Raw genomic sequence first — 70,816 nt, 5'->3', positions numbered from 1 at the left:
ACTGTCCAAAAACAGCTGGTTGCTCTTTTTCACCTGGCTTACAAAAATAAAAAAGCAAAAATAAAGAAGCTTTTTTGTGCAGTCTGAATGTAAACATTCCTGAGCATTAGGAATGTTTCATCTCCACACCTCTACTCAGGAATTTAAATTTGGTAACACCAAAAACCACCAACCGACAATCATCATTGTTTTAACATTTAGCTCAAAAAATTTCCATAAATGGTAAATGGACTGATTCTTATATAGCACTTATATAGCGAGTACTCAAAGTGCTCTATACATCATGCCAAGACTGAAACAGCATGGTTGTCAGCATCATTCGATCTGAAAAATGTGGTTTGTGTGGTTCAGCTTGTGTTATTTTGGCTGTGTCGAGTATTTCCACAGTAAAGAATCTTTCCGTGCAAACACTTTAGAAGGTACTGCCTTTCTATATCCGATACATACACTACTGTGCAAAAGTCTTGAGCGACCCACTAATTGAAATATTTAAAGAAGAGGAGTGGCTCAACACTTCTGCACAGTACTGTGGTCTGTTCAGCAACTACAGTAGAATGAAGCGGGATGGTTGAATAAAGTTTTCTGTAGCGTAATCAGGCTCAAACTACACGGCACAGAATGCATTTATGCATGCGATATCTCTAAAGCACATCTCCTGAAGATCAGTGTGTGTACGTGATCTTCTGTTAACCATAGCCACAGTTACATAACTGAAATAGAACAGGTTTCATCTCCACTGATTCCTTTTAATGTGGAGGAGTGTAGCAGTGTTCTGAGCCCCTCTTGTGCAGTATCTTAGCTGTTCCATCTCTAAGTCACTGGAGGAGTTAGTCGGAGGCTGCAGGAACATCATCTGCAGGATACGGAGAAAAAAAGGGAGGGCTGTGAATATTGCCTGTGTACAAAACCAGCCATGCTGATATCACAGATTAATCACACTCTAGATCTTGTTTTAACATATGGCATAGAAGCTCTTTTGAGCCAACCATCCCTTTAACGTTAACTAGTAATGACTTCATGAACTTCTTCACAAATAAAATTTTTATCATTAGAGAAAAAATTACCAATAATCATCCCACAGATGTAATATTATCTACAGCTACTCTTATTAGCATTGATGTTAAGTTAGACTCTTTTTCTCCAATTGATCTTTCTGAGTTAACTTCAATAATTACTTCCTCCAAACCATCAACGTGTCTTTTAGACCCCATTCCTACAAAACTGCTCAAAGAAGTCCTGCCATTAATTAATTCTTCGATCTTAAATATGATCAACCTATCTCTAATAATCGGCTATGTACCACAGGCCTTCAAGCTGGCTGTAGTTAAACCTTTACTCAAAAAGCCATCTCTAGACCCAGCAGTCTTAGCTAATTATAGGCCAATCTCCAACCTTCCTTTCATATCAAAAATCCTTGAAAGAGTAGTTGTCAAACAGCTAACAGATCATCTGCAGCAGAATGGCTTATTTGAAGAGTTTCAGTCAGGTTTCAGAGCTCATCACAGCACAGAAACAGCTTTAGTGAAGGTTACAAATGATCTTCTTATGGCCTTTGACAGTGGACTCATCTCTGTGCTTGTCCTGCTAGACCTTAGTGCAGCATTCGATACTGTTGACCATAATATCCTATTAGAGCGGTTAGAACATGCTGTAGGTATTACAGGTACTGCACTGCAGTGGTTTGTATCATATCTATCTAATAGACTCCAATTTGTGCATGTAAATGGAGAGTCCTCTTCACACACTGAGGTTAATTATGGAGTTCCACAGGGTTCAGTGCTAGGACCAATACTGTTTACATTATAAATGCTTCCCTTAGGCAGTATCATCAGAAGACATAGTATACATTTTCACTGCTATGCAGATGACACCCAGCTCTATCTGTCCATGAAGCCAGATAACACACACCAATTAGTTAAACTGCAGGAATTTCTTAAAGACATAAAGACCTGGATGGCCGCTAACTTTTTGCTTCTTAATTCAGATAAAACTGAGGTTATTGTACTCGGCCCTGAAAAGCTTAGAAATATGGTATCTAACCAGATTCTTACTCTGGATGGCATTACCTTGGCCTCCAGTAACGCTGTGAGGAACCTTGGAGTCATTTTTGACCAGGACATGTCCTTCAACGCACATATTAAACAAATATGTAAGACTGCGTTCTTCCATTTGCGCAACATCTCTAAAATTAGAAATATCCTGTCTCAGAGTGACGCTGAAAAACTAGTTCATGCATTTATTACTTCCAGGCTGGACTACTGTAATTCATTATTATCAGGATGTCCAAAAAACTCACTGAAAAGCCTTCAGCTAATCCAAAATGCTGCAGCAAGAGTACTGACAGGGACTAGAAAGAGAGAGCATATTTATCCTGTTCTTCCCTTCATTGGCTTCCTGTTAAATCCAGAATTTAAAATCCTGCTCCTCACATACAAGGTCTTAAATAATCAGGCCCCATCTTATCTTAATGACCTTGTAGTACCATATCACCCTATTAGAGCACTTCGCTCTCGCTCTGCAGGCCTACTTGTTGTTCCTAGAGTATTTAAAAGTAGAATGGGAGGGAGAGCCTTCAGTTTTCAGGCCCCTCTTCTGTGGAACCAGCTTCCAGTTTGGATTCGGGAGACAGACACTATCTCTACTTTTAAGATTAGGCTTAAAACTTTCCTTTTTGCTAAAGCATATAGTTAGGGCTGGACCAGGTGACCCTGAATCCTCCCTTAGTTATGTTGCAATAGACATAGGCTGCCGGGGGATTCCCATGATGCATTGAGTTTTTCCTTTCCAGTCACCTTTCTCACTCACAATGTGTTAATAGACCTCTCTGCATTGAATCATATCTGTTATTAACCTCTGTCTCTCTTCCACAGCATGTCTATTATCCTGTCTTCCTTCTCTCACCCCAACCGGTCGCAGCAGATGGCCGCCCCTCCCTGAGCCTGGTTCTGCTGGAGGTTTCTTCCTGTTAAAAGGGAGTTTTTCCTTCTCACTGTCGCCAAAGTGCTTGCTCATAGGGGGTCATATGATTGTTGGGTTTTTCTCTGTAACTATGAAGCGCCTTGAGGCGACTTTTGTTGTGATTTGGCGCTATATAAATAAAATTGAATTGAATTGAATTGAGTAGCAATGAAGATGAGGATCTGGCTGCAAACCGGAGGCACGGCCAAGCATAAATACTCACTGATGAATAGGTAGCTCTCAGGTGCACAAGGCAGGCCTGGTAGACACGACCTGCCCACACATCCACCTGGGAGACAAAATCAAATAACCTTTTATTCGTCACATAAACAATCACGTAAACAATTTCATGTAGTGAAATGCTTTTGTGTCTGAGCTGGGACAGGCTGCAGACGTAGCCGCGCCATTTCAGGGCTTGGTTTTAGTAGGGGGGGTCTAACCAGGACCGCTCCTGGATACCGGGTGGGAATCGAATTTGCAACTCCTGCTCCAAAGATGTGTAAGGAGGAAGAACAAAACAAAAGCCCCACCCCGCCCACAGCTCCGGCCTCTTTAATGAACTCAAACTTTTTTTCATGGCTCTGAAGTCTAAAAACATACAAATAACAATTTTTGTACTTATCACAAAAGTTTAGAAAGTCCTGTGTTACAGCAGCCAAGGTATTAACCACTACCTCCAACAGAGTAGCTTCTATAAAGTAGAGCTCAATTAAATAAAAGCTAACTAAATCAAAGAGTTCATCAGGCTGAAAATCACCCTAAAGAGCTCAATAGGAAAAAAACTGAGTTCATCAAAGGAGCTCAAAGTATATAAAAGTCTTTATCTAAATAAAACTAAAGTGGGGGTGTGACCCCGGCATGGATGGTTCAGAAATATAAGGCTGTCAGACACAAAGCTGTGTGTTTCAGAAAACACGCTGCAGCTCCTTTCTGTCAGCTGTGAGGAACGTAGGTTTAGCAGGTGAGTGATGCAATTGTGCAGACACATGATGTCAAGACTGCTCGCTCTGCCTGCAATGATCCACATGATAAATAAATCACTGAAACCATTGAACTTCCTGTGTGTTGGGTCTGCTACCTGGTCCATACTGGTCCTGGTCCTTATTGTCTGGCTGACAGATCACTGACACCCACAGCTCATCCTGGCCTGTTTATCTGGAATGTTTTTGTCCACATGTGGAGGTTATATTATCATATATATCATAATATAACATTTTTTATCAAAATCTTTTTTTTGTTATTCACATTGTGGCAGCTGTCAGGACTTTCTAAATATCTGCACATAACATGAACAGAAATTCTGGTTTTATTTATGTGGTTTCATTTATTTATTTATTTATTTTACTGTTTTTTATTATATTTTAATGTTTGAGTGTTTGATCAACAATGAAATATTTAAGGTCTTTCATTTGGGTGTTTGTTGAAGCTTGAGGTGGTGTGAACGAGGACGGTGTCTGAGCCTGATGACTGTCAGACTGTCTGCACAAGTTTCATGCCTCAATCTGGGCGTCAGCCGAGCTGTGTGGAGTTTTTTTGGTCCATGTGTTTGATTATGCAAATATTTTATGCTGCATGTCCATCCTGATGTAACCTTCCTCATTCTTCTGAGCCCCCGTAACCTGTGGGCCCAGCAGGCCACCTTTAACATGGACGAGCAGGGAGGGGAACAGCTGGGTCTACCTATACCCACGTTTCCTGATTTTTTTTTTTTTTCAAATGTTTTGATTGTGATTTTTAAAAATAAAATCTTGAAAACCAGGTGAGGGTGAAAGGTGAAGTGCATGATGGACAGGCCGGCAGTCTGTGACAGTGTTAGTAACACAGCCGACTCGATTACAAAAAGAAAAAATGTTTTCATTTGTTGAGATGATCAGGAGTGAAGATGAGTGAACTGACTACAAGGGGAAGGTTTTAGTTTTCAGATTTACCTGATTTATTGTCACAGTGAGGAGAAGCAGGTCCTCATAATGACACTGAAAGACAGCAAAGAAGAAAGTCAGAAATGAGTGTGAACTACAAAAACAGCCACTCATTCAATCTGACCAAGTGTGATTTCCACAGAGAAGAATCTCAGTGTTACAGACGAAGTTTCACCCATTAAAAGTGATTTATAATCACACATGATCAGGAGGCCCAAAGGCTCTTAAATACATGAATAAAAGTGAGCAGCAAATGGAGTTAAAATAACGACAACTAAACATGATTTGTGTGTTTCACACCGATAAGCTGATGAACATGATGATAACACCAGTTTCAATCTTGCGCTGAGTAAAGGATGTGGCTGAATGCCAAATTTGATGGATATAATCTTATTTGGCAATGAAGCAAACTGACGTATAAAAGGTTCACCTCGACACTCCTACAAACACAACTTCACCTTTGTGCTGGCATCATGCTGGGTCTGCAGAAATTTCTGTTTGTCCATGTTCTGGCATGCCTCGGACGACTTGGTAAGAACTGCAAGTCTTTGTTATTATACTCCAATTGTTTAATGGAACAGTAACTTCATTTTGATTTCCTTTTTTCAGCACATGGAAGTGATATCATAAATGGTGAAAAAGCCCCAGAGAACTCCATGCACTACATGGCCTCTGTGCAGAACAACATGGGTCAACATGTTTGTGGAGGATTTCTCATCACTGAGGACTTTGTAGTCTCGGCTGCACACTGTGATAAATAGTGAGTAATCAGACATCTTTTCCTGTACTCTCTAACTCATGTCACTGAAATGCATTTAGAAAATGTGTTGATTTCCTTTCATTGATCACTCCTTCAGCAACCCCACATACATTGTTCTCGGCAACCACAATCTCAAGAACAGCAATCATCAAAAAATAAGGATTGAAAAAAAAATCATCCATGAAAATTATAAAAGTGTTGGACTGGGTAATGACATCATGCTCCTTGAAGTAAGTACATGTTCGTGTGGTTTTATTATTCAAATTATAACTAAAGAACTATCGTATGAACATATATATTTATATTTTTTTACTTCATGTCATGTCTCCAGCTGCTTTACAAAGTTCAGCTAAATGAAAGGGTACAAACAATTCAGCTTCCACCTGCTGAAATACACCTTAAAGAAAACCAAGTGTGTCAGGTGGCTGGATGGGGAAAAACTGAAACTGATGTTAAATCTGTTGATGAGCTGAGGGTGGTGGACGTGTCTGTCATTAACCCAAGGGTCTGTGAGGAACTATGGCATGGTCTTCCTGCCAATGTTATCTGTGCAGGTGGATACAAAACAACCAAAGGATTCTGTCAGGTATGTTTTCTGTCCTTTCAGTTTAAAATGGCTCCTTGATTACAAATATATAAAAAACTGAATAAAAGCTGGTAAATTAAAATTCTTCCTTCTCACAGGGAGATTCTGGTGGTCCTCTGCTGTGCGACGGGTTGGCTGTTGGCGTTGTTTCTTTCAACTATGACAAAAACTGCAGTTACCCCAATAAACCCAACGTCTATACAGACATCTCAAAATACCGTCAGTGGATTGACGGGATTGTGAAATCCAGAAAATATGAGGAGTAAAGAATTCACTGACAGTTTGGCTTGTATATTATGGAAATGTCAGGATTTCTGATTCTCTGTTAGCATAACCAAAAATGAAAATAAAAATATACCGCAGCATTAAACATGTGACTTCCTCATTTATTTTGAACATGTACATTTAAATAATAAATTCTTCCATATGATATATACTCAGATAATATTCATGTATAACTATATTAGTGTAAACCTACAATACAAATACAACAATATTTACTTCACCAACCAAAGGTCACTTTGCAGATGCATTAGAAATTAATTTAAATAGCTCAAAATAACAAAACTTATTTATTTCTCCACCCAATATAAAAATTATACACTCTGTTCTGTTTTATTGTCATCTTCAGAAAACAACAGATGATTATCACCAGCCACAGTCTTCTCAAAGTTTGCTGAGTCATGTACACTTAAATAATATAAATGAAACAAACATAAATGTACCTCTGTAGTGTTCTGTGTGAAGCATATGTATATTCCAGCACATGCACAGTTACACACTTTATTTTAAAGTGAGTGGGGAGTGTGTTGTGTAAATGATGCAAACAGATATCAAGAGAATTTGTATGGCAGTAGATTGATAAGAGAGACTACGTGATGGTAGAGGTGAAGCAGGAAACTGCTTCGTGTGATTCATCACCAAATTCAAAGAAATGTTTGTTGATAGACTTTCACCAAACTCCAGATAAAAACATGCTGATGGCTGCACATCGTTACACATCTGTAAACGTGTTTTCGCTGCATAAACCATAGCACACATAAGTGATATCACACATGATTAAATAACCCCAGCTGTTATGAAAGCAGACAGAAAGAACCCAAATCGGACACCAGCAGATTCAGTTTACATATCAATAAGGAGTGGGAAGAAGTGCATGCCTATTTAATCCCACCACTTTCCTATAAGTTATCAGTTTTTAATTATCTTTATTGTTATGAACCTCAACAACAACTATAAGCATGCTGCTAATTACACATTAGCAAACATAAGGTACATAAAATACAAAATATTGTCACATTATCTTGTTTTTAGAGCTTCATGATTACATGGACACATCAAAGCAAGTGCCTCCAGTTTTGGAATGTTAATTAAAACTCTGAATAAGTGTAACTACAGGGGTCCAACAAAGAATGGCCACGCATCATACTGATGTCTTCGGAAAAAAAAAAACATTCTCTCTCTCTCTCTTTTATTGTCTTCAAACACTGTGAAAAGTGAAGAAAACACAAAGTTTACAACATAAATGTCTTTCATCTTATCAAAGTCTCTCATGTTAGTGTCCATAAACAGTCTTGAGCCAGCAGAACAGGAAAAAATGCAAAATAATAGATATTACTGAAAATGTCCTGTACATGTATGCAGCATTTTATAAACAATATACATGAAAACCATACCTTGTGTGCCTCTTGGACCACATGCAGAATAACATTAATGTTGTGGCTGTAGCAGCATCTGTAGCTCTGTAGCTCCATGCTAGTTCTGACCCACAATGCCAGGGTTGTGCTCTCAGCCAAACTCTGGTCATGTGACCATTACAAACTCTACCTCAAACTTTACATCTTTAACAAACCCTTATTTTGTAACCAGTTCAAGTTCAATCAATGCTGCACGTTTATTATCTTATCCAATACATTTTGTATTCTTTCCAACAAATAAATGAACTAAAGTAAGCATGACTGTCTCAGGGACAGTTACAATAAGTATGAAGTAGTAACTATCTGAAGACAGACATCCATCCATTCATCAGTTCATCCATCTTTCCATTTCCTTCCGCTTATCTGGAAGCCCAGACTTCCAGCTTTCCAGCCATCTCCTCCAACTCACACAGGCGTTCCCGGGCCATTCAGGGGTTGTAAGCTCGCCATCATGTCCAGGGTCTGCACTGGGGACTCCTCCCAGTGGGACATGTCTAAAGCCTCAACCGGCTCTTTTTGCTGTGTAGTAGCTCTACTTTGAGCTCCTCTTGAATGACTGAACTCTGCACCCCCTCTCTGAGAGAGAGGCCAGCCCCGCCTCGGAGAAAACTCCATCGCTTGTATCCAAGATCTTATTCTTTCAGAGCTTGTGACCGTAAGTGAGGCTGGGGATGCAGATCAGCTGGTGCATTGAAAGCTTTGCTTTTATACTCAGCTCTCTCTTCATCTTCATCATTGATCTCTTTCTCTTCTTTATATCTCATTAAAACTATATAGTTGTACCTCATCTTGAAGAGCTTTACACTCAGACCGTTCCTTTCACTCCAAGCACAGAAACACAAAAGTATAATTTTCTTCTCTCTCAACAAAAAATCACATCCAATAAACTGTCTGATAAAAGTCCATGAAAATCCCAAACACACTGTTTTTGTTGTCTGTGGAGTTTCTGACATATTCTACTGATTTCGTAAATTAAATCTCTTAACACCTAGTGTAACATATTTGATATAATTTTCCCCAGGGAAAACCTTAATAAATTACACAATAAATTTTTAAACAATTTCGTTAAAGGGCAAACATAGTAAATCTGATGGAATTTAAAATGTAATTAATTTTTTAGACAAATTTGTCAAATGGTTCAATAATATCTCCATTTTCAAAGAAATGTAATTTTCTGACAAATACATCATATTTCAGGCACTAAGGAGTTAAATGCAGAGAGATGTATAAACACAGAGTGAAGAAGAAACATTCAATGCATGATGGGAATTCCCCAGCAAGCGGAGGATTCAGGGTCACCTGATCCAAAACTAGCTATATGCTTTAGTGAAAAGGAAAGTTTAAAGCCTAATCTTATAAGTAGAGACAGCGTCTGTCTCCTGAATCCAAACTGGAAGCTGGTTCCCCTGAAAACTGAAGGCTCTCCCTCCCATTCTACTTTTAAATACTCTAGGAGCAACAAGTAAGCCTGCAGTGTGACAGTGAGGTGCTCTAATGGGGTGATATGGTACCATAAGATGATTAAGATATCATAAAAAACTGATCACTGTTTTTTATGTTATACAATTCTATACAAGTGTTGTCTTGTTGTTCAGCTCCACCTTACATGTTGTGTAGTGATGCGCCACCTACTGGAATGGAAAGTAAATTATATTGGAGTGTGGCTCCTGAGCAAACCACTCCTGTGGTCTTGTGTCTTTGGCCTACAGTGATCCGTTTCCTGTATTTAAGGTTGACTGTTTGCTGATGCACCATGTGGATGCTCCCGTTATTCTAATAAGGTGGTGTAAAGGAAATATTAGCCACTGCTGTTAGCTTCCTTTGACAGTATTGGAATGCTTCTCGATATTTTGGGATGAATACCTCATTAACAAGTGTTTTTCAGCTAAGTCTCTCATCTCTTATTACCCCAAGAAAGCTCATCAATCAAGCTAAAGCGTGCTGTTATTGTCGCGGTACTGGGTCTGTGAGCCAGTGTTTTTGGTTTAAGTTATACTCTTTGAATTATTGTTTTCTGTATTATATTTATAGTTCCTGGTTGAGGTTTCTGTTCTGTTTCTGTGCCTCCCCTGTGTTCCTGGTGTCATGACTCTAGTGAAGGTTTAGTTCCATTCTCCTTATTTGTCTCCATATGTTGTATGTTTAGTCTTAGTTCTGTGTCACTCTGTGTGCATTTCTACTGCATGTCTCCTGTTGTATTTCTCCACGTTCCAGGTTCCATGTTTCTCCTCACTGGTCTTCATGTTCCGTGTTTCCCTGTCTCAGGTTTCTAGTCACAGGCTTTTTGTATTATTCTTTTGTAGCTTCTCCCAGTTTAGGTTTTGTTAGTTTAAGTCACTGCCATGCCCTGCTTTTGTTTGCATTTCTCTTTCCAGTAAAAATAAAACTCACTCACAGTTAATCATTAGTGCCTGCATTTGGGTCCACACTCCTCACCGCTCCACAGTTATGACAGTTATTCATTTTAGTATTCATCTCATCCAATAAATTTGGGAACGAAAAATATTAGCATAATGGAAAAAGTATAATTTGTTACTACTTTGGGCACAATACACGTCATTGATATATATGTTGAATAATTTAGGGTCCAACAATGACCAATATAATCAGTGAGTTTCATTAAATCCATTTATTTTTGCTCACAACAGTGTTTTGTAATGTTGTTTGTTTTATCTGCAGCTCAGTTTAAAGACACTGATCAGCTCTGAGTGCATTAAACTTACCCCAACACATGTGTTTCCGATTGAAAGAAACAGGAGCAACACTCAGTTTATTCCAGCCTGGTTCACTAATAGGTCTGTTTCTATCATGTCCTCCACCCCTTCCTCTTAAATTCTATATATATAAGTCATCCTGAGGGTAAACACAAGCATTCAGTAGTCAAGCTTTCTGAGCTGATCAAAGATGAGACAGGTTTGTATATTTAGGACAAAATAACACAACGATGTTTGGTTACTGAGCAGCACCTTTTAAATGATGACCATTACCAGGTAATGTGGGCGTGCAGACACAGCAAAGATCAGAAGGATCCTTCCTGTTCAAGCATGTTTATAGTCCTGTCAGTTCTGTTAAATGCATATCAGTTCATATCAATACTGTTTAGAATGTCCACGATAAATTTAAGTTATGGAAAACACACAAAGCATCTGTGAAATGGGTGTAAATCTATTTATTTTTTTAATTACCCAGACAGTTATGGTTTTTCTTCCCTACCTGCAAATTTGCTCACCTGGTCTTCCCACTTTTGTATGATCTCTGCATCCTCCTCACTCATTCTTTGCTCTAACAATCACACAAAAATGATAATAACAAAAATAATCTGAGTTCTTATTAGAGCAGGTTGGAGATCCACATTTGATAACAGTGTAAATCGCTGCTTTGTTATGTGAAATGATCACCATCAGTGAATGTGGGCAAAGCACAAGGTACCTTGGCATTATAACTGTGCTTCTGACTACATGTCCACTCTTACCTCTCAAGCTCTGTGCTGTCACACAAATGGTAAATGTAATAGTGTAGCAGAAATTATTGCAACATTGTAATTGAGCTGCTGCTGATAGGTAACGGCTTTAAATTCATGTAGAAAGAAAACCCTGGTTCTGTCACTACCTATAAATGTGCTGTAAACAGACCATGAAACTATAACCATAATGCTCATCAGCTCCTGGGCTGATAACTCGTGATATTCCAGCATGAGAATTTGCTCTAGTCTATATTAACGAGTGCACTGTGACATTCTGACATGAAGAACTCTGCGTGTTTAAGCCTGTTTTCATTCATTTACCATCTCCAAAAGACAAGTTGGCTAAATTTGACATTAGGATAGTATTATTATTATTAAGATTACTGGAGATATTTAAGGGATGCTATGATGGAATTTAGAGGTCCCCCAGAAAAGGTCTAAACTCGCAATTTATTATTATTATTAGCAGTGTTGGGTAAGTTACTTTAAATTAGTAACTTCGTTACATTACTAGTTACTTCTATCAAAAGTAACTCAGTTACTTCAAGTTACTCGTTACTTTCAAAGTAACGAGTTACTAGGGAAAGTAACTTTGGTTTTACTCAGAATTCTCTTGTTAATGTGTTGCTTCCATAACTTTGCCAGTCTTCTAGCTTGCTTACTTGCCACAAGTGCACTGTGCCACCTACCAATAGAAAGGAAAAGATAATGTGCACATTTCCACGAGAGAAATCCCACGCCTGGACCGTCATTGACTGCTGCCATGATTCTAGCCTACGTCACAGCGTCATGTGCGCCTTTTACATCCAACACAAAAACTGCAGTCGTGGAGGTTTTGATTGTACTCAGAACTCTGAAATTCTGTCTTCTGAATAGGAAGATGTAGGTAACACCAGACTGCAGATGAGCTGCATACAGGGCTGGACTGGGACAAAAAATTGGCCCATGCATTTTGACTAGAGACCGGCCCACCATTATAGGAAAAATCATAAAGCCTTTGAATGAAAACAAACGCTGTTGTGACAGTGATGTACACTGTCTTGATGGTATATATGCATCAATCTATCAATCGTTTGTTGTAAGATTCAGATAATTATTTTTTAAAAGCTATACATTTTAAATGAGAATAAGAAAGAAAAGTATTTCCTTGTGCCCACCTCTCCCTGTTAATGCCCTACCTGCCCCCCTGGCAAAAACTTTGCTAGATCCGCACCTGCACAGTTACCAGCTGTCAGCTATGTAAAAAAGGATCCTGGTGTTATTTGTCTCTCAGAAACAGTTCATAACTTCCCTTCAACTCATTCATGTCACCTTAAAGGTAAACCTGTTTCTCCATCACCTGTTCAGCTCTGATGATTCAGTAAGGACATCTCCTGGTTTCATCTTCATGTTTCCCTCTCACCAGATAACCAAACCATATCATGACCAGCAGCTTTTTTGCAGCTGTGGCTCCAGCAAACATCAGCTGATAGTAGAAATTAATATTAAATAAATTCTAACAACAGCTGATCAAGCTTAAACGTGCTGCTGTTGTTTAACGCGACATCGGCTGGTTTCCTCTTTCTGGCGCAAAGTGGGCGATAAACAAACAAGAGAGCCGATCAGCTGATCATTGATCAGTTTCATGATTGAAGTAGAAACAGGAGAGGGAGGGGAGAGAATGAAAGAAGAAGAGGCAGCTGTGCAGCAAAGACACAGAATAACTCCAGCTTTGTGCCTTTTTCATTGTAGCTGAATTACGGGACAAACTGTTCCTTTTCACCTCAATAAGAAACGCGTAATATTTTCTCTGAATACCAGACGGGACGGTTGGCAACTCTTATAACTTATGAACAAAATAAAGTTTAACATCGTTAACATCATAGCACCCACCCAGCTGTATAGAAACCCCGTCATGCTAGCTAGTACACAGTACGGAAAAAGTCAGAATAACGAAAATAAACTCCACCTAAACTTGGTTCATATCTGACCCAGAGAGACTGCAGGTCATAACTTCTTACCTGAAGTTCAGTTCACACTTGGACCGGCGGCCGCCTCGGGTCTCTTTTCCTTCTGCGTCCCCTTTTCCTTCATCCACCTGCTGGCCTCACCACTTGCTAATGTTACTGAATCTGTGGAAGCTCCGCGATAGCCACTACACGAAGTAACGAGTAACGACCCTATCTAAATCCCAGTAACGAATAACGCGTTTCTGATTTTGGAATAATAACTAGTTACCCTGCTCGTTACCACAATAATAACGTAGTTACTGTAACGCGTTACTTAATAATGCGTTAGTTCCAACACTGATTATTATTAGTAGTAGTAATAGTAGTAGTATTAGTATTATTATTACGTTTGTGAGACGTTAAAGTAGTGTAATGATAGCGACCACCGACAGATGGCGTCAAAAAGGGAGGGTGGGGAGAAGCAATGGAGGGCGGGGCTTTCCGACGTAAAAGCAAAAACAGACACACCCCGTGGCCTAGTGATGGGCAGGTAAAGCTTCATGAAGCACTGAAGCTTTTCATCCAATTGGTTCATCCCAGCGCAAAGCTTCTTGAAGCTTCATTTGCTCTAGTAGGACACCTACTGGACGTAAAAATATTAGTTGGCATGAATTTGAAGAGTGTGGCCTTTTGCACACAGCCTGTAAATGTCAACAACAAAAGGAGTGTGTAAAACATCTATATTGTAGTGATGGCAGTATACTGTGTATATTTATACTGGCAGTATGGAAAATGATTATTTGGAAATGCTTAAAATGGAAATGATCATTTACTGTGAGGTGAGGTGTGGTTGGGGTGTGGACAGTAGTTGTGCTTTTGTAACGTTGAGGTATGCCTGTTCACATTTTATTCTATAAGAACTAAATTTTCACTGCTTTTATGACCTTTTTAGTGGGGAGAACATAGCTAGGATTTAATGATTTAACAAATTTTTTGAATCCTTTGTCCTCCACAATGCTAAATGGCTGGGAGTCTTCAATCACCATGCTAACCAGGTCTTCATCTATTTGAGATTGTTCTCCTGAGGAAAGACAATAAAGACAAAGCACAAATATAAATATCACACACGTCACTTATTACAGCTGTATAATATTGTTATATCATTTAGTAACATTACTGCATGCTATATTATCATTGCATTTGATGGCTCACCTGGTCTTGCTCCACAATCGGTGTTCCCCTTATTCTCATGCAAAGCTCTGTAGTGCCTAAGCATGGATGAGGTGTTGTTGTTATATCCCAGCTCCCTGGCACATAGCAAACACTTCACCTTGTACAAAAGTCAAGACAGCTTAACATAAATTGTATTGCACCATCAGTATTATGAAAATATATCTTCTGTAGAAATTAACATACCTTGTTGGGAGGAATAAAATCAAAATGTTCCCACACAGGGGAGGACATCCTCCTCTTCTTAGCTGGCTCCATTCTCTCCTGACTTTCTCTCCTCACTCTCATAAACCTCCAAACTGTCTCCAAACTGTCTCCAAACTCTCACTAATCGCAACTCTCCACCAAACACCCACATTTTTGAATAAAGTCTGAGGGGTTTGTATCGCTGTCATATCTCGCGGCAAAGTTCGAACCACTTCATGAACCAGTCACGTGGTACAGCCGGGCAGCGAGGCTTCGGACGTCATCGTTTTCAGCTCCTCCCATAAATGAAGCAAGCCTCGATACGCGCATCGCGGAAACGCTCCCTCAATTACTCGACACAAGCTTCGAAGCCTCGATACAGAACGTCACATCACTACCCGTGGCTCAGTGCTCGGTGCGTTTACCCGCCAAGAAGCTGCAAACAAGACGATTTCTCCCAGCATGAACATCATGATTGTCTCCGTGTACGGTGAGTTGGCTGTCCTTCTGACGGTCTCTGTGTGATTTTTGTTTCAAATTTTCCTCCTTCGCTTTCTTTCTTCTGTGAACTATCCGCGGGCCACAGTCAGGGTTTGTCTCACCTGCAACAGGTGAACACAGCAGACGCACTTTGACGCACTCCGATAGCCGGTGCTGTGCCAAAAAGTCAAAAAGGGATTTCCGGTATTTACCAAAAAATGACTGCTGGAATTGAATCCATCATAAATAACTTGTTGCTTTATAATGTGCAAAAAAGATCACGAGTAATAATGACGTCACTCTTGTAGTTACAGCATATTACAGTGCCAGCTGCGCTCAGTAAATAAAAACAGAGTAACAGACATCATATTTTTAATGATGGCTTCAGTGTTTTCAGTCCTTCTGCACACGCAGCTGTGATTTAGTTAATGTGAAGTGATTTCCTGGAAAGCCCGGCGCTCAGAGGATGTGTTTCTTGCTTCTCCTCAAACAATCCTGTTTGTTGGCTTCCTGTGAGGGGAGGCAGACGGTCTCCATCCTTCAAATAAATGCGCAAACTGATCAATCAGCCTGAATAATGGGACAATTTGACACTGATGACCAGTCCTCTTATCTTAACCCGCTAAATTATTATGAACAGCGCATTCCTTTGGTTACCGTTTTATATTCCTGAGCCCTGTGTCTGTTTGCCTGAAGGGTGAATGTGATTGAAACAGGCGAATGACCAAGAAGAACCTGTGACAACTTTCTTTAAATCTGTGACATTGACATATTTAAAGAACTCTGCAGTGCTGATTTCCCTTTCATGGAGTCTCACCTGCAAGTAAGAACAGGTGGAGCGTGGAAACAGCAGCCTGCCCTTTGACCTACAGATCATCGGTCTGCACAAAAACAGTGAACGTGAGGGGAAAGTCAGAGATCCGGCTGTGCCGTTGGGGGACTTTTTGTTGGGTGGAGTTTCAAATCCACGCTGCAGTAATGAAACTAGCTCAGCTCAAACGAAGGGGGGAAAAAAAGACAAACAAACAGCCATCAGAGCAGCTGACGTCACTCTGAACGCAGGGCACGAGTGTCAGAGAGAGCAGATCCAAACACGCTAACACGCTGGGGTGTTGTTGTGTGTCTGTTTGTGATCTGGGTTAACTGACCCTTGAATTTTCTCAGTATACCACAATAAAATAAGATTTCTGTTTTTTGCAAAGCCACTTTTTAATCAGGTGGTTACAGCTTACTATCAGTAAGAGTTCTGAAAGGTCACACAAGTTTCTGCTTCGCTCGTTCTTTCAGATTGTTATCAGGCTGCTAATAACAAGGCCCTCTCTGTATAGCACTGGGAGGAAGTGAGAATGATTCATCTGCCTTTGTTACTCTCAAAGGTTTCATGGTTCAGTACAGTCCTCCTTTAGGTCTCTTTATACCCTGTTTTGTGTGTTGATGGTTGGAGGCACTTGTCTTCGTGTTGGTTGCTGATAGTCTCTGATGTTTGATGTGGTTTCATTTGGGACTGATCGCGTGAATCTGATCATGAATGGAAGCTAAAGTTTGTTACAAGCCGTTTGTGAGCCTTGTTTCCTGTCACATGTTGACCTTTGCAAATTACAGCCAATCAGAACGTAGCCTAAACATTTAGATGAGAAATGGTCTCATCTTTGTTGTTTCAGAGTATTTTCTTCATGTTTAAGGGTAGTTTGTACGCATCATGATGGTTGAGTCTTAAGTGTGTTTTGAAACTTCCTCTTTCCACTGCTTCATGCTGGATGAGCTCATCGGATGTTCTCTTTCTAACTCCGTAACCTGCGAGATTCACACGTTGACCTTTTTAAATTACATCTGAAGAAACGTTTCATTCAGCTGAGTCACTCACCTTGGGTGAGTGATGAAATGTTTCTCTCACTGAAAACATCACGTCCAGATGAAAACAATCAACCTTTTGGGAATCCCAAATAGAGTGAAACACAAGGTCACCTGAACTGTGATGTATTAATTGGTGAGTTTAGCTGCTTCAGATTCACCTGTTTGCTTTCCTGAGTGTTTCTGTTGGTAAAGATGATAACAGGTGGAGGTTTGTGGTGTATTCACAGGATCAGCTGAGTTTCTGAAGCTGAAAGCAGACGAGTTTTCCTTTAACTGAAGCTCGTTTGAGTCTGTTAGTCCCATCCTGGCTCTGAGGTTGTATCTGTGTCAGTAAATCCATTGTGTTTGTGTCATGATGGTTGTATTGCATCATAAAAACATGAGAGTGACTTTTACAGCCTGAAAAACTTTGAACCACAGACTGTTCAGTCAGCTGAACAGTCCATGGAAACATCCATCAGAGCTGGATGTTTCCATGGAAACGTGTTTGTTGTGAGCTGTTGTTTGGGGATTTTCACTCTGTACGTTTCCTTCTGTCAGGACACGCTGTGATAAAAAGCAGAAGGCTTGCCGAGGCTGGCACACTTTAAACTCTGACACAGTTTTAACGTCAGGCAGCTTGCTGGAGTGTGTTTCATAGCAACACACGAACACGTCAGGAAGAGGAGGAGGAACTCTTCCAAAGGCATTCGCCTTCATGGTTAGAATCTAACAGTGGCAAGGCGGCGGGGCTTGCAGTGTACAGGTGAAAGTATGTCAGTGGGAGTGTCCTCACACTCACAGCAGAGAAACAGCTGAATGAATGAAGGCTCATGTTTGTTACAACAGCAGCACAAGGACTTTGTAGGCATTTCTCACTGGACTTTCCCAGTGATGAAAAAATCTTTGAAACTCGTCTGGAGGAACAGCAGAGACGGTGTTTTGGCCGCCACCCTGTTGGCTTGTCAGTGACCAGAAGTGACCATATTTGGGTGAGAGGGTGGAACACTAAGTTATCTTTTAATACTACCTAGGCCGGTTATCAGTCTGCACTTACCGACGTTATGGGAGCATCACACAAACACAGATACCTGCTGATTAGAGTTCAGTCACATCCAGGATAAATACCAGAATTTCACTCAGAAAAGCTGGAACTCAGACTTCTCAGTGTGTTAATACAGTAACCTCACTCCAGACATATTAATGGAAAAGATAATGTCATTAAAATGCTCCAACAGCAGGTGAAGCTAGCAGACAGCTAGCAGTCGGTTACTTACTGAGTTGAAACGTCGCCGAGACAAAGCACTGAATCGGTAAAGTAAAAAAGACAAATACAGGTGTCAGAGTGGTTAGCACTGTCGCCTCACAGCTGTGCAGCATTTACGTGTTCTCCCCATGTCTGTGGATTCTCTCCAACTCGGGCCAAAGATGGGTTAATAAGGTAATTGGTGATTTTTAAATTGGCTGCAGGCGTGAATGATTGCCTTTAGCCTTGCGATCGAATGCCAACCTGTCCAGGTGTACCCTGCCTCTCGTCCTGTAACAGCTAAGCGGCAGCACTCTCAAATACAGCTGCAATGTCAAGAAACCTCACTTAAAGGGTTAAACCTCTGTAAACCACCCCTCTGAAGTAATGCATCATAAACAGCATTTTTTCTTTGGGCCTCAGCTATCAGACCTTTTAGAACCTTTATGATCGTTATAACTTACAGAGCTAATGTTGGGAGTTTTTCCTTCCCACTGTTACTAAGTGTTTGCTCATATGGGGTGTTTCTCTGTGTTATTGTAGGGTCTTTACCTATATTAAACACTTCGAGGCGACGGAGGTTGTGATTTGGTGCTATAGAACTAAAATTTAATTGAAGCTCAGCTTTTAGAAATGTTCTGGTAATCAAATCGAAGACTTTAAACACAGTATGGAGTCCCACAGGGCTCTATTAGTGTGCCCCTACAGTTTAAAATATAGTATCAGAGCACTGCTATAAATTTGACAGCTGGCTTTAGATGTAAACATCTGGAAAAGATCCAGTCGTTCCACTTTTGCTGCTGCTTTATACAGCAACAAACTGCCGTCGTAGCTCTGAGCCCATCTTTAGGTGTTAGACTGGTCCAGTGTCAGAGTTTTGAAGTTGTGTGACCGTGCCGTTTGTTTACTTTCAGTTTTCGCCCTCGTGCTGCTGCCTGGTCTTCAGTCTTCTGCAGCAGAGTCTCCATCAAGTCTAACCTGTAACTCCACACGGCTCTCTAATGGGTCGGTCCTGTTCCAGCTGCCACACGGGCCCAGTTCATCCAGCTGCAGCACCTGCTGGGAGGATCAGAACGTGAGTCCACCACACTCAGCATGATGCCATTGCTGTTACTGCTGCACACATGCTCTCAGAGTTAGATCAGCAAATCACAAGCAATTACACATTTCACTTTCACAACCTGCTGCTATTGATCAACACCACGATTACATCATAGATTTTGTTCTTTTAACTTCCTTGTTTGGAGAACTCTGGACACTTCAAACATTGGGCGGGTCATTGGACTGGCTGTGCACCTCAGAGAAATCCATAAACAGACAGGGAATGTAAACCCGAGTGATCACAGGCGCTCAAGGTGACTTGGCTGCTAGGTGACTAGCAGCAGTGAAGGGCGGGGCTCACATAGCACAGGTGAATAATAAATTAATTGATAAAGGCTAAGAGAAGAACAGCATGTTTGCTCCTAGAGGACACATCTTCAGGTACATTCAGGCTCGTTGTTATGTCTGTAGCTCGTTTTCAGAATGCTCACTGAGTGCAATGTCAGATCCTGCCATACATAAATACCTGAATGGGTATCAAATCTAGTCCTTCCAGTTATACTTCCTAATGCCTCAGCTGCCATGTTTTGGGTGTGGCCTTCCTCAATTGCTTAAGTGTTTCTTTTGATTCTCAGACAAAGCAAAAATCAGCTGGCTGAGTGAAAAGTTGATTTTAGTGATCATGAAACAGAGCATCAGTGCCAGTGATGCTGTGAGCCAGCAGGAAGCTCTGAGGTGGAGGTTTGTGGTGTTTTCACAGAATCAGGTGTCTTTGAAACTGAAACCAGTTTTCTTTGATTTGTGGCAGTAAATCCGTCACGTTTGTGTCATTTAAGTCAGACTGAAGCTAAACAGGAAACCAGATTCTGTGTTTGTGTGATGCAGACAAGTAAGAGATACTCTGCAGGCAGAAGGACTGAAGTCAGAGTCTGACTTCAGTCTCTTTGAGACCGCATCTCAAAGAGACCGCGTCTCAAAGAGACCGCGTCTCAAAGACGGCATCTCTTTGAGACTTCCTCCCAATCCTCCCAGAGAATTCGATCAGCAATTCCCAGAGAATTGCTGATCAAATGCCAAACGCCTGTTTGTGAACACACTGAAACATGACAGCAGTGGGTCTGATCTCAGGCAGATTATCAGGAATGTTTGAGAATGTCTGACAGAGGCTGAGGGTGAGGTAATCAGACAGGAAGCAGGTTTGACTGCTGTATTACATCATAAATCATCAAAGCGACTTTCACAGGCTGTGGCGCAATGCGCTGTAGGGAAAAAGGAGTCGCCCGGCTCAGTCAAAAGACGGGTTAATGGGTTAGTTTAACTGCCGATTATAAATTGGCTGTATGTGTGAATGCATTCAACCTCACTGAACGCTTGTGGGATCAGCCTTTTGTGCCAGAGTGGCCAACACAACCACACTGGCTGACAAACGCTAGTTGATGAATGGGATCCATCCCACAGCAGTGTGTGACCAGGCCACTGACCTGCACGAGGAAGAGGTGCCAGGTGCCAACAAGCATTGTTACAGCAAAAATAATCAACCAAACACAAATCTCTTTACTTTTGGTGCCCTTATATACAGAGAGTTGTAGCTTTTTTCATTTTTATTTCTCATCTATTGCTTATTTTCTCTATTGTGGCATCTATTTTGTGTTTCATCCACAAATCTATTCTGTATGTTTTGGAAGCTTTTTGACCTTCCCCTTGGATGCTAGGACTCGGTGAATCTACGTATAAAGTTGATGAACAGAGTTTTAAAAAGGGAACAATAGCAGGAGGACTTTCCCCAGATTTCCACTGGACTTTCCCCGTGAGGTGAAGCGGAAGAAGCAGAGCAGAAGAATTTGTTTGTTTTCTTGGTCTGCAGCTCTGATGTAACTCAGTCACAAAGTTATTAACATTCTTTGCTTTATCAACCTCTCAGTGAAAGCTGGAAGCTTCGTGTGGTTGTAAAGTTGTGGCTGACGGCATTGCATAGAGTATGTGTGTGCGTGCGTGCGCGTGTGTGTGTGTGTCTTTGCTCTTTTGTTTTTCGTTTCATTTCTCGTCATTCTGTGAAACCTGAAACTCGGAGGGTTCAGGCAAATGTTACACAGCAGTAAAGTAACGTTTTCACTTTTTAAACTCGATTATGGAAACAACACAGTTACAATAACAACATTTAGTGGCAACAGCGTGAAAAATGAAACAAAAAGTAAACCTCGCCGTGGAAGATGTGGAATCATTTGTCACCTCCAGTCAGTAATGTTTAGTCTGTGAACTCTTCACTCAAAAACACAGAATGACCCACTGGACCATACTGCATTCAGGTCCTAACACTGAGTGCTTACAGTCCAGCTGAAGATCTTCTTATTGCCTTTAACTGTGTTTGTAACATCAGCCTGTGTCTCTGTTCAAACCAAATGCACTTTCTAAATCCCGGAGCAACAAAATTTGACCTGTTGCTGGTGCTAGATGAAAGTTGAGAGAGTCTACCTCTGTGTTCTGGTGATCAATCATTTCAACCTTGATTAGCTGCTGAAGAATTACAATAACCCCCTCCGTGAATCGCCACCTTATCGTGGTGGAGGGGTTTGTGTACCCGTGTGATCCCAGGAGCTATGTTGTCGGGGGCATTTAGCCCCTGTTAGGGTCTCCCAAGGCAAATTGGTCCTGGGTGAGGGGCCAGACGAAGAGCGATTCTGAGACAGTTATGAAAGGTCAGCAATAGGTGTTACCTAAGTCGGCCAGCTAGGGTTTAGTGTCTGTCCAGGACATCTCCTGGCTGGGGATTATGTCTGCAGGATGGTGTGGGAATGCGTTGATGTTTTCAGAGGTTTCTGAGAAAGGGAGGTCTGAGAGTCTCTGTTAGACTGCTGCCTCCGTCACCTGCGTAAGCAGCAGTGGAAGGATGGACGGTAATAATCAAGTATTTTGTTTCTTTTGCAGAAAACTGTCATGGCACGAGGCTCACGCTTTCATGAAGTCTTTGTCCACAGTCTGACGGACAACTCCATCATCCTGGCTGACTGTCGTCCCCTGCGCTACATCCTGGAGTGCTCTGGGGTAAAAACAAGCTTCTTGCTCAGATTCAGACCTTTTTTTCTGTGGTTTTATTACAAAAAGACTAAAATCTTCCACTGCTGAGCTCAGTCCTGAACTATCAGTGTGCAAAGTTTAACGGTGATATTTTAACTTTACAGAAACGGAGTTCATCATTTCAAAACACAGATTTACATTTCAGTGCGTGCAGCTGAACACTGAACACTTCTGTGTCACTGACTGAAAAACAAACTGTGCATCTCTGTATCTGATCTGTTTTTATTTTGTTTGTTTGTTTAACTTTATGACAGGAAATTTAAACATGTTATTTTTGAGATTATGGAGCTGTTAAAAGCAAAAAAGGAGCAGAAGAACGTGAGGAAATGGGGCGGGGTTACACATTGATTAACAGGTTGCAAATGTGAGCATACTGTTTCTTCAGTTTCTCAGTCAGAGGAGATATTACCAGAAAAATCAGATCATCTCCACAGTTTGACAGAGCGACTGTTTCCTGTTCTTTGTATGCTCTCAGAAAACTATTTTTAGCTCTGACCTCAACTTTTTTTTCCCTCAGACGCTGCAGGAGATCGAATGCGCAGGTGAGAGCTCTAAAGAGTAATTAATAATTAATTCATACAGGTGTTCCCACACTCAGCTTAAAAGTTTTTTTGTTTTTTGTTTGTTCGTTTTTCCAGCAGACAGGAAATGCTTTCCATCATCCGCTGTTTCATTCACCACATTTCTTTTTCTCTTCTAGTGAACTGCAGTTCTCACCTGGACCCTGCTTCACCTTCCCGTAAGTCACATGTTTCCTGAACAGGTTGGGGTGTTCAAGTCTCCTCACTCTGCTCTGACATGAACTGCAGCCTCACAGAGTGTCAGTAAACGCCACACCGCCTCAGCTCAGAGGAACACCTGGAGACTGTTTCTTTAAAGTAATGGATTACTTCACATATGTACTCCCTGTAGAATCTAACTGGTTATTTTGCATTAATAACAGTTTAGTGTCAGTTTAACATCGAAGACTAAACTGTTCATATCTGAGGAGAGCAGACAGGAGAAGCCACAGATATCAAACTTTTGCACGTTTCTTCACTCAGTTTAAATCGATGATCTTAAAAACTTTTTCCTGAAGGTTTGTGCCGCCCGTTCACTTTCAGCTGTGCCACATGACTTTGGTTTAGGAGCACGGGCACATACAGGACGTCTTTCCTGGGCAGGTTGTTTAAGTCTTAGTAAAAAGCTAACAGCAGAGCAGGCTGAGGGTTATATCTCAGCATCCCTGGGTCATTTCATACATAAGCTCCTCCCAGCAGAGCTGAATGAAAACAGGTCCAGACTGTTCTCTACGTTCTGTTTAATCGCTAATTCTTGACAGTCCACCTTCAATTAAATTTGCCTCATTAACAAACACTAAACAAATTCTTCTTGTCCTTCCTACGGCCTCATCAGAGCGCTCTGCTTTCAGCACATGCTCATTTGAAATATTTTTCGCCTCTATGGACTCTGCGGCGCTCTGTAGAAACGGAAGTAAGACTTTAAAAAAATTCTGTTTCTGTCAGGGAGTCAGATCAGCACCTCATCATCTGGACCACACCATCACCATCCAGCAGGATGTTTCTGTTCGAGCTGTGAAAATAATAATGATACTGAGAATGCCCTCATGTTTTTGTCTCCTCAGCAAACCCCACCCACCCAGACAAGCCGAAGTGGACAACCCGAGCCATCGTCGCTGTTAGCCTTCTGTCATCTGTCATCTTCATCATTGTCATGCTTTGGTGCTTCTATAAGAAAAAACGTTCTGTGACGACCCCAACTGCTCTTTACACTCTAGCTCAAACTGTTTAAACACTGCAAACAAACCCATTGCACGGCTCCATCATCAACAATAATAAAAACAATAATAATAATGATAATAATAATAATTGACTGTTAAATAAACATTCAGTGTATTATTAGATATTCTCTTTAAATATATATATGTTTAAAATGATGATGGAGCCAGATGTAAAGATAAACGTTTTGTTTTAGTCCAGGAGCCCCAAACAGATCCAGCTGTTTAAAAAAAAATAACAAAAAACCCCCCTTTTTTTTTTTTGCTTTTTTTTGCTTTTTAGCAATAAGTTCGTTGATTTCGTAGCTTCAGTCCGACCAGAGGTCAGGGCTACACAGGTACCCTCAGGATAAACAGAGCTTCTAAACAGGGAACGATCACAGATGAATCTGAGCGAGCAGCCAGCTGTGACTTCACTTCCTGTCCATCAACGCAGCGTCGACATTCCCGTGTTAATCAGAGAGAAGCTGTTAACCCTGTAAAGCCTGGATCATGAAATAATTACTCCAAACATTCACATTTTTTAATCTTTAATTAAACCTGACAGACTTGTTTTTATTTAATATCAGTTTGTTTATGACTTTTACTTTATAAGCAACTGCACAAAAATGTTACAAACGTATTGTTCGGTTTATCACGGTTACACAGGAAAAAAATCACGCTGATAAATGTAGAGGCCTCAAAGTCATGTTTCACGTGATACATTTGGCATTACAGGGTTAACCGCTTCTTCAGTTCCTCACAGGTCATCCAAACCCCACCCCCACCTCAATCACCCACCTGCTGCACCAGCAGACATTCCCACCTTGAGCAGTTCTTATAGAAACGTTACAGGAACTGGCCATGAATTCATTTTAATGCCGTCAGGATAGAAGTTAATTTCTCGTTTTTCTCACTGAAAATTTCTGTATATCCTGCCCGCACCAGTTTTACTGCCGATCCAAACACACACGACAGTGGACTCTTCCTTTGTTTATCCAGTGTTTGGGGTTAAAGGTGACCTTCGGGTCCCGATAGTTTATGTTCACGTGTTAAAACGAGCCAGGAGATCCAGTCTGAGGTTCTGCACAGAGATGGGTTTTCTTAGTGAAACAGATCCTGGAGCAGCTTCAGGTCTGGCTCTTCAGGTTACAACGTAAAGCTGCATGTCTGTAAGCTCTGTAGCCCAGTGGGCCGTACGTGACGCGTTTACTCACTATGTGCAGCATCATGTTACTCGTGATGACTTCATTTATACTTGAATGTTCACGCTGTCAGTCCCACTGTGTCCAAACCATCACCAACATCCCAACTTCACAGTATAATTGTGCTGATGCACACCGCAGGTGCAGGTGCCCCGTGATTGTGTTCACAGCACAGCTCACACCTGATGATCCAGACTGACATCTCCTCATGAAGCTTCTAGTTCGGAGATGTCGTCTGAACGTTAAAAAAAAAAAGCTTCCAAAAAAGAAGCGGGTGTTACGACCGGCGTTTTTTCCGTCCTGTCTTACTCCTCCTGGTATATGGACCTCCGTGTGTTATTCACCTGACGTTCGTAACCACATTCAGTGCCCCGACACACCAAGCTGACCTCAAACGACCCTGAAACCCACGCTGCCCACATCAGAGAAAAAAGCTTCATGGAGAATCTGGCCTCTGCTTAAATCCCACATGAATGTCACAGGAGCTCTGCAATGTTCATGAAATCACTCTTTAGTTTCCTTTAAGATCCGATCCTCTGGACGTCCAGGTGGAACAGGGCTCGGCTTGGTGCATCGGGGCTTTTGGCTCCTGGAGCCAACAACAGGCTTCGAATGCCGAATCCTACTAAACGTTATAAACCCGACAGTCTGTTACATATCGCCGCGTAGGACGCAGAGCCATGGTTTATAAACGAGGAAACGCGATGAAGCAGATACTTCTATTTATTTTCTGAAGTATCACATAAAGTTTTCAAGTCAGCAGCAGAGACACAAGCTGTGTTTCAGCTGCTCTGACTGGTCTTCCGCTGTGGAAGTTGGGAGATTTTAATCATATATATTACTATAATATAATAAATATATATGTATATATATGCTGATGGTTTTCATGTTGCACACAAAGACATGCAGTTTGTCTGGTTTTCTGTGTCAGGGCTCCTGGACTTAGATTCTTATATTGTATAAACATTGATGTAAAAATCAGGCCAGCTGGTGTAAACATGGTTTGATTTCCTCTTTTAAATTTATCTGCTCTTTGCTTTTTCTGTGGTTTGGTGTCATAGGTCTATTATGTTGTCCCTTCTTTGACAGTAACCGCGAGAACCTGCAGGGTTTCTCTCGTTTAAAGCTGCAATGATTGCTTTAACCTCGAGGTGACGGTTGTTGTGATTTGGCGCTATATAAGTAGAATAGGATTAAATTTATCAGCCTCTGCGATGTGATTGGTGGATAAAGGTTTTTGTCTGGTCTGATGTTCATTTTCTCCCATGTTTAATAAAGAAAAGCATCAAAATTGGTCTTTAAATTTGAAGTCAGGCAGTGAATGTCTGCAGAACCGAAACTGCAAAAGAGGCTGAAAGGCTTGAGTGATTAGTGCAGCTTTAAAGACTGAAGAGAAACTCGTCTGCTTTTCGAAAATTGTTGTTGTTTTGTTTTTTTTTTTAATCAGGCTGTTTCTCTTATGCAGTGAATTATCACGTAAAGCTTAGAATCTAATCGTATTCTGATCATCTGAGCTACAAAAATGAATTTTTAATGAAAGATGATTGTATTGATCTGTAAATCGGTGAGGGGTTATTGATTATAGCTTCATGGTTATCTCTGTGCTTTAATAAACTCTTTGAAAATGATTCCCCGGTATCTGTCTGATGTTTACATTCTTCTCTGTGATGAAAGCTTTAGTGTTTTATGAGTTTCCTCTTCACATGTGTTTAAATGTCTTCAGTCAGGGAAAAAAAGGTGATCACGCTGAATATGAACAGGAAGTGATGACATCGGCATCACGATAGTCGAGTATGTGGCACGCACTTTAAATAATGAAAGTTAGAATAAAAAGGTCGAGTAAGGTCAGCAGTGAGAGGCTGGAGAGCCTGAGGAGCTGTACATGATTTAAAAATAAATCAATAACAATGCAGCTCAATATCAAGCAGGTAAAGTTTGGAGTCAAAAATAAAGAGCTGAGCTTCAGTCAGGTTTCTTTTTCTCTGTGCTGCAGCTGCTCTCACACAGACTGTTCAATAAAACAAGTGAACTGGATACATTTATAGCGACAGACACTGTCTGACACATCTGCCATTGACTGAACCACAACAAGAGCCTAACTGTGTGTGTGTGTGTGTGTGTGTGTGTGTGTGTGTGTGTGTGTGTGTGTGTGTGTGTGTGTGTGAGTGATGCAGTGACAGGTGGAGTGCAGTGATTGGCCTCTGCCAGGCTCCTGTGTCTGGATTGGATCATTAGTTTGAGTCCTGGCTTCAGAGTTTTGGTGAGTTCTTGACAGTGACTCATACACACTTGTCACGCACTGAAAAACTGAGAAGCAGTTTCTAGGTTAGGAGCTATATATATATATATATTATAACAGCAGTTCACTTGCATGGTCTTAAAACCTGATTTGGCCACTTCAAATATCTTTATCAAACAGCAATGTTATGTTTGTTGCGATTTCTGCTGCCCTGTTGGCTACATCCTTTATATGAAAAGACATAAAAACAAAAATTTAATTCAAAGGGTAAAAGTCACTTTTGCCAAAAACTGACAGGACAGGAATGTCCTTTCTGCCTCAAAGTGACTTTATATCCTTCATCACTCATATGTTTGGCAAAGCTTTGGCAGATTATATGCCAAAAAGTCATTTACAACACTTTTTGTCACAACACCAGCTCCCAGACACTGAGTGAATAAATTGAGTCACAGCGCCATCTACTGGATATACACTCTAAGCAAGGCTGAAATCACGGGGAAAGCTTTTGAATGAAATAAAGTTTCCATCAGGTACACTGTCAGGTTCTACAGTGGTTTCTCTGCAGGCATCAGGCAGGTGAGCATTTTCACCTGTTCTGTTTCAAATGTTGGATCATTGCAGATCCTTATAGTTTGTGTCATAATGTAAATGTTTAAAGAGCGCACAGATTCATATAAAGACCGAGGCAATGATGTGTAGAAGGAAACAAATGTGCTGAAAAATATAGTTTCTGCGAGGTGTGTGAGGTCAGTTTTGTGGGGCTCTGTGCAGATGCCTGCATGGTTGTAGGTCTGTTGTAACTGCGTGGTCTCGACTGCAGAGGCTGCGCTACAAGGCAGATGCCCTGCAGACGGGCTGCAACAGCTCTGCTCTGTGAGTGTTGGGGCAGCACATATCTTTCTACTTGTTCTACTTGTTTATTCAGTGAGCTAGTTTCAGTCATTGTGTAAATTGTGTCTCTTTTTAAAATGCCAGCCCCGCCCCCTGCTGCTCCACCTGTTCTTACAGCACTGCACCATCTGCATGTGTTTCCTGCACATGCATGAACCGATCAGATCCCTCAGCTGAAGTTTCTCACAGTGTGAATCTGCAAGTGTGTCTGCCTGCTGCTGCTGAGGATGATGATGCTGAAGATGATGATGGGATGAAGATGATGAAAATACTGATGATGAAAATAATGGTGATAAAGATGATGATGATGATGTGATGATGAGGAAGATGATAATATGATCATGTGATGAAGATTATGAAAATAATGATGATGACGAAGATCATGAAAATCATGTGATGATGATGAGATGATGATGTGATGAAGATGATGAGAATGAAGACAATGGTGATGAAGAGGATGAAGATGATGATGGTGCAGTAGTTCCAACAGGCTGCTGTCCTCGCGCTCCTTCAGCCTCCTCCGTTGTTATGAGTCATCGCGCGCAGCGTCTGCGGAGCGGCGCGCTGTGATTGGTTGAAGAGGAGCCGCCTGCGCGCGCACGGAGCCGCTCGTTGACCGTGGAAGAGCCGCTGCTGGCGCGTGAGGAGCAGCAGGAGTTGTGTGCAGCATGTCATCCTGCCGCCGTGCGTGAAACAGCTGCGCGCGGACAGATTCAGACTCTTCAGATCGTTTCACAGCAAACATCCGGTCTGCACGCGCCTCCTCCTCTCCCCAGCACAGGAGCCACTGCTGAGAACACACGGATTTTATCTGCACACCGAGACACCGAGAGAGCGTCCGATCCGCCCAGCAGAGGTGACACACACGGACACACACACACACACATACGGACACACACACACTGATCCAGAAACGTCGGTCACACCTGCACCGGTGCGACACCGGGGCTCGTGCATCTCTGCGATTTTCCTCCAGCCTCATCATCATCATCTTCACATCATCGTCGGTGATCGATGGCTTCGATCCTTCTCTAATCGATGGTTTGTATTTTTCGACGCTGAAGCTTGATGACGTCCATGTGGGATGATGGTGATGATGGTGATGATGAAGTCAGAGGTGCAGCTGGTCTGCGGGGATTCAGGCTGCTCCGTGGCTTCTCCTCCCTGCGGAGGCCCTATTGGAGGGATGGCTGCTCATTCTGATTATCAAACAGCACCTTCATCAACTTCACCTTTCATTTAGCGATAATAAGCGTGCTGATGTTAACCTGGTGATGATCAGATAATCCTCTCTGGTATGATGCTTCTGATCAGGAGAGCAGCACGTGAGCTCAGACCTGCTGGGTGTGATTCTGTGGTCCCTGATTGGTCCCGTGCCTTCACACACGTTTTACATGATACTTCATGAAGTTTAAACCTCTTTTGTTCGTTATACTTTTCAATCATTTTTATCCAAAGAAGCGAAAACGCGACTATTTCCATTGGCCTCTGCAGCATCTGTGTTAGTCATTGTACCCCATACAACGAGGTGACTGTTGTTGTGATTTGGTGCTATAGAAATAAAATAAAATTGATTAATTTTCTTATCCAGCTGACGAGTCTGTCCCAGCTGTCATAGGGTGACAGGCGGGCACGCCTGCACAGGTATCACAAGGTTAACAGAGAGAGAGAGAGAGAGAGAGACAACCATTCACACCTACAGCCAGTATAAAATCACTATGGTGATTATTGATTCATTAAACCACCAATTGTTGCTTCTTTAATGTGTTTATGACTTTAATGTTGCACCTTTAATGTGTTAATTAATTTATATTTTAAATCTACAGAAGAAGAAGAAACAAAGTACAACATCCAAAATAATTAAAGTGGCTGAGATCAGAAATACTTCAAGGATAAGTACATTAAGTACATTAAGACTGTATTTAAGTAAAGTACTTGAGTAAATGTACTCAGTTACATTATCTACAGTATGCTCTCCACTAGTGGTTGTTTTGGGGGTAACAATCATATTGCATTATGACATGCGCTAATGGAAGCGGCACGGGATGGCTCGGGTTCAGCTTCACCTGATGGATATTACCAGCTCGGGCTGAACCCTCTGCACCTGCAGTTCTTCTCTTCACGCTACACACAGTGCTTCCTCATGTTGTGATGTAACTTCCAGACCTTTGACCTCTGAATGGACCAAGCTGTGATGTGTCCTCTCCTGATGGATCTGCTTGATGTTTGCACCCAGAACGTCCTTTTTTATTCAGCTCCTTCAACCACACCTACAAATCAAACACCTGGAATCATCTGCACAGCTTTGACGATTTATTTACGATTTACATTGCACCGCGTCATTCTGTGGAGGAGCAGGCAGATACTGGATGCCGTGCAGAAAACACCCACAGGCCGTAGAAAAGACTAACGCACCTTCAGGTGTGAAAAATGAAGCCGGTGTGGAAAATGCCTTAAAGCTGCCTTCTTTTTAATGGCCACCAGGGGGCGAGAGCTGTGGCTGCAAACAGACTTCGGTCCTGTAGAAGTCTATGAGATCTCTGACCTCTGTGTGTTTTATCTGCTCAGCCACTTGTTTTAGGTTGTACTGAATAAAACATGAAGTCAGTGTTGGTTATTCTACGTTTCCTTTGTCTGCACGTTATGGACTCACCAGTGAGGCAGTCGCTTGATGTTGTTGGTGGTGAAGTTGACTGGTTACACTAGGTTAAAACGACGCTCATGCCACCATGAAATCTGCTCCTGTAGTCCACGCGTGCACAACACTCTGCATCCCACCTCAGAAACACCACTGAAACCAGCAGTGCATCAGACCTGTACGAGGTTCAGGCACCATGAGAGTGAGTTTTAGGCGACCACAGACGTCTGCTGTTCAGGTGTTCTCTTCACTAAATGTTTAATCACCTTCAAAGGATTTTCTTTACCCTTTTTCTATACATTCATGGGTCTAAATAATCAAGAGAGTTTGGAATACTGAGTGACAACACTGTAAGCAGACAGATTCTTCCCATCCCAACTGATCCCATCAAAGTAAAAGAGCTTTTATACCACTGACATGCTCAGACTGTTACACAAGCAAATGTAAACTCTGCAATCTCAGGTGAGACTTAAAAGAAGCTCTCAGTCTGGATGAATATTCATGTTGCTGATTCTTGTGTTTTTGTCCTTTTCAAATCTTCAGATGGCAAAGGCAGACCAGCGTTTCGGCCAGCGGGATGGCTCTGACCAGAACTTCGACTACATGTTCAAGCTGCTGATCATCGGCAACAGCAGCGTGGGGAAGACGTCCTTCCTGTTCCGGTACGCCGACGACTCCTTCAGCAACTCCTTCGTCAGCACCGTGGGCATTGACTTCAAAGTGAAAACGGTGTATCGCAACGACAAGAGGATCAAGCTGCAGATCTGGGTGAGGACGGTTTGCTTGTCTGAGATGCCGGAGACGAACTGGCTTGTGGAAACAGATGCTGATGTCACAAATTATGCACATGGTGTCTTGTTGCATTGATGTCTTCAGTCTCTGCCTCTGTGATATTCTTTTTTTTTTTTTTAGCTATAAAGTAAAAAATAATAGAAAGAAGTTGTAAGGCTGGTGGTTAGATGTTAAACCTGGTTCGCTTTGACGTCAGAGGACACCTGCATTGGTGTCAGGCCTCAGAACCAGCCCCTCTGTTAGGAAGAAGTGGTTTTGCAACCACAAAATGTTTTAGTCATAAAATTAATTATTGATCATCAGATTATCAGTTTAAACTCTGTGTTTGTGTGTCTGTTTTTTTGTGTGGCTCTTTTGTTAGTCAGGGAATGCGATGGTAGCGTCAATTAGCAGTGAGGAGTCAGCAGGAACGTCTCTTTGTTTATATTTTGTCTCATTTGCATCATCCTTACTTGGGCAGGTGGTAGGGTCCATGCAGGTAAGGCTGAGACGGTGAAAGGTGATGCAACATTACCTGGATTCTGTAACAGCCCTTTAAAAAGTTGGTACCAAACAATAACCTCTTTCCCTCATACAGACTCAGGGCTCAACACTGATGGTCATTCAGGGACGTAACACACAGCTGCTTCAGTATCTCAGGATGTTGTTTAAAAGGGATGATAAAAGAATGAGATGCACCAATGTGTCAGTCGGACCTCGGACTTAATGCAAGCTTCTTATCGGTGTGTCGTGGTGACGATGAATGCTGAAGCGGAGCTGGTTTACAGAAAAGTTTAAAGGGGGAATAATGATTTGATCCCAGTTGAAATGAAGAGTCTCTGTTTTTTATGGTGGTTTCATTTTAATGATGAGAGATGAATATCAACCAAAAAAAACCAAAAAAAACACATTACATAAAAATTATAAACTGACTTGCATGTCTTGTTGCCTTGTTGGCGATCAGAGCAGTAAGATGTTTCTTGTTGTTGGTCATTAGGTTTGCTCACTTCTCAAGTTGCCAACTCAAAGCCTTAGTAGCTTCACAGGACTTGCTTCTTTTTTAGCCACTCCTTTGTTGCCTTGGCGATATGTTTTGAGTCATTCTCATGCTGGAAGTCCCATCCTTGACCCATCTTCAGTGATCAGGCTGAGGGAAGGAGGTTCTGGTTCTAGTTTGGCGTCATACATCGGCCCCCTCATCATGTACCCTCAGCAGAAAAACAGCCCAAAGCATAATGTTTCCACCTCTGTGCCTGACTGTGGGGATGCTATTCTTTGAGTCGTACTCAGCATTTCTCTTCCTCTAACCTCAGCAGGAGACCGATTTTGGTTTCATCTGACCACAGGTCTTTCTCCCAAGCCTTCTCTCATTGATTTAAGTGTTCACTGGTAAACTTAAGATGGGCCTGAACATGAGCCTCCTTGAAGATTCCAATCCATTACAGTGTAACACGATAACATTATGAAGCTCATCCCATGGAGTTCTGGGCTGATCCACTACTTTTCCTATGATTATCCTCATCGCATGAGGCAAGATCTCGCATGAAGCTCCAGACTTAGACTGATTGATGGTCACTGAGTTTTTGATTGATTGATTGATTGATTGATTGATTGTAATCTGTTCGCCACATGGCAAACAGCCAGTCTGTAGGAGGTTCTGGCTGGTTCGCAGAGCATCAAATACTTGTTTCCCTCAATGAACATACAGATGTATTTATAACGTTTATGTAATGTCAATTTCTGGATTTTCAAATAATATTCTGTCTCTGTCCATTAAAATGAAACTATCATAAAAAATAGAGACAGTTCATTTATTTGTAAGTGAGCAAACTTACACACTCCTACCCCACATATGACCAAGAGCTGTGGGCAGTGATGGCAGACTGAGTATACAGGCAGCAGAAATGAGCTTCCTCTGAAGGTTGTCTGAGCTCACCAAATACAAAGTTAACCTCAGGTTACCCGCTCAGATACAGTCGCTGGAAGAGTGACACATTTTCTCCAAGGTCTCTCCTTTTTTTAGATACATCTCTGTGCAAAAGTGAAGATGAACCATAGAGAAAGTCACAGTTTGTGAGCCAATCAGCCCCTCTTACAATGCTGAGCATCTCAGCTGACACAGCACCAAGTGAGCTGTTAACAAGGATGAAAGGTTTTCTAAGAGAGATCTTTCAGCTGAAAATGTTGTTGGGGAAATGGATGTCTGCTCACCTGCAGCCATTGGGGAAGTCTGGAGGTCGGGCCAGCTCCATGGACGCACCATGTTCCTCATCCTGTTCCTGGTGAGGTTTTGTGGTATGGCAGAACACGCTGTCCTGATGGGTCAGGAGGATGCTGACTGAGCGGACCCATTCTAAATACTGGAAATACTCCATGTGGTTTAGATGTTGAGCTGCAGAGCCAAAGTGCTTGAAGATGCACTTTTCACCAATCAGCAGAAATTCGGAAACACCTTAAAGCACTTGCCTGATCAAATCTTATGTGATTTAACTTCCTGTTCAAAGGGAGTTCTTTCTTCCTCCTGTTGACACGTCCTGCTCACACAGGGGATCGTCTGATTGCTGGTGTTTTCTCTTTATCTTACACTATGAAGCATCATGGGACAATTGTTGCTCTGAATTGGTGCTGTCTGAATAAAACTGAATTGAACTGGAGCAGTTATTGTGAAGAATTACTGAAATTAACTTTTTTTTTTTTTTTTTTTTAATTTTTGCTTTCATGTCCATAAATAAAAACTGCATGAATAGAATGATCTCACATTAAGTCGAGATCAGACCACATCTTTCATGCATACTACACCAAAACAATCAAAAACCTTCCACAAACTGACCACAGACATCATCTGATGTTCATTTGACAGCCCAACGCTGATCTAAGGTTTGATCGAATGTTTAGCCGCTGCAGATCGCACTGATGCTTCCTGCTCTGTTTTTTATTTGATTGGCTTGATTGATGTGGATTTAGCCTTTACTTGTTCCATTCGGGCAGTTTTTGTAAAATTGTCTGTTTATTCCTTTAAATTAAAGTTTAAAAAGCATCTTTTCCCTGCAGGTTAAACTTGTGCCTCCATCTTTGCTGATGCTGAATCTCTCAGAGGGTTCAGTGATGTGTCTCCTCGTCCTTTAATGTCTCTGCTCTCGCTGCTTTAATACACTGCGACGAAACGTTACAATTCTGTGACGTCAGCTGTAATGTTGAACGTGCTGTGACAGAGCGCACGTCTTCATAAAGCGCAGTAATGATCAGCTGCATGCGTTTAAAGTGGATCAGCAGACTGAGCTCTGCTTGCAGCAAAAACACACTCACGGCTCCTTTTATCAGTGGTGATGTTGTTGCCATGGCAGCGGCCCTTTACGCTCACACACACAGGCACACACACACACACACTCCGTTACTGTGTTGACTTTAGTGGCAATTAAAAGGAGCTCTCAGGGTGGAGAGGTTGAGACCTGGCGGGAGACAAAGGGCCCAGAAGGTGTTTGTGTGCATGCATGTGTGTGTGTGTGTGTGTGTGTGTGTGTATGTTGTTGACATAATTGGAGCCAATCAGAGCCAGCTGATTCAAACTGAAAGCATCGTTGTGAGTAAAAATAGACTGAACACAAACTGTTGGATGGAGAGCTATGACCAAAGCATCATGGGAGGTGTAGTTTATGGCTGTTAACTTCAACATGTTAACACAGATTTTAGATCACTGGCTCTGCTTACAGACACATGTAGTCACTACGGGCGACACCTCTGGTTGTCAAAAGTGTGATTGGATAGAAGTTTAAGAGGAGATTGATCCTCCCGCTCAGCCGAGCTCAGTGCAAACCTCTGATGAGTTTATGGCCTCAGGTCTTATGGAATAAAACGTGATATTTATTTTGGACTTTTTGGCTCTGTTAGTGTCATACAGGAGTAGGAAGTAGGAGAGTGTTTCAGCTGTCTGCATATTTTTGAGGCTGATCATCCTCCATCGTAAACACACACACACACACACTCCACAGTCTGAATTAATTAATCGTATACGAGCTCTCGCTGTGTCTCTCCGGATAAAGGCAGAATCAGGAAGTGTTGAGTCAGAGCTAAAATTAGCAGAGTGACTCGGGGCAGCTGTAGTGATACGGAGGATGAAGTGGTGGAGGACGGTGGCGTGAAAGTCACACTGTGGCCCGGCTGCTTGTTGCAGAGATCAATGGCCTGAGACTAGCTGAAAGAGTCTCTGGTGCTTTCTTAGATCATTTTTATTGATCGTCTTCAGTTTCCACAGTAATGATGTGTATTCAATCTGTCATATCACAAGTCAGAGTTATTAAAGCAGCACTGACACATATACATTAGCACAGGGAGGGATGCTGATGCCGTTAGCTGAATGACTGTTTTGCTTAAATATTAAAAACGAACTTTTTATTCATCACCCTTTACTCTTCAGAAGTTGTTCTTTCAAGCCTTTGAGCTTCTGCAGAAACCCAGCAGGTGTCTAAAGAAACACTTAAGCTGAATCAACACACTCATATTTTAGGTTCCAAACAAATTATCTATAATGAACCTGCTGTGTAGTTTATGTATTTGTGAGGATGTTTGTTTCAGGAGTTTTTCCCCGCTGTGTCTCAATCCAGCGTCATACTCTCTTTTTCTTCTCCTGCAGATTTACAGACATTTTTACAGCTTTATTTCTGGAGCTTCAGCACTGATGGCTTCATCATGGTAGATTCATAGAGTGGACCTTAAATATGGATGCAGCCACGAAGTCTGGAAGTTTTGGAGTTTACTTTCGGCCTTCACCGTGCTGTTTTTTTTTTTTTTTGATTGTTTCCAGATCATATTCAGACGAGAGGCTGGAATGCTAAGTTATCAGCTAACGCTCTTGTTATCAGTATGCATCTACAGACTGTATGGGTACATCACACAGACACAGATACCTAGAATTTCACTTCCTAGATGGTCTGTTAGTACAGTAACCTCACAGCAGCCATATTATTGGTCACATAATGTCATTAAAAAGGCTCTAACAGCACAAACAGGGTCCAGAGGTATTGACTGGTAGCAGCTACAGCCACTTGTGTCACCATTTACCTGTCAGTCAAAGAGGCCACGCCTCTAATAATGCAAACTTTCCAGGCGAGTGCTAAAACCACTCCCCCCATACTGTTGTTATAAAGGGGGAAATTATCGATAGAGACCAGACAAGCTTGTGTATCGAGCTGTAAATATGTTTATTTTTGCTGTAAACCTTTAACATCGGAGTCTGAAGGGGCTGACTCACTGCTGGAGCCTCTGCTGGACGTTGGAAGAACTGCAGCTTTTAGTACTTGGAGGCTGCTGATTAGTTAAAGTCTGTTTGCAGCTGGCACAGTCATGTGCAGTGTTGGTCAAGTTACTTGAAAAAAGTAATCAGTAACTAATTACTGATTACTTCCCCAAAAAGTAATCCCGTTACTTTACTGATTACTTATTTTCAAAAGTAATTAATTACTTAGTTACTTAGTTACTTTTTAAAAACATGATTTACAACCTGAATAGGTGATGAAGCGATAGATATTTCAGCCCAATTCTACTCTTTCTACATAATCCATCACACAAAATGTAATCAAATGGAAAAGTATCTTTTTAAAACTTGTTTTATTAGTTTTAATCTTTTAACTTTATGCATCAAGCAAAAATGTAATTATATGCAACATTCTCTGACTTGAAGAAATTAGTTTAACATTTAAACCTATTTTCTGCACATTCCAGCACATAAAATAAAATATTTTTTTGTGTTTACACTCACTCTTTCAAATAGATGCAAGTAAAACACAGCAGAAAATAAATAAAATCAAAGACTAGCGGTCCTGTTGCTCTATTTTCACCTGTAAAGCAGGAGTGGGGTAGGCGGAGGTTTACCCTGGTGTAGGTGTGCCGCAGCGGTCAGTGGAAGAATCCGCGAGTTTCTCTGTGAATTTCCCATTACGTCGTAGCGCACTCGGTGCTTGCTTGGAAGTTTAGGGGTTTTTTTGCTAATAAGGGGAAGTTTTCTTCCCACGCACAACGGACACTAATGTTTTTGTCACTTTTTACGAAATCAAACTCAAAGTAAGGTCAGTACCTCCACGCTTTAAACGCTGCACGCTCATACTCTCTCCCGCACTCCATATATGATCCCTTGTTGATCTGCACACAGCTGTTGTCACGAACGTCGCACTCGCTTACGTCACTGTCATGAGACATTCTCGCAAAAAAAAGTAATCAGATTACACTAACGCGTGCCCATCTCTGGTCATGTGACTAGCTGTGTGTTTGTTTTCAGGACACGGCCGGTCAGGAGCGTTATCGCACCATCACCACAGCCTACTACCGCGGTGCCATGGGCTTCATTCTCATGTATGACATCACCAACGAGGAATCCTTCAACGCCGTCCAGGACTGGTAGGTGATTGGCTGGAAGCCTGTGATTCAGCTCAGAAAGTGAAACTCAGCTCAGGTCATGTTGCTGTGTGTTTGCAGGGCCACGCAGATTAAGACGTACTCGTGGGATAACGCCCAGGTGATCATGGTGGGCAACAAGTGCGACATGGACGAGGAGAGAGTGGTACCCCCTGAGAAGGGAAAACACCTGGCTGATCAGCTAGGTGAGACTCAGCTCTCTTTCACCTCAGGTGGTACAGACAGCAGAAGAAACGTTTCTTCTTCATTAGTTGAGATGGTTGCAGTGAGAGAAACACTGCCTCAGGGCCCCAAAAAGGAACCTAAAGAGAAAATTATATATATGAGCTTATTTAGTTTAACTATTCAAAGAAAAAGGGATGGCTCATCTCTTCCTTCAGCAGCTCTGTGCTGAGGCTCATGGGACATGTAGTATGTATGATGTAGTAAAAAAGTAGAAAAACCCATAGTGTGATTAAAATACATACACACAATCCCTCCCCTTCCTCATATTATCTAACATTTACCTGCAAACACCTGAGCATGAAGGCAGTGCAGGAGGAGCCTTCAGACTAACAGGGATGGTTTCTGCAAACAGGTGCGTTTTCACCAGGTGAGCCCTGTCTGCCGAAGAACTTTCTTTAAATTATACCTGTTGGAGGAAATCTGATTATAAGTTCATTTTATTTTTGCTTTTTCTTGGTCTGAACATTTAGAAAGTACTCAGTTTAGCTTTAATTTTTCTTTATGCACAAGAACACGAAGAACAAGAATATGAAAGCAGGTAAAAGCTGCGGCTCTCAGCACTGACAGGGCGAGTAGCTTTTTATTCCAGTAAAAGCAGCATTGCACTTTATTGTTGATAGATTTTATTAATGCACCACCCTACGTGAATTCATTTTCACACACCGTGTGCTGACTGCAGAACAAAGAAATGAATAACTGTGATTCAGAGTGCCAGCATTGATTTTTCCTTTGTTTGATGGTGTTTAGCCTGAAAATTATTATTAATTAAAGCACACTCATGAAAACACCTTCAAACTTTTTCGGCCTAATTTTACATATGATCAATAATGAACATGCAGAAAAATAGAAATAAACATTATCATGTCTGTACTTTACTGACATCAGACTTCACTCCCAATGTTTTTAGACGAGCTCAGGTGTTATTCAGGGCCCTCTGTTCAGGTCACGTGTATTCAAAGCTGCTCTGAGGTCAGTCCATCAGAGAGCTGTGCTGACACTGAGCCGAAAGCCTGAAACACCTTAAACACACAAATATGGGATGAGATGCTTCACTCTTCATGCTTTCTGTCCTAATGCAGATAATTGAGCTGAAACTGAGCCTTGCTGCAGCTCTATTAACTGTTTAACTCACCTTTCATGTAGCCTGAGAAAGAGAGTGAATCAGATTCTCCACATCAGCTAAACGAGCATCTGTTCAAGTGTCTGCTTCTCACACAGTCTGATATATATATATATATATATATATATATATATATATATATATATATATATATATATATATATATATATATATATATATATATATATATATATATATATATATATATATATATATATATATATAAAAATAAATAAATAAATAAATAAATTAAAAAAAAAAAACAAAAAAAAAACAAAAAAAAAAAAACAGAAAATAATTTCCATGACACGGGAAAAACCTACTCGAATAGAAATGAGGACCTCATGTCTGTCTGACAGCTCTTACATGAACCAATGTTCGCTCTCCAAACTTTAAGCTTTATTATATTAAGGATCTCTCTGGTATCAAATATGGAGTGTATTCCCTTTCTTTTTTAAAACTAGAGCAGACATTGACACGTAGCTGAATGGCAACAGTTTTCATAAAGCAAACAGACAATATAAACAGTTAAAGTTCAATATAAACAGCATCTATCTTACTAAAGCTAGAAGTGAAAATACTCAGCTTAAAAGAAGAAAACTCTTCTGGTTCTTTTCCAGTAAGCGCCTCCATCTCATTCTCAGGGTTTTTTGTCTTTCCTCTTGCATTAATATTCAAGAATGTACTTAGTAAAAACATATATCTAAATGATCTTTCATATATAGCCCTTTTCTACTCTTGCAGAGCACTCAAAGCTATGTGCTTAAATTGTCAAAATCCGGTTGTAGGAACTCAGGCGCAGAGCGTTTAGACGCCTCCAAAAGACAGTTTATTTACAGCACCAGTGCACAGTATATACAGTGAGGGGAATCCAAAACTCCAGGGAATCACAGGGTAGCTCTCTCACACTCACACACGGCAGGGAGGTCACAGGTCCGGGGAGGAAGGTCTGAAGCAGAAGAGAAGGGAAGTCACAAACTAATCACGAATCTCAAATTACTAAGCACGAGTTCGCAGGAGCTGCAAGAAACACTAACGTCAGCAGTACAATCATCCAGCGACGAGAGGATCTGTGTTCCAGCCTCAAATAGTGCTCCCGGTGATGACAGGTGATTGTTGTCAGGTGTGTGGGCCAAGGGCGGGAGCCCACAGTGAGCCCCGCCCAGGCAGAGAGGGAGAGAGAGAGAGAGAGAGAGAACCAAAACGGCAAATGTAGCCTTGTGGGGCCGGCCGGGCAGGCACGGAGACCATGACATAAATGTTTTCTATTGAACAGTCAAACTCAGGTTGATGCATCAGACAGCACGATGAGGTTAGTGTCTTGCCCAAGATGCCAACTGGAGCAGTCAGGAATCAAGCCACCAACCTTCTGATTAGTAGATGACCTGCTTTACCTCCTGAGCTACAGCCACCCCATCTGAGCAATACAATGCATTGTCATCAGCATGGAAAGGAAAGGAGATTTTATGTTTCATTCATTAAATTAAAGAAATAAACCCATGAGAAAGTTGTTTTCCTGCATAAATTGGAAGGTGGAGGTGTTGGAAAGGGTCCAAATCCAGAACACCAAGGAAGGTAGTGGTAAGAAAGCCTTTATTTGTTGGAATATCCAAAATTTTGCAATCCAAAGAAAACCCATGGAGATGCAGGGCAGCACAACACAAAGCACAGATAAAAACCTAATCTGACAAGAACACAGAGGGAGACAGGACTGTTTACACACACTAGACGAAGGGGGAAATAAGCCACAGTTAAACATATTCAAGACAATCAACAGACAGGAAGTAAAACCCAACAGAACCAGAAACACAGAAATAATGAAACACTACTGAAAGTGTGAACTGAAACTAAGTACGACCTAAAAACTAAAACAAATATCCATGAAAACACATCTGCATTACCACAAACTAACTTCAAAATGCTATAATAATAAAATCCAACAGAAAATTCAGAGAATTCAGACATGTAAAACACTAGGACAATGTCATTTCCACTGAGTTTAAAAGCACTTTGTTTATGAGCTATACAACATGGCATCATCAGCATAAAGGAGCATTTCGTTTATCACTAGTCTAATGTGATCCACTGAGTCCGACGCCTCTAAATGTTGCTGCAGTGGTTTTTAAGTAAAGCTCTTCTGCTTCCTCCTGCAGGCTTCGAGTACTACGAGGCAAGCGCCAAAGAGAACATCAATGTGCGGCAGGTGTTCGAGCGCTTGGTGGACATCATCTGTGTGAAGATGTCAGAGCGTGTGGACGTAGAGGCGCCGGCAGCTCCTGGTTCCAAGACCACCAGACTGACCGACAAACCTGCCCAGCTACCTCAGAAGTGCTGCTGATCGTCTGTCATACCCCAAGCTCTCAAAATAAGAAAAAGAAAAAAATATATATAGATTATCTATTGTAACATTCCTCTGCACACTCGCTCTGCTTCATGTTTGTGAGCGGCCATCCATTACTACGCCTTCTCCAGGCCCTGCTAACTAACATCTATATAACCACTTTTACCATCCCAAGTGTCCGTGGGAGGCCCTTTAGCTGTCAGCGTACTCCATGCTAATGCGGATTTGGCGTGCTTGAAAAGGTTATTGTGCTGCTGGTGGTGATATCACTGTGACCAGTGACTGTTTTCAAAGATTTTTCTCTTATGCAGAAACAAAAAAAAAGAACAAAGCCTTGATTATACTAGAAAGTGACACAGTTACAGACAGGCTGAAAAAGTGACATCAGGTACTTCCGGTTCGTTCTCTTAGCTGTCGCATGGATAATTAGCATCTGATGATGAGCGTGCACGGTTTATTTCATAGTTAACTGTGAAATGCTGACATTCATGTGTGTGAAGTAGAGGCCTTTTACTGTGGAGTGAGGAGTCAGAGGTCAGGACTGTGAGGAAGACTTTTGGTAAGTGGGGGGAATTTGTGAGTCAGGGGTGGAGAGTGGACTGTTTCCGCCAAGAAACAAATGCACTGAAGGAGTTTCCAACAGGATGATTAGATCTGCGCATTTTCTGTGCTGGTGTGACTTCAAGGTGGAAACAATTAATGTCTAAAAAGCTGCACAGCTGGTAACCACAGACTCAACTTCTTGCAAGCATGAAAGTCGAATCCAACAGAAGCTGATCCAGAATGCTGCACAGATGTGAAACATCCAGCAGGAAACCACTGCAGGTCAGAGTGACAATAGGATCCATCCAGTCCAGCTGCTGCAGAGACCAAACTGCAGATGATTGTTAACACTAGTAAAAGGCTTTTTTCTGCAAGCCGTTGCGTGCCACTCTGTAGTGCAGACTTCTTCACAGAGAAATAACCACTACAAAGTCGGTGGCTCTTGAGTTAAACTTTCCTTAACTTAAAGGTGAGCGGTTAAAGCAACTACCAGTGGAGTGAAGGACACCTCTGACTGACATATCAGGGGGTGGTAAATACATTAGAGGGCTACCTAAGCAACCACAGCCAGGAACAGCCATAATCCAGCTGCCATTAAAATGATGCAAGATGAGTGAATCACTTCCTGTGTGGACACCCCTTAAGAAGTGTGCTTCATTCGCATGCATCACAAAGATGCCGTCCGGCTTCTCTTTGTTACCCTGAAGATGCTCTCTTTGATTGCAGCACTGTGATGTTGACCGGGACACCGAGGGTGAATCTTCTTACTCTGCCTGAGATTAGACGCGATGATTGACACCTGCTTGCTCCGTGCTGTAATGACACGTGTAGTGAGGCAGCAGGCCTCTAACTGAGTAACACTGCGGGTCAAGTTTAGTGTCTCAAACACGCCAAATGCCCATTTAGTTGGAGTGTGATGTCAGCAGGGTCACAGGTCAGCACAGCACTGCCTTTCCTCTCAAAGTGTAGCACAACGCCACAGCTGCTCATGTGTTTACAGTCCTCCTCTGAGTCATCACTCATGCTGCTTCTCTACAGCTAGCATTAGTTTCTCTGATATAACATGCCTATAGCCCACAAACTCTTACTGGCCTTACTCAGACAGACGCTTTAAGGCTGCACCACCAACGCACAACTCTGACAGGGCTGCAGTCCAGTCGCTCGGGTCAGAGGAGCCGGGTCAGAGGTGAAGAGACAGCACCCCCTGGTGGTTGAACAGGGTCTTAAGATAACTACAGAAACTTCAATGAGAAGGAAAACACTTGAAATGGTGTTAAAACAAAGTATTACTGAGACAACACATAAGTTTACATCCAAGAAAAAACCTCCATTGGGAGTTCTGATCTGTAAAACCTCAGATTAAATCATTACTTTCAAGAGTCATATCGGATGAACAGCTGTGAGTATTGATGACACCTGTAACCAGGTGTGAAATGAAGCTGAAACTGCATTGTGATTTTATGGATGTTTGTATGATGATTTCAGTCTTGGTTTCAGTGATGCTAAATCCCAGAGGTGAAGATATTTTCTCTGCTCACTCTGTGAAAACCAAACTGAGATACACAGATGCTCTTTGAGCATGTGCAAACCATCCACTAAAAAAAAAACTCTGAACTCTGACTCAAATTGTCTGCATCGGGAAGATTATTAACAACAAACAGAACAAATATAAGTCTGATGTGAGCGTGTGCAGGAGCACAAACAATCCCTGTTTGTTATCTCTGTCCTCTCTAATCTGCAGCCTCCAACAGCTGCCCTCAGTTTGATGTTCTGCAGGACTTAACGTGATGCTGCTTGACTTTCAGCTCTCTTTGCATGTCCTTCATAGCTTATACAACCTTCCTGTTTCTGTCTGATGAAGCAGTCCTTCAGATCTTCACTGTTCCAGCCTTCAGTCAGTGTTTCTTCTCATTGACAGGAAGCCCCAAAACGTCTGCCCCTGTACCAGCTGTTTCCATTGTGTTGTGAAGGTGTGGAAGGATTTCTGAATGGACCAATGGGGTCCAAGACTTCCAAGGAATCAGAGGCCTCAGAGCCATTTTTATTTCTAAAGCCCGGTGTGGGTGTGGCTGCTGAAGCCTGAGTTCAGGTGCATTTTGCTGTAATGTAAGGCTGCGCTCAGAAGTGAGATGCAGAGTTCCTGCCTTCACAGAGCCGTGAGATTCTTTAAATACACGGCAGAGAATCAGTGATGACCCCGAATGAGATATGCTTTAAACTGAAACGCTGTCCTTCCTGTGGGACCGAAGCTCTGGATTCACCTCTCTGACCTCTGAGCTTTAATTACAGAGAAACAGAGCACGAGTTAAGAAGACTGGAGTTATTTAAAGCCACTGAGACCTGACGACACAACCCAGAGCTGCAGCAGTCAAACCTTCCAGCACCAACACACAGTTTTTCTGGTTCAGGATCAAGCCAGCGGACTCACATTAATGGAAGCTGCAAACAGCAACAGGAACTCCAAAGTAACCGACATGCAGGAGGTTTGTTTCTGAGGTTAACTGACGACTATCTGACCGTCATAGCTGAATGATCATCCACTCCCTTTGGTGGTGTGAGCGTGCTCATAAGGGCTTAGTTCACATACAAATTCTGTTCCAGACAAATGGAGACATGCTCGGAGCTCTTTTGGTGTTATTATGAAACAATCTGAGATGGAAAATGAGAGTGGAAAGAGTCGTGTTTGCATTCACACTAATCATCAACCTTCAGGTGTGAAGTGAACCTGTTTGAATTGCACTTTGCTAGAAGCTGAGTCAGAGTTCACGAGTCATAGAAGAGTAAAAAGCATCCAGGGTCTTGCCTCTGGCCAGTGCTGGAGTGCGTGCTCGCTGTAGTTTTGGTTTGACTTCCATGTCTGCTTTTTTCCAAAATCACAGAAGAACAAAGACAGGAAAGGAGATCAGGATCAGAGCCCCTGGCCCGGGCCACACTGAGCGCTGCAGCCCTGCTTCATGGTGGCAATCAGCTTTTGCACCGGCGACACGGAGACTGATTTTTAGTCACGCACACACGTGAGTGGAACTGATGAGTGAGGAGAGCACGTCTCTCGCCCCCTTTAGCAGGTGTAGTCGCACAGCCGCCGTGTTTGCAGTGTTTCCTACATGAGTGTGTGTGTGTGCGTGTGTGTTCGTGTTGAGTATCATGATATTTATCGCGTGTTCAGTTGTACGGGTTCTTGTGATATTTTGAGATCCAGTGCGTTTGTTCATGGAAGACTTGAAGAAACATTTGTTCTTAAATATTCTGATAAACTTATATCCTGCCAAACTGTTGTATAGCAACCACAGCGCACGTTGGTGTGTAACTCCCTGCCGTGTGTCTTCATATGGATAAGAACTTACAATAACATGGACATCGTCTTCATATGATTATTTTCTAAGTGACTTTGTAAATGATAGAGGTAGATCTGATCCTGGTGTTGAGTTTATTTTTCTGCAGTGTAACCATGGACTAATTCTTAGAGAGTTCCTGTAAACTTGTTGTCTTACGGTTTGCTCCTGTTCGGGGAGAAGCACAAAGTGATTGTACAAAATATTGTGAATGTTTGTATATTATAGATCAGATTTAGTATAATAAAAATCACAATCTTTAATCAGAATGCGTGTCGCTTTTCTTTGGTAGAATACATACGTACGCAGTCGTCACCAGAGAATCTTTTAAAAATTACATAAATCTGCAAACAGTTCTGAAAGTTGTGTCGAACCTCTGTGCGATTTGCTCCACAGGGGTCTGCTGTATCACTCCTGTTCACTTCATAATCCTCTCATGGGTCACAACACCTACAGAAGAACTCTGGTGGTTCTGCAGAGGTTGGATATCAGTGATGTCCAGGAGGACTGTACAGAATGTGAATAAAAGCAGAGAGATGGTGGTCAGCTTCAGAACGAAGATTGGGATGGGTGTGAGTGTGTGTTGGAGAAGTATCTGAGTGTTTACATCAACAACAGGCTGAACTGGAGGGATGACATAAGAAGGAGACAAGCAGGCTCTGTTTCCTAGGGAAGCCAAGATCCTTCACTGTGTGTAGCAAAATGATGGACATGTTCTATCAGTCAATGAGTTCTGCTGGAGAAGCAGCGTATTCAAGCTGACATAGGGCGAGAGGCAGGGTATACGCTGGACAGCTCACCAGCCTGTGGCAGGTCTAACAGAGAGACAGAAAACCATTCAAGTCTAATTATTAATCATCAACTTCATACTATGGGGACAAAGCTAGAGTACCCGGACATGACATGTAACCACACAGAACAACCTCAGAAACATCATGGATTTGAACCCATGACCTTCTTGCTGTGAAGCAGCAGTAATAACCACCACACGTGGTAGTTATTATCTGCATTATTGTTTTGGCTGCTGTAACAGCTTAACTGTGGATTTTCGCAGGGTTAAAAAAATCAAATCAAATCAAAATACAGTCAGCCCAAACGATGCAACTTTTTACTTAAGAAAACAAACGTTTCTTTATTTTAATGACAACAATAACCGAGACTGTGACAAACAGGAGGCATCTATAATTTATTAATTATTATATTACTACCGGTACCCCCTTCCCCAGCATGTTTCTCGCACAAGCTTTACAGCTCGATTAGTGGCAACCAATCAGACGGCCAGTCTTCTGTGATTAACGTGACCTCAGCCAATCAGAGGCCTTGTTTTGACCAGCTGGGTAGTACCGGGCTACTTCTCTTAAACTTCGGCGGCTTCAAAGACGAAGGTGAGTGTTTTATTCCTCCTGGCAGGTAAAAACGGCTCCTATCGTCCGTATGTTGGAGTCCAAGTGAAGCTGCTCCCAGCTGACGGACACACAGCCTCCACCTACCCAGCCCGGGCGGCTGGCTGACGCTACTTCCGAGTATCTGGAGTAGCTAGCAGTCCGCTAACCGCTAGGATTAAAGTATATTGAATTTATTAGCTGTGAAACGAGCCGGCAGAGCCTCCACCTGAAGCTCACGGAGCTCGGTGTGTTTGCAGAGACGCCGTCGGCGGTTATATGGAGTTTGCTGCCTCGGTCAACCCGTTAGTGCCTCCGCTAGTTTCATAACGGGGAAGCTAGCAGTTAAATAAACTGGATTTCACATGAGCTTCCGCTCAATTTAAATCCTTGTTAACGTTCAACGTTGTTCTCGCGAGAGACGATGCCGAGTCACCAAAATTCCCTCATAAAATCTGATATTTACCTTTTACCGAAAACCCTTACTTGCTGAAATAAAACCCGAGGTACTTTTCAAAGCAGGAGGCGTTGTTCTTCAATTCGGCATTCATTTAATCTATATATAGTATTTTATTATTGGCTACTTGATGCTGATTCTTTCTGTAAATTAGGAGTTTAGTTTTATGTATGAAGTGATTCCAATAACATCCATGATTAAATAAAATCTGCACAGTCTGGATTCATGTTTCTCCCACGCTGTCCTAAAGAAAAGTGACCAGTTTATGCCGATTATCACAGTCAGCGCTGATACATTTATTTCCAGTGAAATTAGTCATTGATAACTTGTTAATGTGTGTGTCTCACTGTAGAGGACTCTCCAAAATGCCTCAGACCAGCAAATCGAGTGGTGCTGGTGCTGCCAGTCCAGCATCTGCGCCAGACCAAGGTGAGCCTCCGCCCCCAGAGGGCGCCAGGGCTCAGGTGGCTGCTGGAGACGGGGAGGAAAGAGCCACTGTAGACGACCAGGGAGACCCAGAGATCGTCAAATCACCTAGTGACCCAAAGAGATACAGGTGAGTGACACAAGCATTTATTCAACCCATGATGAGGGTTCAAATGCAACCAGAAAACTGCTGAGTCCAACTGACAGTTTAACCCCACAGACCTCCATTTCACATTTCAGGTGTTTGCTTCACAAGTGAACTCCTACCTGTGATTGGTTGAAACAAAAGTGTTCCAGCCAGTGAACTGTTAGAAATACTTTGTTTTGCCCCCCCCCCCCAGGCTGTTATTTTTGTAAGGTCCTCCTGAAGGTTCATTTTATTTTTCATTTCAAAAAATTAGTGTTCGTTTCTGCATTTCTTTCAGGCTTTGCACTTTGTTTCTCTCAGTTTAGTCTGACGCCTCTCTGACAGGAACGTCAGTGTTTAAAGTTGTTACCTGAGATCCAGGTGTGACGTTACTTGAGCGTTCACTGTATAAACTCTTCTGGTCTCCTGCAGATACATCGAGCTGAGCAACGGCCTCCGAGCACTCCTCATTTCCGACTTCAGTGGGGCCGACGGGGAGGGAGGCGATGGAGAGTCGGCAGAGCAGGAGGAAGAGCAGGAAGAGGAGGAGGGCGGGGAAGAAGATGAAGGGGACTCAGGTGAGGGCTCAGAGGAGGAAGAAGGGGACAGAGCAGAGGAAGAGCAGGACAGCGACTTTGAAGAGCTGGAAGAGGAGAACCCAGTGAAGAAGAAGAAGAGCTCTGAGAAGCAGGTGGGTGTGTGGAGGATGGGTGATGAAGGCTCATCCTCTTCCTTGGAGTGTCTCTGAACAAAAACAGTTTAACTACGTCAGCTCTCTGTGACAGATCCACCGGCAGTGACCCTTATGTGTTTTCAGGCTGCAGCAGCTCTGTGCATTGGTGTGGGGAGTTTCAGTGACCCTGATGAGCTGCCCGGCCTCGCACACTTCCTGGAGCACAGTGAGTGTGAACGTCATCGCAAACATCACCTGAGCTTGTCTTACAAACGATCATCCATGGTTTTAATTAGAATAAAGCTTTATTAATGAGATGTTAAAGTCAATGAACAGTCATCATCAGGTGTCTGTTTCCAGCGTCAAACCTACCCACCCAAATCTACCCACTCTCACGGTGTGCTCACACCAAACACGAAGCAATCGTACACCTCGCCTCACTCACATGAATACAGCTGCGTTGGCCCTCACAGCCAACGAGACAAGGAGGAGTCCAGCCAACAGCTGGAATCAAATTAAACATCCATGTTTTCAGAAGGGATTGCAAAGTCCTCACTTTCCTCCACGTGCTTTCATTGTTGAATCGTGCAGCTCCAGCTATCCCTTAAACAGTGTCACTAAACCCCGCCTCACCGCCTCAGGAGAATCCTGATGATGCAGCACAAAGAGACTTTATTTCAGAAGCTAAAATGCAAATGCAAACTTGCCTCTGTTAGCAGTACCTGTTGTAAGTTATGAGTAAATAACATGAATTTACTGAAATCACTGGAGAAACTTTAATATTAAAATGCTGCCAAAATATTAGAAACATGCTTTTTTTCACTTGTATGAGTACTGCTGGAAAAAGAAGCTGTAAACGTGGTCAGTTCAGCCTGTGTGGCTTCGATCCGAGCCTCCAAAAGCTCATCAGGAAGTCCTCACTATGAGAAATGTTTAAAAAGCTAAAGACTTCCTGCTGCAAAGGGAACATCTGGGTGCACAAATCAGCACAGTCTGACTCTTACAGGTTGTTCTGACGCGTGGTGACGCGGCACTGACTTTTTAAGTGGTATTTCCCACGTAGCTGCTTTCACCAGCAGCCTGAAATAATCCAGACATCACCGTGAGGAGCCTCAAACATCTGAACGTTAACACGTTAACCTGCTGGACCTACAGACGATTACGTAGTTTAAACCCAGGATTGGGTCACAAGTTGCCAGGAGCTGCTGGCAACTTGTGATTGGCCAGCAGAGACATGCTCTGACTGCTCTGTGCTTCTTCCTCCCCCTCAGTGGTGTTCATGGGCAGTGAGAAATACCCGGCGGAGAACGGCTTCGACGCCTTCCTGAAGAAGCACGGCGGCAGTGACAACGCCTCCACAGACTGCGAGCGGACCATCTTTCAGTTCGATGTGCAGAGGAAGCATTTCAGAGATGCGCTCGACAGGTGAGCTCCTCGGGTTTCCTGTTACCTGCTGTTCGTGGGATCCGCTGTGAGCTTTCAGGCGTGTGAAGGCAGCGCCCTCGCTGCGAGCGGACGGAAGCTCTTTGGGCCATCTGGACCTCTGATGGGAGGTCAGCTGTTCACTGCAGACGCTGTGAGGTAACATTGTCCTGAGGCTGTTTTTAGAGCAGCGGACAGACGGACGGCTGAGGACACGAGCGATCTGGAGGATGGAGAAGCTGTTATACCCACTGTTTCCCGACATGTATTTGTGGTTCAGAAATATCAGAAACTGTTAAAAAGTTCCCACATTCTGCTTTCTCTGTGTGTACACTGCCAAAAACAGCTCTATTTGAAATAAGCCAAATACTCTTAAATCTGACAAAATTGTGTTGTTTTGAGAAGAAAAATCTGCCAGCAGCGGTTGCTCAAATCCAGGCCGGCCGCTCTCAGCTGTCAAATACAGTTCTTAAATTGAAAAGTTGTCTCGTTCTTCCAGAATAAGATTATTTTTCTTATTTAAAGAGTACGGTTAGATTAATTTGCTAATTTTAAGGAGCAACATTTGCTTTCCCCATTGGCAGATTTTTTTTTTTTTGTCAAAACAAAACAATTTTGTCAGATTTAAGAATATTTGGCTTATTTCAAGCAAAGCTGTGTTTGCAGTGTACCCTGTAACTGGTAAATAAAGCTGGAAATGAGCTGAAATATCTTATTGAGAAAAAGCTAGACATTTTTTTCTAGATTGAGCTTAATGTTCTTATGCAAAACTTGCTTGTTAAGAATATGAATAGAATAGAAAAAAAGTCCATAACCAAGGTTTTTTACTTTCTTGAAAATTGTTTTTTTGCAGTGTCGTCAGCTTATTTGTTTCCCATGTCCTCTGCTTGGCAGACATTTCCTTAACATTCAGGGACAAATGTTAACATTTCAAATGAAGAGGGTCGCCGTTTACAAAAAGGAGGAAAAGCAGCTTAACTGTTACACTCTTGCCGCCTGGTCGTTGTAAAAATCACACACATTAGTGTCATGAGCTTAAACTGTCCTATAACACACTGAGCTCTCCTACCAGACAAACTGTTGGACACAATATTTAAACTACACATATTGCTGCCTTTCTCAGTCTCAGCTGACACACCAGCTGTGGCTCTGACGTCCTGTCTGCGTTTCAGGTGGGCTCAGTTCTTCATCTGTCCTCTGATGATCGAGGACGCCGTCGACAGAGAGGTGGAGGCTGTCGACAGCGGTGAGTCCAAACATGTTTAAATATTAAAATCTGCCATACATTACGGCGCCCTCTCGCGGTCTTCTCCTCCCTCTCTTTACATCTCCCTCTGTGATGTCACTTCCTGTCCTCTGATACTCAGAGTTTCAGCTGGCGAGGCCGTCCGACTCCCACCGGAAGGAGATGCTGTTTGGGAGTCTGGCCAAAACGGGACACCCGATGAGCAAGTTCTGCTGGGGTGAGAACACACACACACACACACACACACACACACACACACACACACACACACACAAGCTGACTCCACTGGCTTTGTTTGATGGTTCAGTCTGATCAGGGCTCAGTAACAGGGAACGTTTCATGAAGGTGTAGTAACACGTTTTTAACAGATGTCTAAATCAGTGGGCTTGGGCTCATAGCCTGTAATCTGCTCGGTCTGTTTTCAGTTCTTTTGCTGCACCTGCTGCATTGTGTTTCCTGCCCAGGCAGACCTGCACACACTTGTTGGTTGTGGACAGATTTTTGTGTTTAACAGGTGTCGTTTTGTTCCTGTCAGGTAACGCTCAGACATTAAAGCACGAGCCCCGAGAGAAGCAGATCAACTCCTACGAGCGGCTCAGGGACTTCTGGAGGAGATATTACTCAGCTCAGTACATGACACTCACTGTTCAGTCCAAAGGTAACAGTAGAACCGCCACCATGCCGGTCTGTCACGTGTTTTCACTCTGAGTCTGTGGGCAGGACTTGTCCTGCTGATGAGCTGAGTTCAGCCTTGCACCTGTTTATTTCTAATGTGTCACAGAAAGCAGCAAAAACACAAAGTGCCAACAGACTGGACTGAACGCTGTTTATTTATAGAGTAAAGTTCAGCTTTAAACTGAAACTGTGGATAGAAACGAGCTCTGTAACAGCTGGATCACAGTGTTTGTGTTCTTCAGAGACTCTGGACACGCTGGAGGAGTGGGTGAGGGAGATCTTCATCAGGGTGCCCAACAAGTAAGACACACACAGACACACACACACAAATATTTAGGTGATGTCACATGTCTGCATCCAATCACGTGTTGCTGTAGAAACCCTGAACTTTGTTCTGTGTAGAATTAATAAACAGTGATCATCAGAATCTTTAAATGAATAAATGATGAGTTCTTTCATCAGTTAAACCTGTTGATCAGCTTCTTACCTGATCTGTTTAAAGTGAAGAGGTTTGATATTTATTGATATTGATTACTGGACAGAGTGCTGATCAGATGGATCAGTAATGGAAATTACGTCAACGTGCCTGTGTTTGTTTCCAGCGGTGAACCTCGACCTGACTTCTCTCACCTGCAGCAACCGTTTGACACGCCGGCCTTTAACAAACTCTACAGAGGTGACTCATACTGATTATTGATTTTTATGTCATGTTGTTGTTATTATTAGCAGCAATCCTTTGGTTATGAATATGGAGCATGAGCACCTGCTGCTTCCAGGTGTGTTTCCTGTCCCTGTTGTAGCACCTGGTTTATCACCTGTGGCTCAGCATCAGGTCGTCCTTAGTAAAACTGAGAGAGGCAGAAATCTGAATCTAAATCTAAACACCTCACAGTCAGGAGGAGACCCACTGCCTGATCAATACAGTTTATCAGAATCAATCTGTAATCACTAATGTCAATCTCTCGGGCCAATAAGACTATAACACTTAGATAACACTTCCCCTCTCTGACTGGCCAGTCTTCCATCACCTGACAGCAGAGTTCCAGGAAGTGAAGCCATTCGGTTTCCTCCCACATTGTTTCCATGGAGACGTCCTGAAACTCTGATAGTAATGATGTTTCAGTGAGAAATTGGGATTGATGAAGACTGCTTGTGTGTTGCAGTGGTGCCTGTGAGGAAGGTTCATGCTCTGACCATCAGCTGGGCCGTCCCGCCACAGGGGAAGCATTACAGGTGAGTCACTTTCTGACCTTTAACCCTCGACTGTTCAGCGCAGCTGGCTGGGATGTATCACAAGTTAAAGAGCAGGAGTCTCAGTCAGCTCGCACTCAGATTTCATTGCACAGCAATCACTGATCACCATTTTGATCGTAACACGCAGCCTGGCTAGTGCACGTGGCTGTTGTCTAACATCATAGTCACCATCAGTAAGACGAATCCTCAGTTTGAAGCTGTTTACTCTCCTGAATGAATCTGAAAGTTTTCCTTGTGCATCAGGAAATAGACCAATTCAGACGTGTTCTCAATCAGGAAATACTCAGAAAACACGATGACCACTCACTCGCTTTGACATCACTGAACTCTTAAATGCTTTATCCTCACATCATCGCAGACCGCCGTCACACAAAGCTTGTAGTGTTGAACGTCCGGTCTGATGTTTGTGTGTATGTGGATTGCGGCTCGGTCATTTGAAATGTTCACAGCTGAGTGTGTGAACACGTTTGTTTGTGTTCCTGTGTCAGAGTGAAGCCTCTTCATTACATCTCCTGGCTCATCGGACATGAAGGGACGGGCAGCATCCTGTCGCTGCTCAGGAAGAAGTGAGTCATGAAAACAGACGTGTGAATGAAGGAAGGCACTGCCCTGTGTGTGTGTTCTGTGTTTATAAGTTTGTGTGTGTGTGTGTGTGTGTGTGTGTGTGTGTGTGTGTGTGTGTGTGTGTGTGTGTGTGTGTGTGTGTGTGTGTGTGTGTGTGCAGATGCTGGGCTCTGGCTCTGTTTGGAGGAAATAGTGAGACCGGCTTTGACCAGAACACCACCTACTCAATCTTCTCCATCTCCATCACTCTCACTGATCAGGGCTACCAGAACTTCTACCAGGTACACACACATACATACATGTTGGGTTTTCATATCTTGCTTTCCCTAGCCCCTTACCGTAACCACAACCATAACCTAACTGTAACCCTGACACTAAAACCACATTTTGAGTCTCAAAAATGCCTTCAAACTTAAAAAACTTAAAAGATATTAAACTTCTAATTTTTGGTTGCCACAAAGATATGAGTACATGCTCACTAGGGCTGCCACGATTAGTCGACTAGTCACGATTACGTCGACTATCAAAATCGTCGACGACTGATTTAATAGTCGACGCGTCGTTTGAAGCTTTGTAAGATCCCAAAAGACGCAGGAATAAGTAGCAGGATTTAAGAGTGTAATAACGGACTGAAACAGAAGATGGCAGCACTGCATGTACAAGGATGCCAGCTGCCGTTAAACCCCGAAGAAGAAGAAGAAACTGTGTCCCAGAATTCATAGCGCAGCCCAGCTCAGTTTCCAACAATGGCGGCAGCTTGCTAGTTTTAATTTTACTCTTATTATTCTTTCTTGGTTACAAAATAAACGTTTAACATATTTTCAGGCGAGAATGTAGCTGTGTAAACCTCAAATATCTGCTCAGTTTATCAAGACACCAAATATTTTCAAAAGCGCTCCGACGTTTTCGGAGACGTCTGTTACCCACTAGCTCGATAGCGAGCCGGGGGCAAGGCTCACTAGAGCCGTGAGAACACCGGACTCCCGGCAGATCGTTTTCAAACCCACCGCCGTCTTTCGCGACTCAGGTTAAATATATATAAGTCACTTAGATAACTTAACAATGTTATTGTTTGGCTTTTTTTTAGTATTTTATTTGTTCCTGAGTAAATCGGTTTGGCTGAGATTAAAGTTATAGTTTTTACACAGCTGAATAAACGTCAAGCAGACAACTGATTATCAGAAGTGTGAGATGCTCCAGAATTTACTCCAGTGTCCTGTTATATTTTAGATAGCAAGGAGTTTATTAAAATTCACCGAAACAATCTGCAAATTTCATTAAAATTTAATAAACTATCATCTTGTCTTTATTTTTAGTTAGCACAGACCTTAAACACTTAAAGCTGTAAGCTAATGATAGTTATATAAGAGCAGATGCTGCTGGTGCAATAAGCTGTACGTTTTACGTCCAATGGATGATGATCTGATTAGTCGACTAATCGCAAAAATAATCGGTGACTAGTCGACTATCAAAATAATCGCTTGTGGCAGCCCTAATGCTCACACACACACAAAAATGTGTTTGCTGATGTAAAAGCTTAGGTTTGGGGCCTCACCGTGCTGCTGTTCTCTCTGCAGGTCGTCCACTTTGTGTTCCAGTATCTGAAGATGCTGCAGACTCTGGGCCCCCAGCAGAGGTCAGGCTTAAAAACCTAATTCCCATCTCAGCTGCAGACGTCCATAGACAATGCTTTCTAGGTCAAATCTGGTCATCATCATTTAAAAACAATTCTATTTAGGATTTATGTTGTTGTTGAAAGACTATAAGTCATCTTTGCAAGCTGTTCCAAAGGTGTGAATTTAGCCCAATTCCAGCTGTGACTTCCTGTTTTCCCTCTGAGCAGCTTCCTGTTGATTAGAGCTCTAATTGACATCTGATTGGCTCAGATGTAGAAGCTAAAATCTGTCACGTTTGGTTGAAAAGTGAGAGCTCAGCAGATGTCTCCATTACACCATTCTTCTGTTGAAAATCAGGTGTGTTGTTGCTGACATTGTATTTATGTATGATCACGCCACCGCACACCATCCACTCAGCGTCCACCGTCACTCATCTTTAAATCTACAAACATGTTTGTGTCGTTTCTCTTTTATCTCCATGTAAGTTTCTGTATCATTGTGAGCAGCATGCTGAGATGATCCATGCAATGATCCATGAGCGTCTGATAGTTTGAACTTACTGTTCCCTCGTCCTCGTGCGGCGTGTTGCTACAGCATTTAGTGAGGAAGAGGCATCCTCTCACTGAAAACCACACCCACACTGGACAGGAGATCTTTCTTCTACACATCACTTAACCTAAGTTGTCTATTTAGAGTTTAGAGACTCAGCTGCACATGCTCACATTCCGATACACCATACAGGCATCATACATGTTTTGCTCCTTTGTATCTGCTGTTGCAGTGCTAGATGTTCATATTAAACCGTAGTAATAACGAGGTCAGTGTATGTGTAGTAGTCTCTGTGAGCCAGCAGCTCAGATTGCTCGTTACCTCGGTGAACTGACATCACCGTGTCACAGATTTCTTTCAGACACGGCACGCTCAGAAATGAGAGAAGATCTACAGTTTCTGCTGCAGGTTCAGACTCTGGCGTGTTCAGATGGATCTGAGGAGGTTCAGGTTCAGTTTGTTTTTTAGAACTTTCACACTGGCCAGATGAGTGGGTTGTGCTAACAAGCTCCAGCCCCTCTGCAGGCTTTCAGAAGCTGTCCAATCAGAAGAAAGTTGTATTGGAGTGGGAGGAGCTAAAGCATCACTTTTCAGACAGGATGAACCGCAGGGCTAGACCCAGTTTAACATAAGGAAGGATTATTTTGAAGTCTGAGAATAAAACTGTGGAACGGCTTTAATCTAACTAACACTCATTAGATAAACTAACACTAACAGACACACAGTCTGCAGTACCACATCCAATCAGAGAATCCCATCTGTAATGAAAAGCACCGTAATTGGATCGATTTATTGTTAATTTTCTTCTGTAAAAGATGCTTAAACAGAACTTCAGTGAAGGGCAGAGTTCTTATCACACACTGAAGTCAGATGTTATGTGATGAGGGGACATGGCACTTCTGGTGGGAGGAGCCAGACACTTGTTGAGGAAGCTATGATGTCATCAAACTTTGTGAAAAATGACGTCCAGGAAAAAAATCTTTTTAAGCGTTAATCTGGGACGAAGTCACCGAGCTCTGAGATTATTTTATTTTATCTGCTTTTATTTCTTTTTCTTTGTCTGAATGAAATCCTCTGTTTCTGCTTTCTTTATTTTTCAGGATCTATGAGGAAATTCAGAAGATCGAAGCCAACGAGTTCCACTACCAGGAACAGGTAGAGGTATTGCACCACAGACACACAGTCAGGCTGAAGTGATGTGAGCTCAGGGAGGAGAGCAGAGGCTGAAGGTAGACACTCAGAGGAGGAGAAGGCGCTTCGTCAGGGACAGCAGAGACAGAGTAGGACAGAAACGATAGAGCCAAGCGTTGTGTAACTCCTCATGATGAGCTTCACTCTTTACTGTCTTTCTCTGTGAAACGCTCACTTCCAATTGTGTTGGGCAGACGGATCCCATCGAGTTTGTGGAGAACATCTGCGAGAACATGCAGCTGTTTCCCAAACAGGACTTCCTGACCGGAGACCAGCTCATGTTCGAGTACGACCCCCAGGTGAGCATCACCGTGATCCGGATCTTGATCCAGAATCAGTGCAGTAATCTGTCCTGTGTAGAGTTTACGCTCTCAGTGAACTGTTTGTGTTGTCAGGTGATCAACGCCGCTCTGTCCCTGCTGAAACCCGACAGAGCGAATCTGCTGCTGCTGTCGCCGGAAAACGAAGGCTGCTGCCTCCTCAAAGAGAAATGGTTCGGTACCTGCTACAGCGTGGAGGGTACGACGCTTTAACCACAGCACAGTTACTCTGTTAGTCTGCACCAAGGAGCGCGTAGCTAAAAGCTAACCCTAACCCTGAGGCAGGGGGAGGTCGTCGTGTTGGGAGGGCATGAAGCGCTTATTATTTTCATCACTTAACTCACACAGACCATTTTTATACGCTACTATAGTAACATCAAACTTCACCTTCGAGAACGTGGAGGTCTGAGGTAAAACGACTGTTTAGTTTAGTTTTTCAGCAAACAGTTGAACAAAATAACAAAAAACGTTTGTGTGCATGAAGCTGCAAAATTTGTTGTGTCGACATTACTGATACATGCGATTTTAAATCATTTATGGAGTAAATGTCTGCTTTGAAACAGAGTAAAGCTGTGAAGGCGACTTTGAGTCCTACCTGTTTGTGTAAATGTCTCAAATTTAAAATAATAAATAACGTAATAATAAACGTACAGCAGCCTGATAACTCAAAATTTAAAAAAAGCCAGATCCAGTGTAATTTACACTAAATGCAAATCAGCTGTTTATGTTTTCATGTACAGCTGATTCGGCTGTGAACCAAACATGCTTGTGTTTGGGCTGTGAGAGGAGGAACATGCAAACTGCAGCACTCCTGTTTCTTCATCATAATAAAGATGACTGAAGAAATCTGCCGTTAAACCTGCTTCTTTGTTCACAAATGTCTTCATCATCGCCATTACTGCAAAGTCTTCACAGGAAACAGGAAGTGACCAGACAAGCCAATCAGAATTAAGTGGTGTGAAGTTAGCGCAGAGTTTAAAGTTTCAGGGGGTCCTCGGCGGTGACAGTCTGACCCTGTGACTGCTTCCTGTTTGTCGCTAAATGTGGGTGTGTTTGTTTTGTCTCGTCAGATATCCCAGAGGAGTGGGCTGAGCGCTGGGCTGGAGACTTCGAACTCAACCCTGAACTCCACCTGCCTGCTGAGAACAAATTCATCGGTCAGTGTGAACGCATTTGGCAGCTTCAGATGATGAATAGCAGCTCAGGCTGAGTCCACATCAAGCTGATTTAGGATCAGCTGAAGGCTGAAAAGTTCAGATGTGCATCTTAGACTCCTACAGCAAAGCCGGGAACAAGTTTCCAGCCTTCGGAGAAGTTTAGATCTGAAATCAGTCAGGATTTAAGAATTTAAATAACAAAAAAAACCAATTTCTACATCCTGTAACATCACAGCGTAAAGCTGTACATCAGTACGTTTCAGTGTTTCAGTCATCACAGCATCATTACTGACAACCAATAAACTCAATCTTCTGGGTTTTTTGTCGCTTCTGCAGCAACGGATTTCACCTTGAAAACGTCTGACTGTCCGGACACAGAGTATCCTGTGAGGATTGTGAACAGCGAGCGCGGCTGTCTGTGGTACAAGAAGGACAACAAGTTCAAGATCCCCAAAGGTGAGCTGGGCCGGCCAGGTCTACTGATGGAGCTGAACCAGAAAAGGGAAACCAAAGTTTGGACCAACCAACAATTCAGAACCAAATAATCTCATGTTTACCTTCATGTAAGACAAAAAAGCCATCACGGTTTAGCCCCGCCCGGAATCCTCTCCTGCTGCCTGGTCTTTTGCGACTCTAACGGGACCAAAATGAAGTTTGTGTTTTGTGATTTAGACCTAACACCAGAAACTTATCAGGACAGACTTTCCTGAGCTCAGAGGCAGCTGAGCAGGAGGGTCACTTCCTTATAGACTTCTGTCCAGACAGACTTCTTTTTACAACCAGAGGAGTCGCCCCCTCCTGGACATTAGAAAGGGTTGCTGTTTAAGGAAATGCTTCCACCTTTATTTATAGTCTGTATCTGACAGTGAGCGAGTGCGGCAGAGTTAGAGGAGTTAATGTGCTAGTCTGACCTCTGCTGAGTCTGCAGCATCTTCAGGCACTGAGCACAAAGATGACGACCTGCAGAGTAAAAACTTTCAGTCAGTGTTTCAGTCCAAGTTTAAACCATAAATAAGATCTATACTGGTTTAATCAGACAGACCAGTTTAAACTATCCACCTGAAAACTGCTCAGGCATTAAAGCTCAATTTTATCAGGACATGTCTGATAGGAAGCAGGTGGAACAGCAGTGTCTTGTGGACACTTGATGTCATTACACTTTATCCAAATAAGAGTGATGCGGTGTGATGTCAACTCAATTAAAAACTGTATTTATACCTACAGTTACACAAAACACGAATCAGCAAGACAATAACAGCTGGAAACAGTCAGGTGTATCAGAATCTGTTTGGATAAATAATCACTGATGTGTTTTTATTTCAGCCTACATTCGCTTCCACCTGATCTCCCCGATGATCCAGAAGAGCCCAGAGAAGTAAGAGCCACCGACACACCTGAACATATTAGATCCACCTGCAGTGCAGCACAGTGTTACCTGGAAACAGTGACTGACACAAACATAGCTTTGTGTGCTACATATTCAGCATTTGTTAAATTTGAGCGGCACAGATGGAGAGTGGGCTGAGCCTCACTAAAGTCTCTAAATCTGTCGATGCAGTCACTGAGTTCTGAACAGAGAGGTGAGCAGAGCGTGGCGATCACAGCTCAGAGTGAGAGTTGCGCTCGGTCTGACGTGGTTCAAACGGACACGTAGAGAATTCAGATCTAGCAGTTCATTCACATTCTGAGATGATCACGATGATGATTATGATGATGAAGGTAACTCTCTCTCTTCTCCTCCTCCTCAGCCTGGTTCTCTTCGACCTCTTCGTGAACATCCTGGCTCATAACCTGGCAGAGCCGGCCTACGAGGCCGACGTGGCTCAGCTGGAGTACAAACTGGTGGCCGGAGAGCACGGACTGATGATCCGGCTGAAAGGCTTCAACCACAAACTGCCTGTGAGGACACACACAGACACTCAGACACACACATTTTGGTATGAAGGTTATTCCTGCTCTGCATGAACCTGCAGAGTCAGCACTTGCAGCTCTGACAGTCTCCATCTCGGCTTTTATCTTCTTTATTCTGAAAACCAAAGATTGCAGGAAGTGTCCTGCAGATGAGCAGGTACTTATTTAGGCATTTATACTAAAGCTTTTTCTAAATTAACTTAAACTTCAATCATCACCAGTCACATGTGATAAACTACTGAAGGGTTGCCCCATAAAATAAAATCCCACCGTCTTCGTGTCACTGAATTCTCACAAACTTCAGGAACTGTGAGTGCCGGTCTCTCTGATAATTCAATTCAATTTTATTTATACAGCGCCTAATCACAACAACAGTCGCCTCAACACGTTCTATATTGTAGTATAGAGACCTACAATAACACAGAGAAAAAAATAATCTCCAAAAGATAAAAGTCTCTACAAAACACATGGGTGAGTGCTCTATGCAGGTCTCATCAGCTTTTTTGTTGTGAAGGTTTGAATTTTGCTGAGAGTAGTTCGATGCTACTTGACTGTGAGGGTATCTGTTAGTTAAAGATGAAAGCACACAATAATGAAGTTGGTTTGATATCTGCGAGTTGGAGTGTTAAACATCATTTCAGCTGCTTTGTTTTCCTTCCAGCTGCTGCTACAGCTGATCGTGGATCAGCTGGCAGACTTCAGCACCGAGCAGAGCGTCTTCACCATGTTCTCAGAGCAGCTGAAGAAGACCTACTTCAATATCCTCATCAAGCCGGACAGGCTGGGCAAGTACGTCCACACAGGCCTTTTGAGTTCAGTATCTAGAGGAGCGAGGGGTTGAACCAGTGATTAGTGGATGACCTTCTGAGGCACAGCTGCTCCTGAACCAGTTCTGTTCTGTTTTAACAGCAAATCGTGTCACATTTTAATAAGCTAATCAGAAACTTTTCCATCAAATAAACGATTGCCAGTGATTTCCATCAAGCTGTGTTCATGTTCTCTGCCCCGTGCTCAGTCAGAGCATGCTCACTGATGTCAGTATGTGGGCTCGTACATTTAAGAAGATAAGATAAGATAAGATAAGATAGAACTTTATTAATCCCTCAGGTGGATTCCTCTGGGAAATTCGGTTTCCAAATAGCACAGCACCAACAGAGCACCAAAGTTACAGAATGTGAGCAGAATACCATATAAATACAGAGACATATATAAATAAAGAGTATACAAAAGGAATAAATAGGAATAAGAATACAAGGGAATTGCACATTTCAAGTATTGAAGTCTATTGCACCGTTGGTTATTAACAAAAAGTATTTCACAGTGAAAAGGCACTACAGCTTAGTTGTTCCCCCCTCCTTTGTCCTCCTGTTTCCCCTCCCTCTGCCCTCCAGAGAGGAGTTAAACAGTCTGATGGCGTGTGGGACAAAGGAGTTTTTAAGTCTGTTGGTTCTTGTCTTTGGGAGAAGCAACCTGTCACTGAACAGACTATGGCCGTGTGCAGAGGATGCCCAGCATTGTTCATAATGTCCAGCAGTTTTTTTTAGTGTCCTTTTCTCTGCCACTGTCACCAGAGTGTCCAGCTTCATGCCGACCACAGAGCTAGCCCTCCTGATCAGTTTTTCCAGCCTGGATGAGTCCTTCTTTGCTGTGCTGCTCCCCCAGCACACCACAGCATAGAAAAGTACTCCAGCAACCACCGACTGGTAAAACATCCTCAGGAGCTTCCTGCAGATGTTAAAAGACCTCAGCCTCCTGAGGAAATACAGTCGGCTTTGGGCTTTTTTATACAGGTGCTCTGTGTTGCATGACCAGTCCAGTTTGTTGTCCACCCACAGCCCGAGGTACTTGTACTTGTTGACCACCTCCTCTCCCTCTATCTGAACCGGCAGTGGATCTGCTCTTGACCTCCCGAGGTCCACAACCAGTTCCTTGGTCTTCGAGGTGTTGAGTTGCAGGTGGTTTGTGTGACTCCATGTGACAAAGTTCCTCACCAGACTTCTGTACTCCTCTTCCTGATCATCCCAGATACACCCCATGATGGCTGTGTCGTCTGCAAACTTCTGAATATGGCATAATTCAGAGTTATAGCAGAACTCAGAGGTGTACAGGGTGAAGAGAAGAGGGGACAGCACAGTTCCCTGTGGTGCTCCTGCGCTGCTGACCACAGTGTCAGACGTGATGTCCTTCAGCCTGACATACTGTGGTCTGTCAATGAGGTAGTCGGAGATCCAAGCCACCAGGCAGGGGTCCACCTGCATCCTGTCCAGTTTCTCCTGGAGCAGACAGGGCCGGATGGTATTAAAGGCACTGGAAAAGTCAAGAAACAGGATCCTGACTGTGCCTTTTCCCCCATCCAGGTGTGAGTGGGCTCTATGTAGGAGGTACAGGATGGCATCCTCCACTCCGACATCCGCCTTGTATGCGAACTGTAGTGAGTCCTGGGCATGCTGTAGCTTTTCACCTCCCGCTGTGCTGCTTTCATCTCCTCCTTCACTTTGCTCCTGAAAGCCTTCTTCTTCCTGTTGAGGACAGCCTTGACTTCCTGTTTTACCCACGGTTTGTTATTAGGATAACACCGTACCGTCTTAGCAGGGGCGACCGTGTCCACACAAAAGTTGAGATAGTCTGTCAGACAGTGTGTCGCCCCCTCTATGTCCTCACCATGTGGGCTCAGAAGCACATCCCAGTCTGTGGTGTCATAGCAGTCTCTCAGAGCATCCTCCTTTTCTGGGGTCCATCTCCTGATTAAGCGTGTTGTGACAGGCTGCCTTTGGACGAGGGGTGTGTATTGTGGCTGTAGGTAAACCAGGTTGTGGTCTGACTTCCCTAGTCTGACCTACTGTATGCATCTCTCACATTGACATACAGTAGGTCAATTGTCCTGTTGCTCCATGTGGGACAATTCACAAACTGGTGAAAAGCAGCCAGAGTAGAATCCAGTGTGGCATGATTAAAGTCTCCAGATATAATAATGAAAGCCTCGGGGTGTTGTGTCTGCAGTCTTGCTGTAACTGTGTGTATTTCCTCTGTATTTCTGAGGGTTTGATCAGTATCGGCTCCCAAACTGAGCATTTCCTCTGAGGAGAGAGACTCAGTCTAAAGTGGAGCTGTAGGTGGATGTGATCAGTGTGGTGTTTCCTCTGCAGAGACATCCGTCTGCTGATCCTCGAGCACTGCCGCTGGTCCGTCATCCAGAAGTATCGCGCAGTCTCAAAAGGTCTCACTGTCGACGACCTGATGACCTTCGTCAGAGGGCTGAAGGCAGAGCTTTATGCTGAGGGGCTGGTGCAGGGAAACTTCACTAGTGCGGTGAGAGACACACACACACACACACACAGACTTGTTTTCATATAGTGAGGACATCTAAGGCTACGTTCACACTGCAGGTCTTAATGCTCAAATCCGATTTTTTGATCAAATCCGATTATTTTGTCTGCTTGTTCACACTACAAATAAAATGCGACAGCAAACGCTCTCAAGTGTGAACGCTCAAAGCGGCCCGCATGCGCAAAAGAAGACGTCACACACAACGCGCTCTGTTTAGACCCAGAGCAAACAGTATTGTTTGACAGATGGCCCTTAATATAAAGACTTCGGACTTCACGTTTCCCAATTTTTTGCTTTAAGTTATTTTGTTATTTACATAATAATAATGTAGATAACCTAATAATTATCCTTATTGCTGTTAGAGGAGCGGTGCTTCAAAGGATAGTTGGTGATTTCTGTCAGAATCTGCAGATTATTCAGTACAAATAAAATGTTCACGTTTCTCCAACGTTGTCTTCCCAGCAGTTTCACTGACATCTACACGGGATGGCCAGGAAGCGTTCGCGATGTCTTCTTGGGCGCTTCTCCAGCGCTGATAATTGGCGTCTGTCTTGTGTCAGTGACGTAAAAGACGGATTTAATGCGACTTCACCATTCAAACAGCAGTCGCTTTCTAAAACATCGGATATGTATCAGTACCACATACGAAAGTGAGCCAGATCGGATTTGAAAATATCGGATTTGTGCCGTTCACACTGTCATACCATGATCGGATATGGGTCGCATAGGGTCAAAAAAAGCGGATTTGATGTGCTTTCGCCTGCAGTGTGAACGTAGCCTAATTGACATAATACTTTCCCTAGCCGGTTACCCTAACCATGAAAAATGAATGACTAATCCTCAGCTTAAACCTAAATTTAACCATAACCCAACTGTAACTCTGACACTAAAACCACATTTAGAGTCTGAAAAAGGCCTTCAAACTCATGGGGAAAGGGCATTTTGTCCTCAAAAGGGCTGTTGGTCCCCACAAGTATAGTAGCATTCCAATTTTTGGTCCTCACAAGTATGTATAAACATGGTTCACATAGACAAACACGCACACAGAGCTGAGGTTAAAGGTAAAGTCTGTCAGCGTGTATCCTGGGACTGAGTTCCTCCTAAACAATATGCATCAAAACAGATAAAACCTCCACAGCGGCGCTGCTATACAAGAAGAAGAAACAGGAAGTACAGAAAATGCTGTTTTCTCTAGGAAGTTTATTTTTTTTTAAACTCTAGAATCTCTGCTTCTCTAAGTCCTGATTGTGTCTTCAACCGCAACAGGTTACAAAGATCGAGGTGTGTTGAAACGCCACCGATGTGCAGATCAGAATCAAGTAGAAGAATATTTAGTTCAGGTTGAAGGTCTAAGCTCACTGATGATGTCATTTCCTCCCACAGGAGTCCAAAGAGTTTCTGCGCTACTTCACTGAGTGAGTATCTGCTGCTGTTCATCAGTTCACAGAGACATCTTCAGTCCTCTAAATGACGTCAGCGAGGTTTTACAGATTCAGGGAAGAGTTCAGCTTTCTGCTCTGATGTCACACCAACCTGTGTGCAGGAAGCTGCAGTTCCAGCCGCTGCCTGCAGACGTCCCCGTGCTGTTCCGGGTGGTGGAGCTGCCGCTGAAACATCATCTCTGCAAAGTGAAATCTCTCAACAAAGGAGACGCCAACTCTGAGGTCACCGTCTACTACCAGGTAAAAAAAACAAAAAACACAACACCACAGAACTGCTGATTCCTGCTTTGTCCAATAGGGGGCACTCTCAAGCTCGTCCAGAATGAACAAAACTGTAAATTTCATGATGTTCATCCTGGTTTTGATAGAAGAGCTCAAGACAACAGATATAATTCTATTTTTTATATTTTTGTGGTTTTATTTCAGTAAAATGCCTTAGTGCGAGTATCGGGGACATCACAGCGCCACAAGTTGCTTTACAGCATCCTCTATTTTACAGTTTTTTACAGACGCTAGGACACATTTCTCAATACTTAGGTCACTTTTGCAAAACTCCTCACACAGTGAGCACAACAGAAGTCTATGTGGGCTAAACTGAGGATCAGTTATCATTGTTTTGGCACAAAATGCATTCAATGACTACATCTCTCAAATTTCATGAATTATTTTCTCACTCAGACACAACAACTGCCAAAAATCTTTGTACGTACAGGACATTTTGCATGTACTTACATACTGTTTTCAAAACTGTTAAACTTCAAAACAATAACATAATGCAAAACTGAATAAGACAGCAAAATTCAACAGCAATATTTTATTGAAACATATTTTAAATCTAAAAATGCAGTTTAACCAGCCACAGCTGATTCTCATTGTAGATGAACATCTACACAGTTGTTACTCCTTCAATTTCATTACAAAAGGAGATAACTGCTGAATAGGTTTGTTTTGTGATGTAAACATGGACCCAGCCAGAAATGGAGAAGATTAGCATTACTATTGTATGTGTATCAGTGGATGGTGTGTATACAAATTCTTGTATTTTGGGATTACTTAGTGCAAAAAAATAAAAATACATAAACAAATATTAACGAATTCTGCATGATGTCTGATTCATTCCAGTAACATATATTGAAATTATAAACAGAGATGTGTCCTTGTTTTACACAGGAAAACACTGTGTAATGCTACATGTTGTTAGTGTTTTTTAGGTCATTGTTTTGTGGGTGACAAAGTGTGTTTGTCGGCTGTCAACCTTTGCTAGTGTTCTGGAGGAATGTTTTTATTTGAGACCTGAATGAAGTGTTTTGGTAGTTGTAGTGCATTTTGAATGTGGAATGAACTGCTTTGCCAAGCTGAGGGTCAGTTAGGAGGATTGTGTGAAGAGTTTTGCAAAAGTGACCTAAGTATTGAGAAATGTGTCCTAGCGTCTGTAAAAAACTGTAATTTGGGGCATGAAGCCAGCAGCGGTCTCCTGATAGTATCACCTTCAATCACAACCAGCTGCTTCCTGCTGGGCTTTAATTCTGTGTGTGTGTGTGTGTGTGTGTGTGTGTGTGTGTGTGTGTGTGTGTGTGTGTGTGTGTGTGTGTGTGTGTGTGTGTGTTGCAGTCCGGGCTGAAGAAGCTCAGAGAGCACGCTCTCATGGAGCTGATGGTGGTGAGTGTCGCCTCAAACACTGAACACAAGTTTAACATTTAGAAGCAAATTGAATAAATCCAGATCGTTCAGGTTCACAAAGTTCTGTGACTCCACCCATAAGAACCTGTAGCCGATGTAAAGATGGACGATCACCCCTCTAAGGTCGTCTCCCTGTACACCTGCTCTGACCACTCACCCTGTGATTTGACCTCAAACACGTTCGCAGAGCAAACACGAGCCTCTGCTCTGGTGAGGAAGGGGCGGTCAGCACAGGACTAACAGGAAGATATTTAAAAGGTTCAGAAGAGACCGCCTTCAAGGAAAGATCATCCAGGTTTAAGCAAGTGGGGTTTTTAAATCTGGGTGAAGTGATGAAGCTTTTAGATCACACCTCATACACATTAATTTTATCAAGCTAACACCTGTTCACTGGTACGTATTCTGACTGAAACTACAGGAAGTGAACTCATTACAGCTTCCTGTTTGAAGTTTATGTGTGTGTTCACAGATGCACATGGAGGAGCCCTGCTTCGACTTCCTGAGGACGAAGGAGACGCTGGGGTGAGTGTTCTTCCGGTTAACTGTCACACTGATTCAAACCACAGCATCAATGGGCCTTGACCCATTGTTGTGATCTGTACGCTCGAGTGGGATGGCCTTCGTTGTCCTCCAGGAGGTTTGTTCACTGGTGCATCTTTATTTATAAGGCCCTGCTTGGACAAATGCCCACCTACATTTGCGATCTGCTCACACGGAGGAGTACTGTTTCTTACAGCCTGCGTTCAAGCGATCTTTTTTTGCTCAATGTTCCATTTGCAAGAACTGAACTGGGAAAGAGGGATTTTACTTATGCTGCCCCTTTCACATGGAACATGATGCAAAAAGACTGGAAGATAGCAGATCTTATTTCATTAAATGCTTTTAAGTCCAGATTGAGAGAGCCAGAGAAAAATGTTTTTAAAATGTAATTGTTATTTATAATATGTATGTAACTTTGTAATTTCAACATGTTGTCGCGTCTTGGCCAGGACTCCCTTGAAAAAGAGGTTTTTAATCTCAATGGGACTTTTCCTGGTTAAATAAAGGTTAATAATAATAATCATCATGTTGATAAAGCAGGTTTCCTGAAACAGGTTTCCATAGCAACACAATCACTGATAATGAGAACCTCCATCAGCGAACAACTCTCCACCCTGAGCCAACAGGAAAGGAGATCCCACCTTAACGTCAGCTGAATAAAATCAGAAACCTTTAATAACAAACGATCACGTGTTCATATCTGTGTCACACAGACTGGAGTGTGAGCTGCTTTTACATTCAAAGAAACAGCAGGGGGCGCTAAAACGCAGAACTCCCCACATCATCACTGAGTTTTTAACTTGCTGACCTCTGACTTCCAGGTACCAGGTGTACCCCACCTGCAGGAACACGTCGGGTGTGCTTGGATTCTCCGTCACCGTGGAAACTCAAGCCACAAAATTCAGGTGAGGATACCTGTGTGAATTTAGCTGAGGTTTTCAGGTGAGCCAGTTTAAAGCTTCTATTGGTCCTCCTCACAGCTCCGAGTTCGTCGAGGCAAAGATCGAGGAGTTCCTGGTGAGTTTCGGTGAGTGTCTGTCGGGTCTGAGCGACGAGGCCTTTGGGACTCAGGTGACGGCGCTCATCAAGCTGAAGGAGTGCGAGGACGCACACCTGGGGGAGGAGGTGGACCGCAACTGGTTCGAGGTGGTCACGCAGCAGTACGTCTTCGACCGGCTCAACAAGGAGGTGACGCTCATGTTTCTGCATCTGCATGTTACTTTACCAACATCCACCCATCCATCCACCTAGTCTCTTTTCTGTTTATGTAATTCAGGGTTGCAGTGGAGGTGGAGCCTATCCCAGCTAAGTTGAGATGGATGAATGTGAATCTTACCAGAAGTCATGCTATGAAGTTTTCTCTCAGCACGTTCTACAGGCTCAGGTTTAACCAAACCAGCCAGTGACCGTGCCAGTGCTGGTGAATGGCCTACCGACCACTCACTCTTACAGCTGGGATGGGCTCCTCCTTCCCTGAAACTCTGAACTGGAGAAAGGAAAGGGATGGATGGATCTATTGCGAGTTTGTCCCGGGAATTTGATGCTGAGAGGCTGTGTTGCTGGTTCTGGTCCCAGTTGATGACCGACTGTGGTTTGCGTTGCAGATTGAGGTTCTGAAGACGTTCACCCAACAGGAGCTGGTCTCCTGGTTCCTGGAGCACAGAAACAACAGCAGCAGGAAGCTCAGCGTGCATGTGAGTAAACAGGAAGCAGTATTTCTCTCTGAGCTGCGTTTGTAAGAAACAAGCTGTTTCAGTAAAGTTGAGTTGTTAAAGTCACACTCTTTATTTTCCTTCCTGTTCCTGTCTGCACTCAGGTGGTCGGCTTCGGCGTGGAGGAAGGTGATCAGAGCACCACCTGCAGCCCAGATTCTGCTACCTCGTCCTCGGCCTACGGTGAAGTGAGCGAGCTGACATTTGTGCCGACCTCGTCGCCATCTCTTCAGGACACCACGCTCATCACCGACATCAGAGCTTTCACCTCCTCCCTCCCCCTCAACCCCTACCACAAAATCATCAACTAGGCTACACCCCATAAAAGTGAAACGCCTACTGATTGGTCATGTTTCTGCTGTGTCCTTTTCCTCTCTGTGATTGGTTACAACAGTGCTACATTCACTTCTTGTGGGAACTAATATGCTCTGAGAATCAGATTTCAGGTCAGTTTTGGACAAAGAGTCCAGAAAAACTACAATCATGGCACCTTCATGGGTCCGATGAAATTCCCCTCCTTGTAGCTTTCAACTGTGAAATAATGATTTTTCCCACAAGACATGAATGCAGCGTGATGACTCAGGGCTGTGGTATCAATAAAGTCATTATTTTATTTGTAAACACACACGTGTTCTTCCTGTTATGCTCACTCCATGCTTCAGTTTGTCCTTCAGTAATAAAACATTTAAAGACATTTCATATTTCATCTCCAACTTCTTGTTTTCATTTGGAAAAAAATCAGAAATAAAGCAGACAAAAAAGGCAATCATTGACCTCCCTTAATATCACTGACTATAAAAACTATAATAAATCCTCAGATTTTTGGAATCCTGCAGTTTAGAAATTGGAATAACCACTAATAAAAATAACTCTTAGCTAGAATATGAGCTTAAATGAGTGGGAGTACATGCAGTGTTAAGCTTAACATATGCTTTTACATTTGAAAAAAGTGCCACATATATGTGGCACATATATATAGATATATATGTATATATATCTATCTCTCTCTCTCTCTCTCTCTCTCTCTACATATATATATCTATATATACATATATAGATATATATATACAACAGTGAAAAAAACCCAAATCAAAGTAAAAATAAAGTTAGCTAAAAAACAGTAAAACTAAGACTGACATCGTAAAGTACACTTTAACTTTGAGGAATACAGCTACTTGAAGTCATAATACAAACGTGTGTTTGTGATCTTAAGCCCGACAGGTGTGTTTACCTGTCATTATGTGGATTAGCAAGCGTAGATGGCGTTTCAGAAA

General features: G+C 42.7%; 4 protein-coding genes across 4 annotated transcripts; all 4 read left to right on the top strand.

The window, feature by feature from the left end:
* The first annotated feature begins 5,296 nt into the window (after positions 1–5,296).
* LOC146641341 (mast cell protease 1A-like) lies at positions 5,297–6,526 on the top strand. Its single transcript, XM_085398217.1, has 5 exons — positions 5,297–5,408; positions 5,487–5,637; positions 5,735–5,867; positions 5,969–6,223; positions 6,322–6,526. Exons 1-5 carry the CDS (start codon positions 5,351–5,353, stop codon positions 6,487–6,489), a joined length of 765 nt encoding a protein of 254 aa, XP_085254343.1. The 5' UTR covers positions 5,297–5,350; the 3' UTR covers positions 6,490–6,526.
* An 8,518-nt stretch (positions 6,527–15,044) lies between these two features.
* LOC146641340 (uncharacterized) lies at positions 15,045–26,633 on the top strand. The gene is made up of 6 exons (XM_085399055.1): positions 15,045–15,217; positions 19,201–19,361; positions 22,253–22,369; positions 22,920–22,944; positions 23,103–23,141; positions 24,027–26,633. Exons 1-6 carry the CDS (start codon positions 15,190–15,192, stop codon positions 24,191–24,193), a joined length of 537 nt encoding a protein of 178 aa, XP_085255181.1. The 5' UTR covers positions 15,045–15,189; the 3' UTR covers positions 24,194–26,633.
* A 2,473-nt stretch (positions 26,634–29,106) lies between these two features.
* Positions 29,107–47,032, top strand: rab3b (RAB3B, member RAS oncogene family). Its single transcript, XM_085399756.1, has 5 exons — positions 29,107–29,349; positions 31,675–31,899; positions 38,174–38,292; positions 38,371–38,495; positions 41,809–47,032. The coding sequence occupies exons 2-5, from the start codon at positions 31,675–31,677 to the stop codon at positions 41,991–41,993; spliced, it is 654 nt and encodes a 217-aa protein (XP_085255882.1). The 5' UTR covers positions 29,107–29,349; the 3' UTR covers positions 41,994–47,032.
* Positions 47,033–47,136: 104 nt separating this feature from the next.
* Positions 47,137–70,246, top strand: LOC146641338 (nardilysin-like). The gene is made up of 31 exons (XM_085399755.1): positions 47,137–47,256; positions 48,063–48,266; positions 48,696–48,954; positions 49,081–49,162; positions 50,208–50,361; positions 51,531–51,604; positions 51,726–51,821; positions 52,140–52,262; positions 52,522–52,579; positions 52,882–52,955; positions 53,443–53,512; positions 54,022–54,099; positions 54,258–54,378; positions 55,675–55,733; positions 57,363–57,417; positions 57,648–57,752; positions 57,849–57,972; positions 58,844–58,930; positions 59,267–59,386; positions 60,254–60,305; positions 60,679–60,829; positions 61,503–61,630; positions 63,988–64,150; positions 65,552–65,583; positions 65,712–65,850; positions 67,222–67,269; positions 67,760–67,812; positions 68,652–68,735; positions 68,811–69,018; positions 69,435–69,524; positions 69,647–70,246. The coding sequence occupies exons 2-31, from the start codon at positions 48,076–48,078 to the stop codon at positions 69,851–69,853; spliced, it is 3,285 nt and encodes a 1,094-aa protein (XP_085255881.1). The 5' UTR covers positions 47,137–47,256; positions 48,063–48,075; the 3' UTR covers positions 69,854–70,246.
* Positions 70,247–70,816: the final 570 nt, after the last annotated feature.

The sequence above is a fragment of the Rhamphochromis longiceps genome, linkage group LG23, assembly GCF_057381845.1.
Source record: "Rhamphochromis longiceps isolate RC_006_pf linkage group LG23, R_longiceps_female_GT1.1, whole genome shotgun sequence".
Lineage (NCBI taxonomy): Eukaryota > Metazoa > Chordata > Actinopteri > Cichliformes > Cichlidae > Rhamphochromis > Rhamphochromis longiceps.
Note: the sequence above shows the minus strand (reverse complement) of the source record. Positions and strands in the feature narration are given on the sequence as shown.

What these genes read in the sequence shown, in the direction of transcription:
- LOC146641340 (XM_085399055.1), top strand. Translation starts at nt 15,190, where the DNA reads ATGAACATCATGATTGTCTCCGTGTACG. An exon ending in ACATCCTGGAGTGCTCTGGG is followed by an intron (nt 22,370 to 22,919) that starts GTAAAAACAAGC and finishes TTTTTCCCTCAG; the next exon opens with ACGCTGCAGGAGATCGAATG. An exon ending in GCAGGAGATCGAATGCGCAG is followed by an intron (nt 22,945 to 23,102) that starts GTGAGAGCTCTA and finishes TTTCTCTTCTAG; the next exon opens with TGAACTGCAGTTCTCACCTG.
- LOC146641338 (XM_085399755.1), top strand. Translation starts at nt 48,076, where the DNA reads ATGCCTCAGACCAGCAAATCGAGTGGTGCTGGTGCTGCCAGTCCAGCA. An exon ending in GGTGGAGGCTGTCGACAGCG is followed by an intron (nt 51,605 to 51,725) that starts GTGAGTCCAAAC and finishes TCTGATACTCAG; the next exon opens with AGTTTCAGCTGGCGAGGCCG. An exon ending in TGCTGAGAACAAATTCATCG is followed by an intron (nt 58,931 to 59,266) that starts GTCAGTGTGAAC and finishes TCGCTTCTGCAG; the next exon opens with CAACGGATTTCACCTTGAAA.
- rab3b (XM_085399756.1), top strand. Translation starts at nt 31,675, where the DNA reads ATGGCAAAGGCAGACCAGCGTTTCGGCCAGCGGGATGGCTCTGACCAG. An exon ending in TTCAACGCCGTCCAGGACTG is followed by an intron (nt 38,293 to 38,370) that starts GTAGGTGATTGG and finishes GTGTGTTTGCAG; the next exon opens with GGCCACGCAGATTAAGACGT. An exon ending in ACACCTGGCTGATCAGCTAG is followed by an intron (nt 38,496 to 41,808) that starts GTGAGACTCAGC and finishes TTCCTCCTGCAG; the next exon opens with GCTTCGAGTACTACGAGGCA.
- LOC146641341 (XM_085398217.1), top strand. Translation starts at nt 5,351, where the DNA reads ATGCTGGGTCTGCAGAAATTTCTGTTTGTCCATGTTCTGGCATGCCTC. An exon ending in GCTGCACACTGTGATAAATA is followed by an intron (nt 5,638 to 5,734) that starts GTGAGTAATCAG and finishes TCACTCCTTCAG; the next exon opens with CAACCCCACATACATTGTTC. An exon ending in CAACCAAAGGATTCTGTCAG is followed by an intron (nt 6,224 to 6,321) that starts GTATGTTTTCTG and finishes TCCTTCTCACAG; the next exon opens with GGAGATTCTGGTGGTCCTCT.